The 72089-nt window shown below is 36.9% G+C and overlaps 2 long non-coding RNA genes and 2 pseudogenes across 2 annotated transcripts; 3 read left to right on the top strand and 1 right to left on the bottom strand.

Moving 5' to 3' along the window:
* Nucleotides 1–10768: 10768 nt before the first annotated feature.
* LOC145013122 (uncharacterized) lies at nucleotides 10769–12913 on the bottom strand. The gene is made up of 9 exons (XR_013664842.1): nucleotides 12845–12913; nucleotides 12641–12763; nucleotides 12076–12552; nucleotides 11911–11982; nucleotides 11765–11836; nucleotides 11453–11680; nucleotides 11335–11369; nucleotides 11089–11237; nucleotides 10769–11013 (listed from the first exon to the last, which is right to left on the bottom strand). It is a non-coding gene; the product is annotated as an uncharacterized LOC145013122 (long non-coding RNA).
* Nucleotides 12914–39263: 26350 nt separating this feature from the next.
* Nucleotides 39264–40813, top strand: LOC145011085 (malonyl-coenzyme A:anthocyanin 3-O-glucoside-6''-O-malonyltransferase pseudogene; annotated as a pseudogene).
* Nucleotides 40814–41790: 977 nt separating this feature from the next.
* On the top strand, nucleotides 41791–47360 carry LOC145008680 (uncharacterized). Its single transcript, XR_013663585.1, has 3 exons — nucleotides 41791–42036; nucleotides 42781–46475; nucleotides 47176–47360. It is a non-coding gene; the product is annotated as an uncharacterized LOC145008680 (long non-coding RNA).
* A 21120-nt stretch (nucleotides 47361–68480) lies between these two features.
* LOC145008679 (malonyl-coenzyme A:anthocyanin 3-O-glucoside-6''-O-malonyltransferase pseudogene) lies at nucleotides 68481–70112 on the top strand (annotated as a pseudogene).
* The last annotated feature ends 1977 nt before the right edge of the window (nucleotides 70113–72089 follow it).

The raw sequence follows: 72089 nt of genomic DNA, 5'->3' as shown, positions 1-72089 counted from the left end.
CCCACAACGGCACCTATCGCATAGTTGTTTTCATCACACATGATCTCAAAGAGGAGATCCCAATTTGGTGCTTGCATGATGGGAGCGGATGTAAGCAACTCTTTGAGCTTCTCAAAAGCTTCTTTACACGCCTCAATGAACTCGAAATCAACCTCCTTTTGCAAGAGTTGGCACATCGGTCTTGTTATCTTTGCAAAATCCTTGATGAACCTTCGGTAGAAACCTGCATGGCCCAAAAAAGAACGAACTTCCCGAACACAAGTCGGGTAAGGTAGGCCTTGAATAACATCAATTTTGGCCTTATCTACCTCAATTCCTTTTTTAGACACAATGTGACCCAAAATGAGACCTTGACTCACCAAGAAATGATATTTCTGAAAATTCAAAACTAAGTTTGTTTCAATGCATCTTTTTAAAATTTTTGTGAGATTAGTCAAACATTCTTGAAAAGAGTTGCCATATACCGTGAAATCATCCATAAAAACCTCAATTATTTTTTCAACGTATTCCGAAAAGATACTAACCATACAACGTTGGAAAGTGGCCGGGGCGTTACACAATCCAAATGGCATTCTCCGGTATGCAAAAGTACCAAATGGACATGTAAATGTCGTATTTTTTTGGTCTTCCAGTGCCACCGGGATTTGGTGAAAACTGGAATACCCGTCGAGACAACAATAATGAGATTTCTTGGCCAACCTTTCTAACATTTGGTCAATGAAAGGCAATGGGAAATGATCTTTTTGTGTGCTTTCATTGAGCTTATGATAGTCAATATATACTCTCCACCCGTTTTGCACACGGGTGGGGACATTATACCTTTGTTGTTTTCAACCACCGTGATTCCCGTCTTCTTTGGAACGACTTGCACCGGGCTTACCCACTTGCTATCCGAGATTGGATAGATCATCCCCACATCTAGGAGCTTCAAAATCTCTTTCTTGACCACTTCCACCATTGGCGGATTCAACCTTCTTTGTGCGTCTCGGCTTGGCTTGCATTAATCCTCCATTAAGATCTTGTGCATTCAAGTGGAGGGACTCAATCCTTTAATATCCGCAATCGTCCAACCCATGGCTTCTTTATGATCCTTCAACACCTTGAGGAGATGTTCTTCTTCAAATTCGGTTAAGTGAGTTGAAATGATAACCGGAAGGGTTTCATTCTTTCCCAAGTAGGCATACTTCAAGTGTTGAGGTAAGACCTTCAATTCCAATTCGGGTGGTTAAACAAGGGATGGAGACAACTTTGTATGAGTTAGGGGCAATTCAATTTGCTTGACATCTAATCTTTTAGAGTTCTTCATCTCCATTTTATTTACCAACTTCTCAACTTTCGGATCCAAAGAATAAAGCTTTAATTGCTCGGCTAGCCTCCCACAATCAAATCCTTTGCTTAAGATCATCTCCAACATATCACCGTTAGATAACTCAAACAATTATTCAGTAATTGGCTCGACAACATCAACAAAGTACAAAGATGAAACATCACTAGGATATATCATGGCATCATAAATATTAAAACTTATTGTTTCGCCATCAAAATCCATTGTCAAACTTCGCGCATACACATCAATCTTCGTCCTAGCCGTCTTCAAAAATGGTCTCCCAAGCAAGATTAGAGGCAATTTGGAGGATACTTGCTCATCTAAATCAATCACATAGAAATCCGTCGAGAAGACCAATTGGTTCACTTGCACTAGGACATCTTCCAAAACACCTCTAGGAAAGACACTTGATTTATCCGCAAGAGAGATTATGACACCGGTTTCACGTAAGAGTCCGACATTCAATGATTCATACACCGAACAGGGCATGACATTGATAGAGGCACCAAGATCAAGCATAGCACTACTAAAAGTGACATCTCCAATCTTGCAAGGAACCATGAACATTCCGGGATCTTTGCATTTGGGTGGAAGCTTCCTTTGTAAAACCGCGGATGCGTTTTCATTCATCAAAATTTTCTCATTTCCCTTCAACTTCCTCTTGTTGGTGAAAAGCTCCTTTAAGAATTTTGCATATCTCGGGATTTGTTTGATTGCATCAAGTAAAGGGATGTTTACTTCCACCTTTTGGAAGGTGTCCAAAATCTCTTTCTCCTCCATATTTTTCTTTGAAGTTGCAAGTCGGCAGGGGAACGGTGGTTGAGTGGCTATTGGCGTCACTAGAGGGGTAGTCTTCTTTGGAACTCCGGCTTGTGCATCATTCTTGATTATAGGCTCTTCAATGGGAGTGATCTCTATCTCTTCCTCTTCTTCCCTTGGCTTCTTCTTTGAACTACTTTCTTCGGCTTGTGTGCCACTTCTCAAGGTCACCACATTGACATTTGGTTCTTTCTCGGTTTGAGAAGGAAGTTTACCATGGGATTCCAACTTGCTTATAGATGTAACTATAGCTCCCATTTGTGCTTCAAGGTTGGAGATACTACTCCTTGTCTCTTTTTGGAATTATTGGGTACTAGTGGCTAGGGATTTGACAATATCTTCAAGAGACATTCCGGAGCTACTTGTTTGAGATTAAGGATGTTGTTGATGATGATGTGGAGGGTGCGGTTTGGGTTGATAGTGTGGCTGTTGGTGTTGGTAATGAGGTTGTGGTGGTAGATAGGATGGTCTAACCAATGCATTTTGAGGCAATGGTGTTGGATTGTAGCTCATGTTGGGATTTGGCTTCCAACTTGAAGTATATGCATTTTGGTAACCGGATGGTTTGTTGTGGTAGTTTTGGAACTCTCTCGTGGCATTCACATGCTCCGCATCTTCTTGAAGGATGGGACAGATATATGTAGGATGTCCCATTGCTGCACATATTCCACAAACCATCACTTATGGAGTTTATCCCATGGCTAGCTTTTGGACGACAGAGGTTAGATCTTTGAATTGAGACTCGAGATTTGATGTTCCCACTTCATTGACTTTGTGTTGTGTGTCTCTTTTCATATCTTGGCGAGGGCCAAAATGTTATGAATTTACGGTTATAGTGTTGAAAAGTTGTCTTGTTTGTTGTGGGGTTTTACTAAAGACATCCCCACCACTTGAGGCATCAACTAGTATTCTCTCCATTGGTAACAATCCCTCATAAAAGTGTTGAATGAGGAGTTGTTCTGGAATTTGGTGTTGTGGGCAACTATAGCACAAGTTGTTGAACCTCTCCCAATAATCATGAAAAGTCTCATTTTCACCTTGGCGGATTCCAAAAATCTCATTTCTAAGACTTGAGACTCTTAAAGCGGGATAGAATTTATTAAAAAAAGCTCTTGCCATGTCGGTCCATGAGTTGATCGACCCCAGTTGAAGATAGAATAACCAATTTTTTGCTCTATCGGCCAATGAAAAGGGGAATGCCCTTAGCTTGATTTGGTCATCGGTTGACCCTTGTGGCTTCATGCTAGTGCAAATAATGTGGAACATATTCAAATACTTATGAGGGTCTTCATTCTCCAATCAATGAAAAGTTGGTAGGTGATGGACTAAACTTGACTTCAACTCCAAGCCTCCTTCCAAAACCGGGTAATTGATACCGGTTGGAGTTTGTGTAACATCGGTCTCCATCATTTGCCTCAAAGTTCTATCAGGAATTTCTCCTCCATCCGCCATTGCAATTGGTTCAATAAAGGGTGGGTTTTGTTGTAGAGGTGGTGTTTCGGGAATTTCTTGGCGAGGGTCGGGACTAGAATCGGGTTCTATATCACTTAATGAAGTGGTTTCAACCTTTGGGTCCCCGTGGGGGTTAGAAGTTTGACCACGTTCAACTCGTTTTTCCTTCGCCAAATGCCTTGCTTCTTTTTCGATTTCTGGGTTGTAAATCAGGTCACCTGTACGCTGAGATCTGGGCATAGAGAAACAAATTGATTAAAAATAAACCAATCCACGGCAACAGCGCCAAAAATTTGGTGGTTGTCGAGGCCAACACAAATAATAACCTTAAATATTACACACTAAAATAGTGTATAGCGGTAAATGGATCGAATCCACGGAGATTGGTTCAATGTATAACTCTATGAAAAATCTCTTTGTAAAGATACTTGTAAAATAACAATAAAAATAAAATGGGGGAATTTGGTGTATTGAAATTCTTGAAACAATGTACAATTAACTATGAGTTAAATAGACAATTTCAACAAAAATAAGGATTTGATGTAAAATCAATAAGGGAGAGATGGTTGACTTAATGTTTCCTCACTTTGACTTTTGATGAACATATCATTAGAATCCAATGGTTCAATACTTTGATTTAAATCCTCAATTTGGTTATAATAATCCAAGAAGCTTGAGATTACTTAGACTTTTCTTAGTTGTTAAAATGGTTAGAGAAGCTCTTAACCATTTCCTTAGTCAAAGTCAAAATTTCCATTAAGCATGTAATTAGTGAAAGTCAACTAGCATTAAGAACCAAAAAGTCACCAAATCCAAGAGGGGGCAAATGCTTTCACCACCATGTTGGAGGAGATCTTTTTAAGATTATGTGAAGCAAAAAACAACACAAGAATCATTTATTTCTTGCTAATTTGAGGATCCTTTACTTAATCAAGAAATTAGCCAACTAATCACCACAAACACATTTAAACTCATGAATAAAAACATACTAGTAGTGATAATATGATAAAACACAAAACATTTCCATAAAGATTTAAGAACAAGTTCATGGATTCTTCAACATTTAATAAAAGTTCAAAGGATTCAACAAGAAATCAACCAAGATTTGTTTAGCCAAGCATGACTAAACTCAAAGAAGAAAAGTTAGATGAGATTGTACCAAACATTTTACAATAATCAAGAGGTGAAATCAAGATGTTCTTGAGGTGTTCTTGACCTTCAAAAGCACTCCAAACTCCAGAGAGAACAAGCCAAACTCGGACCTTCAAGATGAGGCTAAAGAGGCACACCCACCTTCCCACTGTAGAGCTCTTAGCAAAATCCCGAAATTGCCCATTGTCAGGAATCCACGTGGGCCGCGGGGAATCTTACGCGGGCCGCGGGCTTTGATGGGTATTTTGGGCTTCTTCAAGTCTTGGGCCCCCACAACTAATCCATTGGCCCAGTTCGAGTCCAATCAGCTTCTAGCCCATTTTTCTTCAATATTTCTTCAATTTGAGCCCAATTTGTCTTTCCACATCACTCAAAACTTCCGCAAACTCCTAAACATCGATCTTCCACACTCAAGAATTTTCCCATGCCTTTCAAATTTAAAGTTCAACACTTCCACACCTTCAAGCAATTGACAAGCCCACTCCATGAATCACCTCCACAGTCATCAAGCACGAAATCCCCATTGCTCTTCAAGTCAAACGCCTCCCAAAAATCCCGCTCTTCTAGTCTCCAAAAAATCTGCAATAATGTTCAAGAAACTAGAAAGTACCCGAAATGGTCATAAAAATAACAAAAAGGAAAATATGCATGGAAATTAACTAATATGTGAATGAAATGTGCTAAAAAAACTATAAAAAGAAGTAAATAAAATGAAGCTATCAGTATAGAAGTTGTATATAATTTAAGATTAGATAGGTCGTCAAATAAATGATCCTACTCCAAAACCCCAACTTAATACGGAATGGTAGTGAAGCGTAGATCACAAATTCTAAGTCTATAAGATCTAAATTATTGAAAACCTTGGGAGTATACATTGTAAGATTATAGACCTATCCATAAGGTTCTTTTTGTTATCATGTAAGTTGTTTATGTAGTGCCTAAAACACTCCTATAGTAATCTAACTCTATGTACTTGATCTAGAATTCTCTTGACTGGTTTTTAGGTAAGTTTTAAGATTGTTGCAACACCACATCGCTCCAAAACACATGTCGGTCACATCTCGAATGAATATAGTTGATCAGGCTATATTGATCCTAACTATGATTACATAACTTTTCAGGTTTAACGGCATTGTTCAACCTTTAGATACTTTAATTTTGTTCTTCTTGTGATACTTGTTCTACATGTATATGCAAGTAGGTATATTTTTATAACTTATTTGTATATTCTTAAAATATATTCTTATCTAGAGCACTTAAGCCCCATTGTATTTATAGTTGTATATCTTTTATCGGTTCATATACTTAGTTCACTATAAACAATGCTCTGATACCAATCTGCCACACCCCAAAACCGGAACATCGGAAACGTTCGGGTTTGGAGAACGTCATGTTTAGTATCGCAAGACATGTATCATAGTAAGCTTGTAATAAACAACCATTTCATTAGAAAGAAAGTGTTTACAATGTGTCTGTTCACAAAACATAGAATACATAAACAAATAACAAAACAATACTTGAAGCTGTTATGCTCCAACTTCTAAGTTCCCAGTACAAGTACCTGTCTAATAGTCTCCTGAGAATACAAGTTATTTGAAAGAGTTTATCAACAGTTAAGTTGGTAAGTTCATAAGATTTTAGTGATGTAAGTATGTTGTGGAAAGTTGTTGTAAAATGTAGTTGAAAAACGTAGTAAATTGTAAGTTTTGTTTAGAAAAGTTCGCCTGTTCCTCTAGAAAGTCCTATGTTTCCAACTTTAATGAAAGATAAGCAAAAATGACTCTACAATCCTTTCTATGAGTACTAAATGGATACAAGTTATATAAGACTCAGAGTAAACAAACAATTGATTGTGCGTATCTGCCCTAAGGCGGAAAACACACATCCCATTGATTGTTTGATCATTGTTGTATATAACCCTGGTGCATTCACTTGCTACTCATGGAGTTAATTGTAATAGTTCCTTTATATTTGATGGAAACATTCTTTAAGAAAACTCTTATTTCTTATTACAAAATGGTGACCACTATGACTACTTGTATAATTACTTTGTTTATACTGGCTATATATAATCTAATCTCGGATAGATAGTTAATTGAGTGAATCTACCCTAAGCCCACAACCAAACAAGGAACAGGAAGTAAAGTGGAAAGCACACATATAACTACCTATTGGGTATTAATGATATATAATAATCATGTCTAAACTAAGGCATTATAGATTTAATCACCTAAGGTCCTTTAAGTTTATATTGGTTTACTCAAATGGATTAAACCCTTTACTGGGAAGTTTCTAGTTTTGAATACCACAAGTTCTGATTTGAAAAGTATGAACTACTAGAAAAACAACCTTTTACAACGCTCATTGCGCATCGTAAAACGCTCAGACGACGCGCAAATGCGCATCAAGAAAGGCCCTGTCATAAAGAGAGACGACGCGCATTTACGACGCTCGGTTATGACACGCAATGCGTATCAAGGAAGGCCCTATCATAAAGGAAGACGACACACATTTGCATGTTGTAACCTTACGACAAGCGTGTTTATGACACGCATTGCGTATCAAAGAAGCCCCTGTCAAGAAAGGCCATGTCATAAATGAAGATGATACACATTTTTGCGTATTATAATTTTAAATGTTCTAAAAAATATATTTATGAATTAATTAATTTTTAAATTAAATTTGCATTTAATGTCTCATAATAGAAATAAAATATCATATAAAAAAATACAATCCATTGCATAAAATTTAGTGCTATACAATTCTATTTCTTACAATATCTAAATTTGCATCTAATCTACTCTGTACACCAAATTCCAACTAAGTAAAGTTGCATCTTGCCTTTCATAATTCTTTAGGAATAATGTTCCAAGCAACTGATTATATGGATAAGCAGTTGTACATTGGCCCATCTCACTCAAGAATGACTTAGCCAAATTCAACTTCAAGTCTTTACTGCATCATTGCAAGACAAAACAAAAAATATATATCAAAAAATGATTTTTTTTAGTTTTATATTATAATTATGCTAGAGTACTAGATACATGAAGAACCATTTGTTAGCTCTAGAACACTTTTTGAATCTGAACCTTGTCTTTCATCACTAACACCAGCACCATGTCTTAACAAATATATGAAGTTTGAAGATGAAGATATACCTTATATGGTTTTGGACGTCCTAATTCCTGCTTAGAAAATCATTTGTTATAAAATAGTATTAGGACTATAAAAACAATATAAGGAAACAGGGATAAATTATGTAATTAGATCATTATAAATTTTTTGACCTTTTAATAAAACCATTTCTCCTGCTTACCTGGTTTTGATATAGGATTAAAATAAATAAAAGCATAAAGTATTTATCGATTTAGCCACTGAACAGTCTCTACAATAATCATAAAATAAATAAAAGTTTAGTTGATATAATGAAAGTGTGTTTTTCTTTTGCTTTTTTTTTGTATTTTAACATTTTCCAAAGCCAAGTAATTAGAGAAATCGTATTCTTAAATGGTCAAAAACAGTATAATGGTTTAATTACTATAAAAAATTAGTTAAGTGGTTAGGTGAACATCATTAAAAGTATGTTTAAAGCTAATAAGATCTTTTGAATCATAAAAAAATACTATTTTTTTAGTAGCTTAAATGTTTTAACTACTTACAGCAATTGTTTCAGCTGTGAGACCATCCTCTTGCCATGGGTTTTTTTATTGTGGTGTCCATGGGTGCAACTCCATCCAAACAAAATACACACTGGAAATAAACAAAAAGAAGTAATAGTTCCCTAATAGCTTAGAAACAGAATCAGGAAAAGTAAACAAACAAAAACCGAAACAACAGCACTCTGTACATCAAAACCTTGCATTAATTCCTGTTAAAGAAAAGTGTAAATAAGTCTTTTAGCCAAATAAGGAAAAGTGTTTTACTATTTTTTACCTCTGAAACAACAGCGCACTCTCTACCCATCTTCTAGTGATTGCAGTAACTCGTAGTTTCGGTTGCCCATCAAAACTCTGGTATCTGTACCAAAATGACCGTTTTACCCTTACATTCTCAAACAAACATATTTAAAGTGGGGAAAAAAGAAAGGTGATTACCTTGTGGTGGTTTGTATATACAACTATGGATTTACATTTCCTGAAGGATCTTTATCGCTTGATGATATATCAAAGAAAACAGTCAAATAAGTGTCTTTATCAAGTTCACGTAGCTTCCATGATGTGGTGTTCCATTGACCTATCACTGTGTTTTCAACAACATGTCCTTTCTGCAACATAAATAGCCAAAAAAAATTATATACAAACCGGTAAAGATTAATGAACAATTTAGTAAATGACTAAATTTCCACCTTATCCAAAGATGTGCATGGTCCTATGATCCTGATAGCTTCATTTTATTTACTTCTTTTTATAGTTTATTTTAGCATATTTCATTCATAATTTAGATAATTTCCATGCATATTTTCCTTTTTGTTATTTTATGACTATTTCGGGTACTCTCGAATCTTGTGAGCATAATTGCAGGTTTTCGGGTCTAGCGGAGCGGGAGTGTTCGGGACGTATAGGAGGCGATGAGATTTGGTAGACAAAAATGACGTTGGGCTTGATGGGTAGTGGAGATGATGCATAGAGTGATCTTGATGATTATTTGAAGACTTGGAGAGAAATAAACTTTAAATTTGCAAGATGTGGGGGAATATTCAAGCGTACGTAAATTATTAATCGGGCGAGTTCACGACCTTTGGAGGACTTAGAGAGGTCAAATTGGGCTTAAAATGAAGAAAAACTTGAAGAAAATGGGCTAGGAGGTGATTGGATTCGACCTGGGCCAAGTGGGCTAAGCTATGGAGGCCCAAAACCTCAAAGATGCTACATCCAGGGACCACCCGCGCAACCCACCCGCGCAAGAGCACGCGGGTCGCGCAACCTCCTGCAGGGGCAGTTTCGGAAATTCTTCTTTTGAGCTATTTGAGGAAGGTTGGTGCCCATCTTTTGCATACTCGTGGACATCTGATTTTTGGAGATTCTCTCTGGAGTTTTGAAGACTTTTGAAGGCCAAGAACCCTTGAAGAACATCATATTTTTACCTCTTGATTCTTGCTTAATGTTTGGTACAATTTTCTCTAACTTTGTTTCTTTGGGTTCAGCCATGCTTGGCTAAGCTAATCTTGGTTGACTTTTGGTTAATCCTTTGAACTTTTGTTGAATGTTGAAGAATCCATGAACATGTTCTTGAATCTTTATGGGAATGTTTTGTGTTTTAACATCTTATCATTACTTGTATGTTTTAGTTCATGAGTTTAAATGTGTTTGTGGTGATTAGTTGGCTAATTTCTTGATTAAGTAAAGGATCCTCAAATTAGCAAGCAACAAATGATTTTTGTGTTGTTTTTGCTTCACACAATCATAAAAACATTTCCTCCAACATGGTGGTGAAAGCATTTGACCCCTCTTGGATTTGGTGACTTTTTGGTTCTTAATGCTATCTGACTTTCACTAATTACATGCTATTTGGAATTAGTGATTTTGACTAAGGAAATTGTTATGAGCTTCTCTAGCCATTTCAACAATTAAGAAAAGTCTAGGTAATCTCAAGCTCCTTGGATTACTATAGCCAAATTAAGGATTTAAATCAAAGTATTGCACCATTGGATTCTAATGATATGTTCATCAAAAGTCAAAGTGAGGAAACTTTAAGTCAACCTTCTCTCCCTTATTGATTTTACATCAAATTCTTATTTTTGTTGCAATTGTCTATTTAAATCATAGTTAATTCTAGTTTGTTTCAAGTATTTCAAAACATCAAAACCCCCATTTTTAATTTATTGTCATATTCCAAGTATTTTACAAAGAGATTTTTCATAGAGTTATCAAATTGAACCAATCTCCGTGGATTCGATCCCTTTACCACTATACAGTATTTTAGTGTGTAATATTTAGGGTTATTATTTGTGTTGGCCTCGACAACCACCAGATCCCTTGAATCTTGATATCCATTAAACATGTAATTTTAAGTGTGCCACTGAAAGTAATATAATCACAATTCACAAATTCATTATACATTTATAGTTATACATCAAATAATATGATGATGAATGATACTATATTCATCTTATGTACTCACTTATGAGCAAGACCAAGAGACTCTTCTCCTTTCTCAAAAACATGTTTGAATGAATCTTTAAAAATCGAATGACCAAAACTTTCAGCTAAAACAACGATTCCACCAGTTCTTTCAATAATCATCTTCATTTCTGCAACTCCAACCTAAGAATATAAAAATGATTCAGTTAAGAACATAATGATGGGATGAATAGCATAGTTAAGAGAATGAATGTTGACCTGGTCAAGGGTAGAAGCAAAAAGATCCAAAACATAACCCTAGCTGACCATTTGCTTTGCAAGTTCTTCATAAAACTTAACTACGTTTGTAAAATACAATGCTGAATCTTTGTCCAGATCTTTATGTGAACGAACAGGATCTGAAAGATCTTCGGAGATAATCAAGAAGATTGAAGGTAGATGGAGGTTTGGTTTAATGGGAAGTAGAAATGATTCAATAGAAAAATCAATATCAAAATGGCTTACTGAATCCAGATTCAAGCTCTCCAAATTTATCAAACCTGCATTTGTAAAAGTTTGTGTGTATGAAATTTTGGAAAATACACATGAATGTTAAGTACATATGAATGATAAGAGATTTCACCTTTTAGGTGTGACAAGACAGCATCTGATATATCATTGAATCCCAAGTTCAGCACTTTTAGAGACTTCAATTCTGTATAAGTAGACGTCTACAGTTATAAATTAATGATTTTGAAGATAAATTAATGAAAAAAAATAAATATAAGGATATAGATCCTTGAAAACTTATCACACCCATCATCAGAGATATTAGATCTGCTTACATTCAGAAAAAGTAGAGCAACAAGATCTACATAAAACAAACGAGTTAAATAAAAAAAGTCAAACATCGAATTGTATAATGAGATTACAAAAAAGAAAATACAATGAGAACCTGAAAGTGAATCTAGGCATGCTGCAGTAATAGGGCAACGTTCTATATTCAGCAATGCAAGCTTGTGTAAACCTGAAAAAAGAAAATTTACTTAGATTTTAATTTACATAAAAAAAATATCTTCCACTAGAAATAATTCAAGTGACCTTTCAAGAATGTGACACCATTATCAGTGACCTTGCTGCTGGAGATTTGTAATTCTTCCAAGTTTCTTAGGTCTGAAACATAAACAACAATGAATCATTAGCATAAATGATACACCATATTTAAATTCATTCAAGTTTATAATAAAGTTTATCTTACAAACCTACCTGAGAGAGGCTTCATATCAGCATCAGTAATGCAATTACAACAGTTCATATTAAGTGTCAAGTTTAAAAGACCTGGAAAAAAACAATAATATTAAGATTCTTTCCTTCAAATTCAATAAAGAATCATTACAAGAGATTACCAGTAATTCATCCAAGCCCAACATCAGAGATATGTTCACAGAAATTAAGGTTTAAAGCCTTAACATTCTTGCATTCTTTAATATGTAACGGACCAGAATTTGATGTTTTCATTAAAAGGAAATGAAAATAAGTCATATAAGTGAACAAGGGTATAAAATTTTAACTAAATAAATTAAAAGAATGGACCTTTTTTGAAAAGAGATATAGAGCACAAGCTGAAGGATCTTGAGATAATACTTCAAGAACTAGTAGATTATAACAAAGAGACTTTCCACTTGATGTCATGGTTGAAATAACAACATTCTTTCCAAAAATGGAAGCCCGAATTGACTCTGCCTAAAATACCATAAGAACAAAATAATAATAATAATAATATAATTTTAACAATAATAATGGATTTTTGGATAATTACAAATGAAGATACCCGGTGGCTATATAACTTTGAGACACCTGAACATTTCAATGCAGATTTTGTTCCTTCAGAAAGATAATCTGGAATCTTTACAAAATTGGCTATCCGAGAATTAATCTCTTCAATATGAGCTATCTGAAATAGTGGATTAAATAATTGGGGTACATAACAAGGGCAGATTTGTAAATTTGTAACGATAAAGAATAAAGATGACACCTGTCCTTGGGAACCAAGGCCTGTCTTCAGATGCTCAACCATTTCTGTGGGAAGCAAAGGATTTGTTTCCTGTAAAGGAAAGCATTAATGGGAAATGAATACAAATAATAGAAACAAGAAATGTAAACAGAATTTCAAGAAAAACTGAAAAATGGAACTCAAAGATGACACCTACTTTACATTATACTTCAGGTGAAAAGGAATCTGAGGGTTCAGACATGCTTCTTTTTGTTCTTTTAGCATCATTTTTAATTTCTTTAGGATTTCCTTCAGTTGCATGTAGCAAAAGATCATTTAAAGATAATGACTTGATTGTCTCTTTACCCTTTTTCCCTGAAGGAAAACATTTTGCATATCAACTAAGTAAAATGTTATGAACTTTTGTTAGAGAGAGAACATGGAATATTTACACATACCATAAATGATTTAACAACTGCACATAAATCTGCTTTGAAGGAACTTTCTCTTTTTTTCAAAGCATTAACTACTCTAGCAGTAGACATCTTTCTCTTACCTAAATAGAAACAAAAGCAGTTAAGTTTGCTGTGAATGAAAATGTAACCACTGTGGACTTGAGATCAAATAAAACCATCATAAAACGATTAGGTATACCTTTAATTTGGTATTTAAGATCTGATTTTCACTTAATGACAACAATGGAATTGTTTGACCTTTTACCCTCAGCATCATTGTCAATAAATTGTATAACCTGCAAAAGAAAAAGAGACATGTTCTGAGTGAACAATGATACAGTTCTAGTAAGTACCTAACTGTTTCTTTTTGCCTTAATAAATGGTATAACCTGCAAAAGAAAAAGAGACATTTCGTGCGTTTCCACCATTTGCCATAGTGTGTAGAGTGTAATCACCCAGGATAGGACTAGTACTATGATTCCAAAGCCCCTGAATCAAACAGATTGTATATTATGAAAGTGGATTTTGTGTGGGGACTTTCATCGTACATGTTGTGTGCATCGTTTAAACCAAAAAAGAATCTTACAGAAAGGACTTGGATTGAAGGAAAAGTGATACCATCCGAGTTGAGATAGGGTGTAAGGAAGACTAAGGACACCGACACCAACCATGTCGGTGAAATTGTGAAAGGCTGAGTACCACCACTTTGCGTTTCTGGAGGATGTCACTGGAAATAAAAAACCATTTGAGTCTTTTGCACTACCAGGCTCTAATTCCATGATTTTAACAAACTGATTCTCGGATTTGACCATGAGGAAATCATTTGAAGCTTAATGATGGTCTCTTACCTATTGTAGCGAAGGAGATGCAGGCAGAGTCTCGTTGACGGGTGGCTCGTAGGTCAGCGATGGTGTCAGAGAGGAGAGATGGGTAGGAGGAGAAGGTGTTGAGGAAAAGATTGTAGAGGAGGGTGGAGGAGCAGAGTTTGTTTCCTAAATGTAGAGAAAGAGAGAGAGAGAGAGAGAGAGAGAGAGAGAGAGAGAGAGAGAAGAGAGACAGAGAGAGATAGAGAGAGAGAGAGAGAGCGTATGAGAGATGAGTGGGAGATGATAGTGGAGTAGAGGTGACTGGCGAAGGATGGTTCAGATTCGGTGTCACGGCGAGCTTCGGATTTGATTTCGTTCTAGACCCAGTCGCATTCGTTTTCTCCGCCGTTAACGGCGGTTTGTGGAGACGATGATGACATCGTGTACTGCGATGTGGCATTCTGATCTTGAACTGACATCTTGAGATGGCGGAAGTGTTTGCATAGGCACTTCGAACTCTTAAAGCTTATGAGGTTCGATGCTGGTGGTGGCGGCTTAGGGCTTGCAAATAGGGGGGAGAGAGAGAGAGAGAGAGAGAGAGAGAGAGAAAGAGAGTAGAAGACGAGCTGCTTAAAGGATTATTAGGGTTTTTTGGCAGAGGATTTTAGAAGGAGAAGAAGGAGATGCATCAGGCGGGGTGTTTAGTTTTTTGGGATTTCATTCCCTTCCTTAAAAAAATATAAAGCGACACATTTACACGACACCCTTTTTTATGAAAGGTGCCCTCCGTGTTTTTAATTTTTTTTGTTGGACACTAATTTTACGGCACGCACAAATGGTTGTCCTCTATCCTTCAAAATTTGCAAAACTAACATTAATTTTTAGGGCACGCACAAACGCGCGTCCTCTATCAGCGACTATCATTGTTTTCACGTCATTAAAAGGCTGTTTTCTAGTAGTGTTGTGAATTGACTTTGTGTCCTATGAATTGACCCATACTTGGTACCCTTATGTTGACTTAATGTATACGAAACATATATATATATATATATATATATATATATATATATATATATATATATAGAATCGAATAGATGATAGACTGGGTGAATCCATTCCAAGCCTACAACCAAACAAAGAACAGGAAGTGAAGCAGAGAGCACCCATTCTATTATCTGTCGGATCCTATTGATATATATATATATATATATATATATATATATATATATATATATATATATATATATATCTGTCGGATCCCAATGTAGCTACCAGCAATTTGTCGGATGGTTAATCCACTTTATATCCGTACACAAATTCATATTCTCCCTCCAGGAGTCTCTGCTTGCCAACTACGACACAGCCGTTGACGACTATGCCAAAGAAGTAGTACCTTACTGATGGGTTTTAGCCATAAGAACTTTCCTATGTGCGCATGCAAAACCCTATTGCTTGGATCTAGGCTTTCTAATAAACATGCTTTTGAATCCAAGATTTCTAATGGCTAATTAGGTTAAACAACAATATTAAAACAGATCTAGAATCATACCTTTGAATTCCTTGTTGATCTTATTTGTCTTGGAGCTTCTAGAGTCACAATTGTCACTCCTCTAATGGCTTACAAACACCAATAGCAAGCAAGATGATTTAGGAGAGAGGAGAGGGGAGGAATTCGACCAGAGGTTCCTTGCTTAAGGTTGTGTGTCGAATTCCCTCATCCATAGGGTCTATTTATACTATTAGACTCCTTAAGGGTTTCACCCTAAACCCTAATTGGATAATCTTCTCTTAAGGCTATCCAAATCCATTCCATAGATAACCCTATGGACGATTTGAGCTATCCTAAAGCTCTTAGAATCCGTCCAAGGTGTATCCTAATGGATTTATAGTCTAAAGTCTAACTATGAAATAATTGACAGTTTATACCCTCTTATTTAATTAATCTCTTTAAGTCACCAAATTAATACCAATTAATTTATGACTTATATTAATCAAATAGCTAAATATTATTCCTTATAATATTTACTCTCTCTTAATAAATCATCCTTCAAGTTGTTATGGTGAAGGCAACCCAAAAGGACCATGCACCACCGAATATAGTTATAGCCTTAGAAACTATTCCAACAGTCTCCCACTTGGATAAGTCTAGTAACTATACAAGTACAATACGGTTTGCAATCGTAGCTCTCAAAGACGCTGTCAACTCTGATCTAATCAATCTTGTCCTTTAGATAAGGGATCGTACAGTCCTCTGTTAGATATCATGCTGACAATCCAATGGAATGGTTAGTCTAGCATTTAGATTTCTCGATCTCCGATTTATTTGACATAGAACTTAATCGAACACATCAATTCAGTTCTGACCGGGCCCGGTACATAAGTCAAATCAAATCATCGAGTGGCCAAGATATCTCTTCTACCCTCTTAGGATAAAATCTATAGATAAACTTCGACTTATATGCATTTACTTATTCATTAACCAACTATACACAACAAGGCGTTTTATAACATCAAGTTACTGATGCGTTTTCGCATTATCAATGCACAATCAATTAAAAAATAATAAACCATATATCTAGGTTTTAAGACCATATGATATTATCGTCTTGCGATCACCTTTTATATCGTATTCCATAAAGTGATTCCAGCAAGCGCGGGTTTATTCCAATGCTCAAAACTAGTTCATAAGCACTCATGAATGTTGCAGCAACCCTTGCTATGTCTAACACCATTTAGACACTCTACACACCGATTCATGACAATCTTCATTCATATCTACTCCCAACATATTAACGATTGTGGATCATTTGAATAATTCGATTATTCCTAATAAACTCAATTATTCTGGAAGTCAAAACATGCAAAGTGAAACAATAGTTAAACAACTAACATGTGACAGTAACTTTACTCATAAATAAAACTCCTTTATTTAATCATCAAATGTTAATTACATTTATCTATTATACGTTTCTAATACTATCTAATCTATGCTAATATCATCCTTCAGCCCAATACTCCTAGCATGCTGCAAGTGCTTAACCCTACTCAGTCCCTTCGTAAGCGGATCTGCTGGGTTATCTTCTGATGATATCCTCTTCACTACGAGTTGTCCTTCTTCTACACGATGTCTAATGAAGTGATATTTTTTGTCGATATGTCGAGATCTACCATGATCCCTCGGTTCCTTGGTCAAGGCAACCGCACCTTCGTTATCACAGAAAATATCCATGGGCTCCTTTATGGCCGGCACAACTCCAAGATCACCGATGAAGTTCTTCAGCCATATTGCCTCCTTCGACGCTTCGCTCGCTGCGATGTACTCTGATTCGCACGTTGAATCAGCTATAGTTTCCTGCTTGGAACTTTTCCACGTCACTGCTCCTCCATTTAGGGTAAATACCCAGCCCGACTGCGAACGGTAGTTGTCCCTGTCGGTCTGAAAGCTGGCATCACTATACCCTCGCACCTTCAAGTCATCACTCCCTCCAAGGACTAAGAACCATTCTTTCGTCCTCCGAAGGTACTTAAGGATGTTCTTCACCGCAATCCAATGTGCTTTGCCAGGGTTCCCTTGATATCTGCTAACCATGCTCAAAGCAAAGGCTACATCAGGGCGAGTACAAGTCATAGCGTACATGATTGAGCCAATTGCGGAAGCGTATGGTACTCGGCTCATTTCTGCTATCTCAGCTTCGGTACTCGGACTTTGAGTCTTACTCAACTTGGCATTTCCTTGTATCGGTAGTTCTCCCTTCTTTGAGTTTTCCATACTAAAATGTTTTAGTACCTTCTCCAAGTAAGTATTCTAACTAAGTCCAATTAGTCTCTTACTTCTTTCTCTTGCTATCCTTATTCCCAAAATGTAAGAAGCCTCTCTGAGGTCCTTCATAGCGAAGCACTTCCCGAGCCAGGACTTAACCTCCTGCAGAGTCGGGATGTCGTTTCCTATGAGTAATATGTCATCGACATATAGAACGAGGAAGCTTACTATACCCCCACTGGCTTTGACATATACACAAGATTCGTCTTCGCTTCGTACAAATCCAAACTCTTTGACTTTCTCATCGAAGCAAAGATTCCATCTGCGAGATGCTTGCTTAAGTCCATAAATGGACTTCTCAAGCTTACACACTCTATTCAGATGCTTCGGATCCACAAACCCCTCTGGCTGAGCCATGTAAACATCCTCAGCCAACTTTCCATTAAGGAAAGCAGTCTTGACATCCATTTGCCAAATCTCATAATCATGAAATGCGGCAATTGCTAGCATCACTCTAATAAATTTAATCTTCGCAACTGGTGAGAAGGTCTCATCATAGTCAACTCCGGGAGTTTGAGTAAAGCCCTTCGCGACCAATCGCGCTTTATATGTGTGTACGTTCCCATCCACGTCGGTCTTCTTCTTGAAGATCCACTTGCACCCTACGGTCTTACGTTCGGGCACGTAATCAACCAAGTTCCAAACTTGGTTATCGTACATGGATTGGATCTCGCTATCCATCGCCTCTTTCCATTTCGTAGACTCCGGGCCTGCCATGGCTTCCTTATAGCTATTAGGTTCATCAAGATTTACTAGTGTACCATCACTAATATACGCGTCCCCTTCGGTAGTAATATGAAAACCATAAAACTGGGGATGAACTCTAACTCTATCGGAACGTCTAAGAGGTAAGGATTCGTCAATCGGTTCAACCGGAGTTTCCTCCTCGGGTTGAATGCCAGCGGTAGAGGTTCCTTCATCTATCGATTCTTGAATCTCTTCAAGTTCGATTTGCCTCCCACTGTCTCCTTGGCTTATGAGTTCTCGCTCTCGGAAAACTCCTCTCCTCGCAACAAAGATAACATTATCTTTCGGTCTATAGAAGAGATATCCAAAGGAAGTTTGCGGGTAGCCGATGAAAATACATCGCTCACTTCGAGGTTCAAGCTTGTCGTGAGTATCTCGTCTTATGAAAGCCTCGCAACCCCAAACCTTGATATGTGCCAACGAGGGAGCTTTCCCTGTCCACATCTCGTGAGGTGTTTTGGCAACCTTCTTAGTAGGGACTCGGTTAAGGATATGGGCGGCAGTCTCTAAGGCATACCCCCAAAAGAAGATAGGTAGTGAAGCACGACTCATCATAGAGCGAACCATATCCAATAAGGTTCAATTACGCCTTTCTGCCACACCATTCAACTGCGGTGTCCTAGGAGGCATCAATTGCGAAACTATTCCACACTCCTTGAGATAATCGTGGAATTCAAGACTTAGGTACTCTCCTCCTCGATTGGATCGAAGCATCTTGATTTTCCTGCCCAATTGATTCTCCACTTCATTCTTGAACTCTTTGAACTTTTCAAAGGTTTCTGACTTTTGCTTGATTAAATAGATAAACCCATATCTACTATAATCATCGGTAAAAGTTACATAGAAGCGGTTCCCATCCTTCGTGGTTGATCTAAAAGGTCCACATACATCGGTATGTATTAGGTCTAATAGCCCCTCACCCCTTTCACAAGTACTCGTGAAGGGTGACTTAGTCATCTTTCCAAGTAAACAAGACTCGCATGTGTCATCTTCCCTAAGGTCGAATGACTCCAACACTCCATCCTTTTGGAGTTGGGCTATGCGTTTCTTGTTAACATGTCCAAGACGACAATGCCACAAGGATGCTTTATCCATACTAGTGGAAGAATCAATATTCAAAACATCATTTCCTAAGTTATCAACAATCATAACAGTTTCATATATTCCATTACATGGTATAGCTTCAAAGTAAAAGACACCATTTAGATAAGCCAAAATAGAACCATTCTCATTATTAAAAGAAAATCTAAATCCTTGTCTATATAAACCATGAAATGAAATGATGTTTCTAGCCATTTCTGGCGAATAGCAACAATTGTTCAAATCAAAAACTAAACTATTCTTAAGCACTAAAGAATACACTCCAATCTTGGTCACAGGCGACGATCTTCTGTTCCCCATGATTAGATTGATCCTTCCTTGCTCCACATCCCTACTTCTTCTTAGTCCCTGCACATTAGAAAAAATGTGATAACCACAACCGGTGTCAAGAACCCAAGAAATAGCATGATTAGAATCGTTAGATTTGATTGCATATATACCTACGAAAGATGGCTTGATCTTTCCTTCCTTGATGGCTTGCAGGTAATCCGGGCAGCTTCTCTTCCAATGTCCTATCTTGTGGCAGTGGTGGCACTCTGCCTCCTTCGGGTTAGAGCAGGGCTTAGAGGGATCAACTTTGGTCCCACTAGAAGAGGAACCATCTCGGGCTTTCACCTTTCGATAGTTATTTGAAGAAGCTTTCCTCTTCTTTCCCTTCCCTTGACCAATAGCCAAGACAGGAGCAGCGGATGGATTGGGAGTTGGTGCAACAGACTTGTCCTTGAAGTTGCTCTCAGTGACCCTCAAGAGACCTTGGAGTTTACTTAGAGTGACCTCCTCTTTGTTCATATGGTAGGTCATCCTAAATTGATTGTACATCGGAGGCAAAGAGCGAAGCACCATGTCGATCGCCAAGTCTTCGCCGAAGTCAACATTTAACTTGCGAAGGCGGTCGACATACCTTTGCATCTTTTGCAAGTGCACGGTAAGAGATTCTCCATGACCCATCTTAGCGGAAATCATGTTAGTGAAGATCTCGTAACGCTCTTGTCTCGCGTTTTGGTGGTACCTCTCCAACAAGTCTTGATGCATCTCGTATGGATACATGTCCTCATAGGACTTTTGGAATTCGGAGTTCATGGTGGCGATCATGATGCAATGTACCTTCGTTGCATCTCGCTCATGAGTTTCAAAGGCGGTGATTTCTTCGGGAGTAGCAACTTCAGGGTTGATTTTCTCGAGCTTCTCGTCGAGGACATACTCTTTATCCTCATAGCGAGCAATGGTGCGAATGTATCTTATCCATTCGCCAAAGTTCGTTCCATCGAAGGTGACCTTTTAGCAAAGGCTCATCAACGTGAAAGAACTAGCAGCAGCGTTGTTTGCGTTTGACATTTATAGAAAGGACAAAGATAGATTAGAACAAGAATCCCTAATTATCACCCAATAAGAAAAATTAGGGCTAGGATCCAAGAATAACATTTACATACTAGAAAAGGGATGCCGTAATCCAATATGCAAATAAATTGAAGGTAAGTGAATGACGATTCACTAATTCTCCATTACAAAACTTAAACTATTAGTCCTAAGTGTTTTTGAAAATTCCTAGATTCAGATGAGATTCATTGAACTATTCAATGGCATGTTTAAATCTCAATATGCCCCTCTTGTTTGTGACTGGGATGCCGAGGATCACAAAGAAGGTGTGAATTACCATGCAAATTCACATGGTGCCTTCATTATAACAATCACCTATTCGATGTGCCGGTAAACCACACACGCTCCATCGAACTATGATGAACAATGAATCACCCTTTGCCACCTTCGCTTAGAACCAATTAGTGTGCCGGTAAACCACACACGCTCGACTAACATCTTAGCAAGGTGCAAAGTGTAATTTCATGGGATTGCATCAATTCACTTTTCCTAAAGTAACTAAGATTGGGAAATTTTAAAAGAAAGTTTAGTTACTTCGTATTTCTTATTATACTTTTAATGAGAGGATGAGGTTGCCCTATCCTACCCGTTCGGCTAACGACCCTCCACCAATCAAGCAAGCGGTGGGTGTGAGTGTACACCCATTAAGCGCCATTTTATAGGCCGCAACCTTATACCCACCTTATAGATCGGCTTCGTGAATGAGGCCTACTAGCGGTAAGACTAGCATTTAGTTATACATATATATATTATTCTTGTAATATCATATAAGTATAGGGTTGCATTTTAAACTTTTCAAAATCTAGGGTTTGAAATTTAAGTTGTCTAAATTAAAACTTTTAATCACAAATATAAATTTCAAAACTTTAGGGTAGGTTTTAAACATTTAAAACATGAAGGATCAAATAATTCCAATTAACAATTAATATTCTAATTATCTTTATTTGATTTATCTTGATTTCTTTGAAGATAATTACCAAAATAATTAATCATTATCATATAAGGAAATTAAATATTTTATTAGATGATAAATATCTTTAATTAGATCAAGATAATAGTCATATTTATCAAAAAATCGGATTTAGATTGATCTAATATGATTAAGGTAAGTTTCCATAAGATAATTATGAAAAAATCCCGAATCTGGCCCTTCCTTACAACCTGGACTCGCCGAGTGCACAAGGGGACTCGCCGAGTCAGGCCTACTCGACGAGTCCACCTTGGAACTCGCCGAGTCAGTGACTCAAAACCCAAAAAATCGAATTTTGCAGGTTTGTTTCAGTTATTCAAGCAACAATTTAAAGAAAACCAATCTAGGCTCTGATACCACTGATGGGTTTTACCCATAAGAACTTTCCTATGTGCGCATGCAAAACCCTATTGCTTGGATCTAGGCTTTCTAATAAACATGCTTTTGAATCCAAGATTTCTAATGGCTAATTAGGTTAAACAACAATATTAAAACAGATCTAGAATCATACCTTTGAATTCCTTGTTGATCTTGTTTGTCTTGGAGCTTCTAGAGTCACAATTGTCACTCCTCTAATGGATTACAAACACCAATAGCAAGCAAGATGATTTAGGAGAGAGGAGAGGGGAGGAATTCAACCAGAGGTTCCTTGCTTAAGGTTGTGTGTCGAATTCCCTCATCCATAGGGTCTATTTATACTATTAGACTCCTTAAGGGTTTCACCCTAAACCCTAATTGGATAATCTTCTCTTAAGGCTATCCAAATCCATTCCATAGATAACCCTATGGACGATTTGAGCTATCCTAAAGCTCTTAGAATCCGTCCAAGGTGTATCCTAATGGATTTATAGTCTAAAGTCTAACTATCAAACAATTGACAGTTTATACCCTCTTATTTAATTAATCTCTTTAAGTCACCAAATTAATACCAATTAATTTATGACTTATATTAATCAAATAGCTAAATATTATTCCTTATAATATTTGCTCTCTCTTAATAAATCATCCTTCAAGTTGTTATGGTGAAGGCAACCCAAAAGGACCATGCACCACCGAATATAGTTATAGCCTTAGACACTATTCCAACACTTACTTCTTGTTGTAGCATTCTAATATGTGTACAGTATGTTCTGTCAGTACAATGTATAGTATGTATGAATTGTATGTACGAGTGTATAGTATCTTCTCTCTGTTTCTCTTATTGTATGTTCTGACTTATGTATGTACTAACTCTTTGTATGCTTCATTGTACTAGAAGTAATGAATAGTATCTTCCTAAACTATACCTATTATAGTTTACTAACATTTTACTTGAACTTGTTATTGAAAAAGACTCGTTTTATATGCTAAGTTATGCTTGTACTTTAAAAATAGAGTTTTGTCAAACTAAAAGTAACATAACTTTAAAAGATTTTTTGAAATGTTTTGATACCTTATAAAAGACATAAGTAATCATTTGAAAGATGTTAATAACAAACATTTTACACAATTTTAATTGTGTTCAACTTGTATCCCCCCCCCCCCCCTTAAAGCATTTAAAATAGTTAAAAGATTCATTACGGGGTATAAACTCACCTGATGTGGGTGATTCAACGAATATGCGCGTAAGGATGAGAAGTTACATGAATTAATTCATGAGACACAATAAGTCCTAAATAACATATATTGGCATCATTATATAGGGTTTAGGGGTAACCAAAGGCAAGGAAACACCTCACGGGACTAGGAAACACTTTGTCCAAGTGTTGGAATCACCTGTGATTCAACAAAGGAGGGTAGAGTGACACCAACATCAGTTTACAACCATGTGTTTATGGACAAAGGGAGTTTACGGCCGTAAACTCATGGTCACTCATGTATATGTGTAAGTTTGAAGGTTAGGGAAGCTTTAGGGACTTTTGCTCTACACTAGTATGAGAAATACCACTTCTAAAGAGGCTTTTGATGAGTTTACAGCCCAAAGGAGTTTACAGCTATAAAATCATGACCATTTATGTTTATGAGAGTAGTTTAAGGTCCTATAACTATCAAGGAAGGGTTCTGGGTCACTAGCTTTGCACCTAGGAGGGTTAATGGCCAAAATGGCACCGTTTAAGTGGTTTACAGCCATGGGAGATGGCTTGGCCATAAACTCCTTTTGTTCTTGTGATCTTGATGTTTTCAAGTCCTTAAGCATGGATACTAACTAGATAAGAAGTATAGGGAAGTGTACTTACAATCTAGAAGCTTGAAATGGTCAGTTTTGGTCAAGAACACTAATATGTGTTCTTGGTGCTCTTGGTGAAACTTGAAGATCTAAGAAAAGAAAGATTTCCATGGATGAACTTATGTAAGGATACTAGATTAAGAGATGTATCAACAAATCTAGGAAGAATGCTTAGTTATGTGAAGATCTTGGAAGGAAATCTTGATGGTAGTTGAGAGGATTTGAAGAAAATCAGCCAAAGAAAGGAAAGAATGAGAAAAATGGCCAAGGACCATATATATACTCTTGAGTTTACGGCTACACGAGTTTACGGCTGTAAACTCATGGTCTTATGGTCGTGAACTCATTTTGAGGAGGTTATGGTTTGATTTGCTACATTGTGGTTCTAGCAGGTACTTTCTAACACTTATTCCTTAAGTGTATTAGGCTCAAAACTCCTAAGAATGACCATTAACTGGGCTAGAACTCATTTCCAATGAGTCTGAGACTCAGTTTAGTTGATTGACTAGGCTTTAAAAGTAAAACGTCTCTGGTTGTCACAGCCGGAAAGGCACATTTGGAGGCCCTTAAGCACATAACAAAGGGGTGTACGGCCACATGGGGTGTGTGCGGCCGGACACTCCTTGATGAACTTGGTTTGGACGATTTCGAATGCTTATATCTAGTAAGTAACAAGCTTAGGGGATGGCACTCACGATATGGAAGCTTTTAGGGGTGTTTTGAGGGTGTTTGAGGATGTTTTGAGGGGTGTACGACCACACCTATGTGTGCGGCCGCACACACCATATGGTTATGAGTTATGGGCCTTTTCTAAGATTAAATCAAGTGTTCTAAACAAGATTCAAGTAAAAGGGAAAGAGTAATTACGTTCTTGAAGATCTAGGCTGAAAATCGGATGCTAGTTAAGAGAGAAATCAAATTCTAGACTTGGAAGGGTGAAAAGGAATGAAAGAAGGCTGAGATCTATACTTATACACATGAGTGTGCTGCCAGGAGAGGGTTATGTGGCCGCACACCCATGTGTGCGGCCGTACACTCCTTATGTTGGAGTGTAAGGCTCAATTTTGGTGCTTTACGTGTACGCGATCCAATCCTTTACTCAATGCTTGAATGTACTGAGCTTTGAACCTTTGAACGGACTCTAAACAAGGATAAATGATAGCATCAATGAGTCTGACACTCAGTTGAGTTGACTGTTGAATTTATAAAGAAAAAAAATTTCGGGTTGTCACATCATCCCCCCGTTAGATGGAATTTCATCCCGAAATTATCTTTCTTACAATACTACTGGTGTTGCGCTCTTCTGATTTGCAGAATACTCACTCGTAGACCTGGCAATTTTGCCCTAGCGTTCATGATTGGACTCATACTCGGTCTATCTATCATTACCTCATGTATACAAGTCGTATATAATTACGATTAGTAAGACGGTCAGATGTGCGACTCTGCCCCAGGTGCACAACCAAACAAGGAACAAAAGATAGGGCGGAAACACACATACTAGATCTGCGTAATCATAATCATATACCACCCTTGCATATACACCGAATAGTGATAGGTGGGCTGTATTTTTCCGTATCCTCTGTTCTCGAACTTGGTCTGATGGACAAGTGGTATTTCATGACGGTCTGCGGACATCTGACGACAAGGCTTCGGAGGACAAAGTACCGTTCGCACGAGTACTTCGGGGTTTTGAATACGAAAGATAAAACTGAGGTTTAGGTTGGACTGTCGATATGAATGACGAAGGTTTCGAGAACTTGACGATCGACGCGATAGAAACATATGAACTTAGTATGGTGAGGATGACGCCAACTCATGAAGAGTGTTCGACAATGTACTCTCTGTAAATGTTCTAGTGCTTTCTGTTTTTCCCCTTTATGTTAACACTCCTATGTATCGTATCGCGATGAGCGAGTGCATACAAAAGAAAGTGTTTTGATAACTAGTGTCGATAGTTTATACTACGATCCTCCTACCACTATGATCGCCTGTCATATACAAGTTATGAATAATTAAGATGAATAAGATAGTCGACTGAGTAACTCTGCCTCAAATCCACAACCAAACAAGGAACAGGAATTAAGGCGGACTCACTCGCTCTCAGTCTGCAACATCTTAGCTATGCACAACCTTGATGTATATGCTAAGCCATCATAGTTTCTCTGAATGGATCCTTTAGTTCTTCTGAATACTAAGACTTGTTTCAATAAGTGAGATATTATAATTATTTTTAAGTGTTTTCCCCAAGTTTTAATCTTCTATATAAATATAAATTAATTTTATTTTAAAGTAATTACTATTTTGAAAACGTATCGCTGCTCGCTGGCGACTACGGGGTTGATTCTCCTGTGGTGATCATCAAAATGCGTCCATCTGCGCCTGATTTCTTCATTATCGGGCAGTCCCTCTGGTAGTGTCCAGTCTCGCCATAGCCATAGCAGGCTTAGTTTTCTTCAACTCTAGAGTTTTGTGAGATCGGCTGAGTTGGTACCCTGCACAAACAGACTGTGTGTCCCTTTCTGTGGCAGTTCAGACACTGCATTTTCCGACATACTCCGGTGTGGTGGTAGTTGCACTTTCTACACTTCGGAAGGGTTCCATCATATCGACTGGCAGGTGCTGGAGCAGCAGGCGTTGGAGCGGCGTACATAGTACTCGTATGTTTCCCTTATCGGGGCTCCTGTGTTGTTCGTTTCTTCTTCCTCGTGTTCCCCGACTTCCGTTTATATTCCTTTCCCTTTGATGGCTCGGGAACTGGGACTTCCATGCTATGGTGGACTCTATGGTCGATGATTGGTTAGGCCAAGCATTTGCAACTATCGAATGTGGCTGGGTTGGAAGACAGCACATCTCCTTGGTTAGGGGCAGTTAGACCCCAGATGTACCTTTCTATCTTCTTACTCTCTGGAGTAACAATCTCAGGGCATAGTGCTGCCAGGTTGCAAAACCTGTCAGTGTATGTCACTATTTCTGAGCCAATCATGGTATACACCCATAGTTCCTATTCCAGCTTTTGAAATTTGCCCCTCGAGCAGTATTCTTCCAGCATCAACTCTTTTATGTGACAACCGTCATATTCGGGTCAATTTGTGACAATCGTCAATCTTGAGTCAAGTCAAGTCATCAAGTCAAGCCGGTCAACTCTATTAAACCTTGTGTATTAGGTCGATGAATCGATAAAGCAAGAACATATGAGTTTTTGATTCGCAATTGGATTGATGATTGAGGGATGATTCATGAAGAAAAACGCGAAGTCAAGGACTATGAAATTGTTGTTTGCAAGAATTTAAAAACTCGATTGTGGAGTTGTTGATGCTCATTTTGCGAAAGTAAAACAATCGAGTGTTCGCATCTATGAATCAATTTGAAGTCAATTGGGTTAATATTCGCATATGGGTTCAACATATGAATTTTTGATTTCGCAAGTTTAGAGTTCAAGAACTAAACTGTGTTCGCATCTGGAATGAAAAATTTTGTGAATCGCATTTGATTAATTAGGTTAAAATGCGAAGGTGATTAATGCGAAGGGATGCGAAGGGTGTAAGAATGAAGATGCGAAGTATTTCACAGTAGAATGCGAATTGGGGAAGAAAACAGAAGATTTCAAATATTGTCCCTGGAGTTTCGCATTTTTGGAAATAAATGCTCAACTTCGCAAATGGGGGTCATAAAATGATGAAATTGCAGAATTTAATGCGAAGGGATGCGAAGGGTGTAAGAATGAAGATGCGAAGTATTTCACAGTAGAATGCGAATTGGGGAAGAAAACAGAAGATTTCAAATATTGTCCCTGGAGTTTCGCATTTTTGGAAATAAATACTCAACTTCGCAAATGGGGGTCATAAAATGATGAAATTGCAGAATTTAATGCGAAGGGATGCGAAGGGTGTAAGAATGAAGATGCGAAGTATTTCACAGTAGAATGCGAATTGGGGAAGAAAACAGAAGATTTCAAATATTGTCCCTGGAGTTTCGCATTTTTAGAAATAAATACTCAACTTCGCAAATGGGGGTCATAAAATGATGAAATTGCAGAATTTAATGCAAAGGGATGCGAAGGGTGTAAGAATGAAGATGCGAAGTATTTCATAGTAGAATGCGAATTGGGGAAGAAAACAGAAGATTTCAAATATTGTCCCTGGAGTTTCGCATTTTTGGAAATAAATACTCAACTTCGCAAATGGGGGTCATAAAATGATGAAATTGCAGAATTTTAAAGAGATACACACACATAGACAACCACACATATATTTAGAAAATTAAACTAAATATGGGATATAGACAATTATAAGACATTGTTCTTGACTTTTGAGTCCAAAGACGTATGATCCGAACTTTAATTGTGAAATCGTCCTTGATTGAGTCAATTTCCTGTATAGGAGTAATATATTCCATTGTGCCCTGCAAGTTAAAAAAAAAAAAAAAAAAAAAAAAAAATCAAAGTCACAATCAACCACCCCACACCCACTCTATGACCAGCCATACCTCCCCACCTTACCTATGTCACTTCAATGTTCCCTTACACTCAAATTTCACTCACTCCCACGTTTTTGAGCTGGAACAATCAACCACACTCCTCATTTTCTCTCATTTCTCTCATTCCACTAAGTAACAAACATCACTTTTTCTCTCAAACTCTTCTACACAAATTTTCGAGATCCAAGGCTGGATTCAAGTGTTCTTCCACACTTAGTAAGTAAAAATTCATCCTCCCTATTATTATTTCACTTCATTCTACTCAAATCTTTGGTTGCTTACACAAACTCCCTAACTATGATGTTAGATTCTCGAAAACCTTCAAGGCATCTCCAAGTGTTCTTGAATTAAACACTTCCATTCTTCAACAATCATCTACTGAAATCACTCAAGGTGAGTTCATACCCCTACATTTTCATGTTTTCTCAAGTTTTCAGGGGGGGAATACAAGTTAAAACACTAAGAACATATCTAAATTTTTCTAACAGCCTTCATCAGAAAAGTTCAACTCCATTCACGGACTGTTTTGGGCATCGTAAACATTTTTGTTTTCAAAACTGTACAAGGTGCAAATAGTTCAAGTTTTTAGCTTTAAAATGGCTACTTGCACATCTCCATACGATTTTTCTACAATTTATGGTGATTTTTACAAAACTGCCTATCATTTCAAACAACAATCCGGACCAGTCTGTGATTATGGACTTTTTCACCCAAGTTAGAGGTCATTATAAATTGTGATAAAAATTATGAGCAAACTAGACACATTTTTCGAACTCTCAGAATTTACGGATCTAGTTTTCGACTTCGTATGATTTTTCTATGATTTTTCCAAAACAGGGCAGAATTGCTAAATTTTGCCAACAGCATGTAAATATCATAACACTTTGTATTATGTTGAGCAAAGTGTATAATCATAAGTTCTAATATTTGAATGTGTTTCCTTGCTAGTTTATCATTATGAACTGAAACTAAAACATTCATATTAAATATTATTCATTCATTTTGGAACACGTGCTATTAAACTATAAAAAGTATAGTCAATAAATTCACAACACTAATACTTTTCCATAAAAGAGTTCATACATAGTACATACATTTTAGATAAACTATAATAGGTATAGTTTATGATACATCACTCTACGCACTCGTACAAGAAGGGTACATTCATACAAGAAAGATTTCTATTCGCACACATTTCACGTAAATTTATTAAGCTATGGTTCAATAAATTCACAACACTAATACTTTTCCATAAAGGAGTTCATACATAGTACATACATTTTAGATAAACTATAATAGGTATAGTTTATGATACATCACTCTACGCACTCGTACAAGAAGGGTACATTCATACAAGAAATATTTATATTCACACACATTTCACGTAAACTTGTTATCCTATATTGTGAGTTTCTCTATTTTTCTCTCTCTCTCTCTCTCTCTCCCCGTACGTCCGAGTGCGGGATATAATTCCTGGTAGTTATAATCAGAATCTCCTTGAGGGAGAACGTGATACTTGTATATAGATCTATATTGGGATTGACACCCCACACCTTGCTGCTAGCTACAGTTGGACCTGCAGGTCTACGGGTGACAAATGTCATTTCATTTTTCGCGACACTGAGAACGTCGTGGCAGGTTCACATAGTCATAGTATGATTATAACGGCTCACATAGGGAACAATCCATAAGTTTACGGGATTTTATTTTTAAAACCTAAATGAGTTTTATGTCGATTTAAAATCACCTTTTATCTCTATGGGTACAAATACAAAGTGCCGGGTCTCTACACAAAGCTATTATGATATTAAAACTACACTTCCTCTAAAATTGTTAGACTTCAACTATAGTCGCTGAGCGTATATGTTGAGTCATATAAGAATTTAGTCTTGATTGGCCTAGAATTGGTGGTACCCGCCTCATCTCCTGTTCCTCGTTGGGTTGTGGACCTAGGGCAGACCCACTATATTCAACGTTTTATCTAAGTTAAGCCTTATATAACTTTATATGTTGGACGATTATAGAGGAACTCTACGGATTACTCTAGGGTTCATTACAGCATCATGTAGGATTATTTCTATTCATACTTAACTAAGAAAATATTGGATTTTCTGGAAATCAAACTAAATCGATTTTACAAGGAAAAACGGTTTCTACTTCAAACAAAACCCTTATGAACTCACCAACCTTTGTGTTGACACTCTTTAAAACTACTTGTATTCTCAGGAAATCAGTGAAACAGGAAAACTTCATCGCTTTGAGGATGGGACGCTAAACCGTCAACAATTTATTTTGTCATCATAATGTAATTGCTTTTGAAACATGTAAACATATACTTTGGTGTAACTTTTGCAATTATATTTATGGTGGTTGTTTTTACTTTGAGCACTATTATACACGTTGTTGTGATACTGTACATGAAGTCCTCCACCCCCAGACGTTTCCGCCATCCTTGGTTTGGGGGTGTGACAGATTGGTATCAGAGCATTGTTTATAGTGAACTAACTATATCGAACCACCTAAGATATACAAACTATAAATGCATTGGGACTAAAGTCTCTGATTTTAAGATTTCAAAACCACTATACCTTTAAGAATAAATAACTTTTGTTAAAAGTATACATGCATGCATACATACTAAGGTCAGCATCATTTTAGGACAAAACAAAAGTAATGATTGTTGGATATCACAGTTAAGCCTGGGGATGTATGATCAGTCTTGGGAATAGCATAGCCTGATCAACTATGCTGGTCCGAGGAGTGATTAGCATATGCCCAAGAATGGTTGTGATGTGGCAACAAGTCTAAAAACTTACCAACACTACCACAATGAAATACCATAAGGGTATTTTGGCATTATTAAAAATTACATCTGCGAGAACTAAATAGATCTTTATCAATAGGTCAATAGTTGCTTAGTGGATACATTAAAATTTTATGTATCCAGGACGTCATAGACTTAGAATCTGTGGATCTTTGCTCTACTTCCTGTTCTCGTTGGATTGGGGATTTAGAGTTAGGGTCGCTTATTCGAAGGTCTATCCTGTCCCGAATACATATAATTAGTATGCACTAAACAATTTGTTGAAGTACCTGATAAAGATCATCGTATAATTAGCCAATTAGTACTTTTGCTTAATTATTTCTTATATCCCCATTTCTCGCGAAGATATCATGGCTGGAGTTCCACCCACACGACGACCCGTACTACCCTAACCACGACAATACCAAATGGCTCGGAGAGGAGCCAGAGAATGATTACCCAACCCCTGTAGATGGTCACCAAGCTGAAGGCTATGCTGATGGTTCTGACTCCGACCCTGAAGTGGAGAACTTAACCCCGATGACTCTTGTTCCGAATCCCAACCCTTGACCGGCTTTCAAGGCCCGATGCCTCCTTGGGTAGAGTGCTTGGAAACCTGGAGCAAAGAACAAGACCAACATATGTCGTTTAATAGAGAACGAAGCTTCTACAACATAAACGAAGGAAACTCAGCAGATAAAATTTTTCCAATCCTAGTCTATAGAGTTGCCCGAAACGAGATTCAGGGTAGAACAACTCTCCATAGTATCGCAGAGGTTGATGCAAATAACGAGAATACATACGATCCGCACCAATCGCCTTGAGCACACTCGTGAAAAATCTAAGAGAGACCACAAAACCCACTAACTCGTGAAGTTCATTCATATGGACTTCCTTTATGAACTATATATAAGGAATTCTTAAATCGAAGAATAACGCAGGAAAAATCAAATTCTATAACAACTGACTTGTCTTTACTAGTAGGAACTTACCATCTGATCAGTTTTCCTTTTTGCAAACTCATTGACCATCATGCCCACCATGACACTATGACAACCACCCTTACCCAAGCAAGAGGAGGGAACAACGAAAGAAAGTTTTGGGACAACAAGAAGGACCAATCAACCCAAGGCCTCGCTAGGAAGCAACAGACCCTTGCTGTTCATGCTGCCACAACCCTCACCACACCAACTCCCATGAAACCATACGCTGGAACACTTCCAAAATGCAACAAGTGTAACTTCCATCACACTAGGGCTTGCCGAAAGATGCATTGCAAAAACTGCGACAGAGAGGGGCACACTGCTCGTTTCTGTAAGGCACCAGCACGACCTATCACCCAGGTACCCGGCTCTAGAGTAAGCCCAACCTGTTACGAGTGTGGAGAAACAGGACACTTTAAAAGGGAATGCCCAAGAACAAGAGATGCTGGTGGTGGCGGGAGGGTGTTTGCAATCACCGAGGGAGAAACCACTCCGGAACTGCCCGCAAATATCAGTACGTGTTTCTAACATCGACATTTAAATCCCGAATTTCTTTATATGATAAATCTAGCATCGATTAAAGCATGCATAGTAGTAATCATGTGACACCGGGCGAGTTATTCCTCGCCATAATCAAATTCTGGTACTACGAAAAGTCATCCCCATCTTTCCTCTAAATTCCTGGATCCCCATTCGAAGTGCAAATTTCGGGACGAAATTCCCTTTAACGGGGGGATGATGTGACAACCGTCATATTCGGGTCAATTTGTGACAATCGTCAATCTTGAGTCAAGTCAAGTCATCAAGTCAAGCCGGTCAACTCTATTAAACCTTGTGTATTAGGTCGATGAATCGATAAAGCAAGAACATATGAGTTTTTGATTCGCAATTGGATTGATGATTGAGGGATGATTCATGAAGAAAAACGCGAAGTCAAGGACTATGAAATTGTTGTTTGCAAGAATTTAAAAACTCGATTGTGGAGTTGTTGATGCTCATTTTGCGAAAGTAAAACAATCGAGTGTTCGCATCTATGAATCAATTTGAAGTCAATTGGGTTAATATTCGCATATGGGTTCAACATATGAATTTTTGATTTCGCAAGTTTAGAGTTCAAGAACTAAACTGTGTTCGCATCTGGAATGAAAAATTTTGTGAATCGCATTTGATTAATTAGGTTAAAATGCGAAGGTGATTAATGCGAAGGGATGCGAAGGGTGTAAGAATGAAGATGCGAAGTATTTCACAGTAGAATGCGAATTGGGGAAGAAAACAGAAGATTTCAAATATTGTCCCTGGAGTTTCGCATTTTTGGAAATAAATACTCAACTTCGCAAATGGGGGTCATAAAATGATGAAATTGCAGAATTTAATGCGAAGGGATGCGAAGGGTGTAAGAATGAAGATGCGAAGTATTTCACAGTAGAATGCGAATTGGGGAAGAAAACAGAAGATTTCAAATATTGTCCCTGGAGTTTCGCATTTTTGGAAATAAATACTCAACTTTGCAAATGGGGGTCATAAAATGATGAAATTGCAGAATTTAATGCGAAGGGATGCGAAGGGTGTAAGAATGAAGATGCGAAGTATTTCACAGTAGAATGCGAATTGGGGAAGAAAACAGAAGATTTCAAATATTGTCCCTGGAGTTTCGCATTTTTAGAAATAAATACTCAACTTCGCAAATGGGGGTCATAAAATGATGAAATTGCAGAATTTAATGCGAAGGGATGCGAAGGGTGTAAGAATGAAGATGCGAAGTATTTCATAGTAGAATGCGAATTGGGGAAGAAAACAGAAGATTTCAAATATTGTCCCTGGAGTTTCGCATTTTTGGAAATAAATACTCAACTTCGCAAATGGGGGTCATAAAATGATGAAATTGCAGAATTTTAAAGAGATACACACACATAGACAACCACACATATATTTAGAAAATTAAACTAAATATGGGATATAGACAATTATAAGACATTGTTCTTGACTTTTGAGTCCAAAGACGTATGATCCGAACTTTAATTGTGAAATCGTCCTTGATTGAGTCAATTTCCTGTATAGGAGTAATATATTCCATTGTGCCCTGCAAGTTAAAAAAAAAAAAAAAAAAAATCAAAGTCACAATCAACCACCCCACACCCACTCTATGACCAGCCATACCTCCCCACCTTACCTATGTCACTTCAATGTTCCCTTACACTCAAATTTCACTCACTCCCACGTTTTTGAGCTGGAACAATCAACCACACTCCTCATTTTCTCTCATTTCTCTCATTCCACTAAGTAACAAACATCACTTTTTCTCTCAAACTCTTCTACACAAATTTTCGAGATCCAAGGCTGGATTCAAGTGTTCTTCCACACTTAGTAAGTAAAAATTCATCCTCCCTATTATTATTTCACTTCATTCTACTCAAATCTTTGGTTGCTTACACAAACTCCCTAACTATGATGTTAGATTCTCGAAAACCTTCAAGGCATCTCCAAGTGTTCTTGAATTAAACACTTCCATTCTTCAACAATCATCTACTGAAATCACTCAAGGTGAGTTCATACCCCTACATTTTCATGTTTTCTCAAGTTTTCAGGGGGGGAATACAAGTTAAAACACTAAGAACATATCTAAATTTTTCTAACAGCCTTCATCAGAAAAGTTCAACTCCATTCACGGACTGATTTGGGCATCTTAAACATTTTTGTTTTCAAAACTGTACAAGGTGCAAATAGTTCAAGTTTTTAGCTTTAAAATGGCTACTTGCACATCTCCATACGATTTTTCTACAATTTATGGTGATTTTTACAAAACTGCCTATCATTTCAAACAACAATCCGGACCAGTCTGTGATTATGGACTTTTTCACCCAAGTTAGAGGTCATTATAAATTGTGATAAAAATTATGAGCAAACTAGACACATTTTTCGAACTCTCAGAATTTACGGATCTAGTTTTCGACTTCGTATGATTTTTCTATGATTTTTCCAAAACATGGCAGAATTGCTAAATTTTGCCAACAGCATGTAAATATCATAACACTTTGTATTATGTTGAGCAAAGTGTATAATCATAAGTTCTAATATTTGAATGTGTTTCCTTGCTAGTTTATCATTATGAACTGAAACTAAAACATTCATATTAAATATTATTCATTCATTTTGGAACACGTGCTATTAAACTATAAAAAGTATAGTCAATAAATTCACAACACTAATACTTTTCCATAAAAGAGTTCATACATAGTACATACATTTTAGATAAACTATAATAGGTATAGTTTATGATACATCACTCTACGCACTCGTACAAGAAGGGTACATTCATACAAGAAAGATTTCTATTCGCACACATTTCACGTAAATTTATTAAGCTATGGTTCAATAAATTCACAACACTAATACTTTTCCATAAAGGAGTTCATACATAGTACATACATTTTAGATAAACTATAATAGGTATAGTTTATGATACATCACTCTACGCACTCGTACAAGAAGGGTACATTCATACAAGAAATATTTATATTCACACACATTTCACGTAAACTTGTTATCCTATATTGTGAGTTTCTCTATTTTTCTCTCTCTCTCTCTCTCTCTCTCCCCGTACGTCCGAGTGCGGGATATAATTCCTGGTAGTTATAATCAGAATCTCCTTGAGGGAGAACGTGATACTTGTATATAGATCTATATTGGGATTGACACCCCACACCTTGCTGCTAGCTACAGTTGGACCTGCAGGTCTACGGGTGACAAATGTCATTTCATTTTTCGCGACACTGAGAACGTCGTGGCAGGTTCACATAGTCATAGTATGATTATAACGGCTCACATAGGGAACAATCCATAAGTTTACGGGATTTTATTTTTAAAACCTAAATGAGTTTTATGTCGATTTAAAATCACCTTTTATCTCTATGGGTACAAATACAAAGTGCCGGGTCTCTACACAAAGCTATTATGATATTAAAACTACACTTCCTCTAAAATTGTTAGACTTCAACTATAGTCGCTGAGCGTATATGTTGAGTCATATAAGAATTTAGTCTTGATTGGCCTAGAATTGGTGGTGCCCGCCTCATCTCCTGTTCCTCGTTGGGTTGTGGACCTAGGGCAGACCCACTATATTCAACGTTTTATCTAAGTTAAGCCTTATATAACTTTATATGTTGGACGATTATAGAGGAACTCTACGGATTACTCTAGGGTTCATTACAGCATCATGTAGGATTATTTCTATTCATACTTAACTAAGAAAATATTGGATTTTCTGGAAATCAAACTAAATCGATTTTACAAGGAAAAACGGTTTCTACTTCAAACAAAACCCTTATGAACTCACCAACCTTTGTGTTGACACTCTTTAAAACTACTTGTATTCTCAGGAAATCAGTGAAACAGGAAAACTTCATCGCTTTGAGGATGGGACGCTAAACCGTCAACAATTTATTTTGTCATCATAATGTAATTGCTTTTGAAACATGTAAACATATACTTTGGTGTAACTTTTGCAATTATATTTATGGTGGTTGTTTTTACTTTGAGCACTATTATACACGTTGTTGTGATACTGTACATGAAGTCCTCCACCCCCAGACGTTTCCGCCATCCTTGGTTTGGGGGTGTGACATTTTAGGTTTTCCCAACCTCTTGAGTTAGCCACTGATAGGGTCAGTGACTTAACATGGCTATTCCACCACGTTAGGGCTAAGTCGGAGAAGGTGCAGACAGCAAACTTGACTTTGCTCCGTTCTGGACAGGAACAGATTTCGAAGACCGAATCTGTTTTCTCAAACCATCACAATAGAGCGATGACTCCTCCATTTCCATTGAAGGATTTGGGTTTGCATCTCATCAAGTCCTTCTACAAACACTCCCGTGGGTGTTCGTGGGTTAAACGCTTTATTGGTAAGTTTCTAGTTTTGCATATCCAAGTTTTGATTTGAAAAGTATGTTTTGTACTAGAAAACTGTACATTGAATTAGTGTCCTCTGACCTGACCCATACCTGGTACCTCTTATGATGACTTGATGTATACGGAACATATATATATAACTAATATCGAATGGATAATAGGTTGGGTGAATCCGCTCTAAAAAATATAGTTTTTTTCTAGAAGAAAATGTAATTTTCTTTTTAAAAAGTTGTAGTTTTTTTATTTAAAAATGCGGTTATTTTAAAAAAATTTATTGTTTTTTATGAAAAAAAAAATGCAGCTTTCTTTAAAAAAAAATTACAGTAAAAAAAATACTATTTTTTTTTCAAATTTTTTTTTTAAAAATTCATGTTTTCTATAAAAAAAAATAAAAAACAAAATCTGCGTTTCAAAATAAAAAAACAAAAAAAAAAAAAAATACTATTTTTAAGAAAATATGAAAATTTGATTTATAATGTAAATTTTTAGACATTTATATTAATATGTTAAATAAAACTGGTAAGATGACGATCATGTCTTTAATAAATTACTTTTGATCCAACGTTCCACTTTTAGTTTTCGGGTTGTCATGAAATTATGAATTTTCAACACAATAAATGGTTCTCATTTCCTCTCACTTTTCCTCCTCCACTTTTTCTAGCTTTAGGCTATTAGGTGTGGGCAATAGTCTTCAATATTATTACATGTTATAAAATGAAGTGGGTGTGGTGTTCCAAATATTATTACATGTTATAACATAGTCTTATGAGGAAAGATATTGAGAGAAAAATATGAAAAAATGATTTGATTGGGTGTTATCTCCCGATCTCGTTACCACATCTTAATAACACAACATCTAATAACATCAAGCGCCGGCAGTGTTACATGCGTTTTTAGCTAATAACAACAGTGAGTGTTGCCCATTCCTATCAGTCTTATAACTTCTTCTAAGCGACTCTGTCAATAAAAGTTTGACATTATATTCTAATAGTCACATAAAACTGAAGTACAATTCAATTCAAACTTCCCCCTTTTCCGTTCATTCATGTAGTCTAAAAGTATCATTCTTTTAAAACAGTATGTTAGAAAACTGAGACAAGATTGTACCCACAAACTCACACCAAACTTCACCACTCAATAAACAACTGGCACCAAACTTCACATGACTTTGGATCTCTGATTATGAAATTTAGCTTTCAGTATTCACACCATGTGCAATAATAAAGAGTACATATAATAAAAGTTGTACTAAATCATAGTAATATTGTCAAATAGTTTATTTGATAATGACCTAACAAACCAAAATTAGCAGGATTAAGGTGTTCATGAAAACAAAAATATAGTTATAAAATAAGATGCTTTTAAACTAAATGTGTAAATTTATTATAGTAAAGTTGTATGTACGTCATTTTAAAAATAATCTTATTTAAAAAAAATATAATACATATGAAAACCAAAACTAATAACACATTGAATTTTTTTTTAATTATCTTAAATACAGATTCAACAGTCAACACTAACAATAAAAGTTTAATCAACTAATTGCATCATAATTTTTGGGTGCTACTATAAATACTCTAGGTAACATAAATTATGAATAAATCCAATAAGGAGAGAAAGACTACATATAGAAATTTCCTAATGTTTACCAATATTATGAAGATTTAAATTTAAATTAAAAATTGACATATCCACCTGTACAAAATTTTATGGTATTCAAAAATCTAGAATCTAGTTTATAAAGATGACCACATCAATAAAAAGTTTACAACCACATACATCAAGTCACCAATTTGAATTTCTCATCGTCACCTTATCCTTATATAAATAACGCCACTAGTTTTAGCCTTTACGACATTAAAACAATCAGAGGCCGCTGATTCAAAATGGGTTCCTTTCCAATCTTAACTATTCTTGAAGACTCGCAAGTATCGCCACCTCCGGCCACAGTAACCAACCGCTCGCTGCCACTTACTTTCTTCGACTTCTTATGGCTAACCGAACCTCCTATTAACGCTGTCTTCTTCTATGACATCCCAATCACTAAATCACACTTCACTGAAACCATCGTCCCCAACCTGAAAAACTCATTATCAATCACCCTTCAACATTTTTTTCCATTCGTTGGCAACTTGATCGTGTTTCCTTCCTCTGATCAAAAACCAGAAATCCGATATCTTGAAGGTGATTACGTCGATGTTACTTTCGCAGAATGTAACCTTGATTTCAACGATCTTACAGGAAACCATCCACGAGAGTGTGACAAGTTTTATCATCTTGTACCTCTTCTCAAACGCACTGTTAAAGTCTCCGACTTCATAACAATTCCGGTGTTCTCCGTTCAAGTTACACTTTTTCCGAACAATGGATTCTCTATTGGCATGACGAATCATCATAGCTTGGGTGATGCTAGCACGCGGTTTTGTTTCTTGAAGGCGTGGACTTCGATAGCTCAATCAGGAACAGATGAGTTGTTTTTAACTCATGGGAGTTTACCCGTTTATGATCGACTTGTTAAATTCCCGAAACTTGATGAAAGTTATCTGAAGAACGCAAAGGTTGAAACTTTTAACGAAGAGTATAAACCTCGATGTCTTTCAGGGAAAACTGATAAAGTTCGAATGACAGTTATCTTGACACGAAGTGTCCTCAATCGGTTGAAGAAATTGGTTTTAACCCAACTGCCTAGTTTAGTATATGTATCATCGTTTACAGTTGCATGTGGTTATATCTGGAGTTGCATAGCAGAATCAAGAAACGATGAGTTTGAACTTTTTGGTTTCACCATCGATTGTAGAGCACGTCTGGATCCACCGATCCCTGCAGCTTATTTTGGAAACTGTGTGACGTTTTGTGGAAACATGGATAAAACGAAGCTGTTAATGGGAAAGGAAGGATTTGTTAATGCTGCTAAATTGCTTGGAGAAAGTTTACATAACACCTTGACTGATAAAGATGGAATCGTGAAAGATTTAGGATCTTTTGAAGATTTCTTGTCTGAACTGAAGCCAACAACAATGATTGGGGTTGCTGGATCACCGAAGCTCAAGTTTTACGATTTGGATTTCGGATGGGGGAAGCCTAAAAAGCATGAAACGATTTCGATAGATTATAATGGATCCATATCCATGGCTGCTTGCAAAGATCAAAGTGAAGATCTGGAGATTGGTGTGTGTCTTTCGGCTACAGAGATGGAGGTTTTTGTTCGTGTCTTTAATGATGGGCTAGAAACGTACATTTAGATTAATCAAATTATCTTTGTTGCTCGTTGTTTTTCCTTGTTGATCTGATGGTTGATAATGGGTATTACCATTAATTCAGATTAATAAAATTATGTCTTTTTTTGTTGTTGTCATAACTCATGATTTTATAAAACACACTTCTTGAATAAAAATATATACATTATATAAATGTTATAATTCATCTGGAAACAATGACATTCTTGTCAATAATTGACTTCTTCCACACACACACACACATATATATATATATATATATATATATATATATATATATATATATATATATATATATATATATATATATATATATATATATATATATATAGTGAAAATGAAATAAAAAATTATTCAATAATCAAAAACGACAACAGCAAACGTATGAGTGCACCTCCGGTTTATGTCCGAATTTCTTAACAAATTTAATATTATCATTGTTTTATCTTTTCAATTTTTTTATATATTTAAAATTGTAATATGAATGTATTTACTAAAATATATATGACAGATCGCTATCATCGTTACAGGCTTACATCAACCATTAAAGAAATTATCTTAATAATTTTGAATATAATATATGCTCTCCAGAAATTGGTTGCAATTTCCTTTTCCACCGTAAAGCCTAAACCCTAGAAACTTGAAGAAGATATAAAACGATACCTTCATAACTCGTCAAGAAAGGAGAAAGTGTAGGTAGGACCAGGGGTTAGAACTAGAGGGCTAGTATCAAAACTTTATTTAAACAAGTTCTACTGGCATATGTTTTTAATGACATATCTTTTTTATGCCCCTGTATTATGTTTTTAGTGGCATAATTTATATGCCACTATAAAATTAATAGATTTAATGACACTTAACAATTTATGTCACTAATATTAGTATTTAATAATGACATAAAATTTAAAATGCCACTAAAACTCTATATTTTGTGTCATATACTCATGTGTTTTTATATACGGTTAAAGTTGTATGGAATGATTTTATTGATTTATTTTGTGGCACTAAAGAAATTAAATATGTGCCACTAAAGAAATTAAATTCATGGTTCTTATTAACCCAACGAAAGTGAATCGGCAATAATAAATTTGGTGTTTCCCCAATTTCTTATACGCATCCCTTTTACTTCGTATGTGTTAGAGAGCGGAGTTTGAAGAATATTTTTCCCCCAATCTCGTCACTCTCTTCTCTCCCATACCTAACACCACCACAAAGCAGCCATCGTCGCTCACTGCTTCCACCTCCGACATCGCATCACCACCGCTGCTATGCCGCACCACTGTGCACCGCAGATTTAAACTTCAGCCAACAAATCTCCCTCTATTCTCCACTCGCCTTCAATTAGGTATTATTTTCTTCATTCTGATCACCGAATTTGGCTCTCTTTATTCTTTTTTAGTTTTTAAATCTAAACAGCACCTTCGAGTGCAATAATTTAAAGGAAGTTGTAAAATCAGATAGTCGTTCATTTAGTCGATTCCTGGTAGAAATTTTTTATAAACCTCTACATTTTAGTAGAAAGTTTTGTAAGTAATTGCACTTTGCATTTGCAATCTTTCTAGTTGAAGATGAATCTCTTGAGTTTTGGAATTCTAGACTTTTGTTTATTAAACATGATAAGGTCGTAATTACCTTCGGATAACTCATCAGCATCAATTTCGCGCAAAAAATAACTAGAATATATCACATATGTGTATGTGTATGCAATAATTCACTCAAGAGTACCTTATAACTATCAAAATTTGTGTTACAGATCTAAATTTACTAGTCAGTCCAATATTGATCGGTCAGAATGATATGGTATTCACATGGTGTCATGTTAAAGGCAACCTTCTTTTTTTTTGCTTAGTTGACCATATGGACATCCCTTTAGCATGGTGCCTGTAAAATTGGTCAACGTTTGATTAAGTGGAGTGACTCCATGAGTCTATGGGACTTATTAAAAAGTTCGTTGCTATTTAGTAACATTAACATTTCCTACTTATATGTTAAAAGGGTTCATTTAATAGTCCTAACTTAATCATTCAAAAGCATGTTTATTTTAGTTGTCATAATGACACTAATGTGCACTACTTTGTACTTGTTGCAGGATGCACTCGAGTGGATGGTAATTTTTTTTAAACACTACTTATAAAAAAATCACAAGAAAAATATCTACCAAGTGCATCTTTTGGAAAAATTGTGTTTGTATCAATTTCTCTATTTGACCATTTTTCTATTAGTAAATCTTTCATTTCTGGATCTAAATCATCTCATACTCTAGGATCAAAAATATTAGAATCGCTTGGTTTGTTTTTCTCAACAAAGTTATTTTTTTTAAAAAAAAAATCATTAGAAATATCAACCGAATGATTGGAAGTACTTGGTGGAATATTCCTAGCATTTTGATTTCTAACCAAAAATTTATTCAAAGACCCTCTTAATTCATTAGCCTCTTCTTGTTTTTTTTTTTTTTCGTTTTTTATTTTGTGCACCGGATGGTTGTTTTCTGGGAATCATATCTAAAACACAGCAAATCTAGTTATAAACACTAAGCAAGGAAAGAAACAACATGAACAAGAACTCACAGCAGCAAAATTTGAGCAAACTTCATAGTTGTCAAATACCAAAACAAAAAAGCCTCCTAAATCCTGATTCACATCAGGAAAACAAGAAAGAAAAACACAAAAAGTTTACAAAATCAAAATTACATTAATTAAAATGAAACAGTAAAATTAAAATAAGAAGAAGACTAGAAGAGTAGTAAAGAACTCACCCAAATCAGAAAGCAACAATAGTATCACGCCATCAACAAATTAGGAGAGCAAGAATAGACCAATCCCACAAACCAGATTATAGCAATCAGGAATAATGGGACTGCAGTAAATGATATTGTACAGTGAATAATACTGACAGCGTAAAAATCAAACTTTAAAACATTTTCATTAGATTTTCATGTCACGACATTGTATTGAAATGATTAAAAAAAACTCAGATTAATATATATGTTTAAAGATGCTTAGTGGATGGATGCCATCACTTGTAAAAGTCAAACATTACTAGTTTACTACATTAGAATCAACGAAATTGAGTCACAAATCATAATGCAATCGTCAATTTCTTGAAACCAAATTAAGAGAAACCCATTTCATTCTTGAAGTTAAAACAAACGATTTTGAACAAAACAAAATCAAGAACTGAAGTAATTAAAAGGTAATAGAAATGTAATTAAAATGTAATAGACTTATAGAAACGTAATAAGAAACAAACAAAAGAATAAAAAAGTCACTGATTTAAGTCTTCTTCTGTTTTCCTCTTGCTTTAGGCAGGAAAAAAATCGAACCCAAATCAAGCACAGTAACTTTGACTCGTTGATAGAACTCGGAGTGATGGAAAAAATCGAGTTTAGTCGACTGAAATTAAGAATGGAACGTTAGCAGAAGACCAGCAGTAATCGATTTACATAAATTAGGATTTGGGAATAAGTTAGAAGAGATAGAGAATAAGATCATCCGTTATACTCACCACATGCAACATATGTGGTGGATCACATTCTCCTACCACTAGCATGAGATACCTACCACTAACACACCACTCCACTTTTTTTTTTTTTTTTTTTTTTTTTTTTTAAATTTAATTCAAAAATACATTAAAATCATTTTTTTACTACTAGTTTTTCCATTAAATTAAAATACCAAATTACATTAAAAAAAACTACATTAATTAAAAAAAACTAACAATAAAAAAAATTACAATACTTAAAATTAAAAAAATTAAAAAAAAACATTAAAAAAAAACTAAAAATTGGAACCATAAATAAAATAAAATACCTCATACGCCTACATCGGGTTCGAACCGACTCTTTCATCGCTTCGAAAAGTTCCAAGTCTTCGCCCTCGAGGGCGTCCGTTTTCATTTTCAAGATTTTCATATCGGTTTTTGTTAGAAGTGTCGCTTGTGCCTCTTGAAATGACGATTATGCTTTAATCATTTTTTGTTCCATCCGAATCATCACCTCGGCCTTCGTTTCTTGAAGTTACACATATCGATCAAATTTATCGCCAAACATATCCACAATACTAGAATTCGAAGATGTTGATGCCGTTTTTTTTGCTTTACTTCTTCCAACGGGCCGACGAAGAGGTTGGTCGTCTTCAAGATCTAGCGGATTGTTGTTGCTGTTGTTGTGTGGTCGGCCGTCTGATTGTTGAGAAGTTGCATCGGGGGTTCTCAAACACTTTGAACCGGAAGATTGCGAAGTACCTTCCGTTTGCTCTTTCCATTTTGGGGCGTCTTTCAATTTTAGCCACGGTTTCATATACGGAAAAACTTTGGGTGTTGGTGTTGTTTTTTCAAATTGGTCCATGGCCGGCTTGAAAACATCAAAATTGTTCGAGCCGCTTTTGCGTATGTTTAGGAGGTTGTTGAAGATTCCTCCAAACTCGGTGCATTTTAGTCGAATATCTCACCATTTCGACGTAATTTGATCGGTATTTCGACTTTTGCTTTCCATTAACTCGTATGTAACGCCTGTGTTTCTGGGCCTGTCATTAATGATGATATAATAGTCTAGGTTAACCTTTGTAACCCGTTTTGAAATAATAGAAGTGTATTATTTGAGTATTATGTGTTTTGTGCTTAATTGCTTAATTATGTGGTTTGATTAATTAAGAATAAAAATAAGTGTCAAAATTTAAGTGTCAAATAAACTTGATATCTTTGGATAATGTTGTTGTAGTTGAAACGAGGTTTCCGAAGATATAAAGAATGCTGAAATCCGAGTTATAACGAAGAAGTTATGACCTGTCGAAGTCTCGCGACAGAACCGACAACGCTGAATGACGTAAAAAGTGAAATTTATGTTAGAGGGATATTTATCCTTAGTGATATAAACGAAAGTTGTAGAGTTCGTTAAATCGAGAGCGTTCATAAAAAGAACGCCAAAATCTGACTTCGTATGAGGAAGTTATGATTTATTGAAGTTTCGACTTAGCGGTATGCAGCCCGAAATACTCGATTTGAGATCGAGCGGTTTTTAGCCGAAGCAATCTAAACGAGAATCGAGGATCTCATTGTTAGTATCAAAGCGATGAAAAGTTAGGCGAGAACGGACGTCGGATGAAGAAGTTATGAATTTATAACGGAATTTTTCTGTCCCGGCCTATTAAAAATAATTAATAAAAATAAAGTCAAAATTAGTGGACAGAGTCTAAACGAAAGTTGTAGAGGGTAGTCTCACCTACGTGTGGATATAAAGAACGTCGAAAACGGAGTTCGTATGAAGAAGAAATAAATTTTCAAAAATTTACTAAATAATTAATATTTAAATTTAATTATAAAATTCGGCCTTATCCGAATGGGAGTCACCAAGCTTATCCAAGGTACGCCCAGCGTACTGCTGTATGCCCAGCGTACAGCGAAGCGTGACGTCCCTCGCACTCGAGTTCTTCGCATGACGAACGCCATGACGATTTCGAACGCGTACGCTACGCGTACATGCGTACGCCCAACGTACGGCGAGGCTCCAGCCTCCTATAAATAGGATGCGAGGGCAGCCGGATCAATTGCTCTTTTTCTCTCTTCTCTCTCCCGTTTTACCTCGATTTGCGTGCTAGAAGTACCCCGAAGACCCGTTAATATTCCCGAGCCCCGAAGCAAGTTTCGAAGCCCCGAAGATCTCGAGAAGTGCGATTCCCGAGCCGAAACTCTATCCGCGAGAAGTTCGATTTTTGTGGAGATCTTCCAGATCTGCTGAGGATTACTACTTCTACAAGCCGTAGTGATGTCCGATCATCTTCTCATTATGTGAGTGTGTAGTTACTTTCTTCTAACGCATAATTACAAAGTATTTTATACGAAATACGTGTTATGTGTATAATTTTGTTGTTATATGTGTGAATGTATATTCACTCTCTTCTATCTCATAGATTTGATTTATTTTCTATGAAATACGTGTTATGTGGGTGTGCCTCATCTGTTATGTGGAATATGTATTGAATGAAAATGCTATACAGGTTTTAAACTATGTATAAAAATATATATTTTTATCTACTAATATGCTGGGTAGAACATGGATAGATAGTTGGTGTGTAATAAACATATGAGAGGCCTCGATGTTGTTGTTGTTGACCTAGTTATTCAGCGAAGTATGGATAACGACCACAGAATCCTTCTAGGCAGTCTTGTGAGACGCTAGCAGGTTCCTAACCTGTAGGTGTTATGAACGATGTGTTCACCAATGTACTCTATCCCCCTCATGGTTGCCTTTAGGATATCTATTATTGAGGAAACCCCTTAGCAGTAATGTCCGTCCTGATGAAAATCCTAGATTAGGTCCCTTGAGATAGATGTTGTTTTAGGGACGTAAAGTGAGGATAATGGGAATGGGTAATCGGGATAGTGATTGGTTGGTGAAATTAAATATAATTTATTTATTGTGGGTTGAGAACCCTATATGCTCACCACACTCCCAAGCCTGACCTACTCAATTTTATTTGTATTACAGGAAGTGGCGCAAGGGCGTAAGATGGATGAATCATCGAATTGTTTTGTTTACAAGTCTGTATATGTATATATTTGTGAATGACTTGTAATGTTATCTTTTATGCTTTATGGTCTGTATCGGAACATGACACCCCGAGTTTTGATTATATAATGAAAATGCATCTCTTGATGAAATGCTTTGATAAATATTATTTTATCATGTTTTGTTTTGGAAACAAATTCCGCAACACTTTTAAATCAAAAGGATTTACTCTGAAATTATTTTAAAAAGCATAAATGAAATCGGTCTTTTATGGCCATGATTTTGGGGATGTCACAGTTGGTATCAGAGCATTAGTTTAAGCGAACTAGGAATTTGTAGGATTTCTAGACTTAAACTTACAATGCTAAGTGGAAATTTGAGATGAGTGTCTGTTGGATTTTAGACACGAGCACTAGTTTACTTTTAGGAAAGTTGCCTAAAATGCTTTTATGTGCTAAATGTAATATGTTGCCATATATGATATTATTTGTTCGGATCTACGGTTTGTTGCCAACCAGATCTGAAGGTTTATGTGTTTAGGATTCTAAGCGTATGTATACGATATTAGAACTAGCATGTAATCGTTTCGGAGTGATAAGGATGATTTGAAATCTATCGTGAATAAAGATCTAAATTTCACCTTATTCGGTGTGTAGATCAAAAATGGTGAGAACAAGGAGTGGCATTGGAAACGCGGATGAAAATAGGAATCAACCGCCAGTGATTGCGCAAATACCTGTTGTAGCAGCAGCACCAGAACCAATAACAATGGTTGGGGTGCAAGCCATGATTCGGGCTATGTTAGCCAAACAAAGGGAGGAGATGCGACAAATGTTGCATAATAATAGGGACGAACCTATCATACCTATTGAGGACCTTGAATTGAATCCCGAGCAATCGAAGGAAGGGAACAATAGTTGCATTGTGAGTCAAGTTGGGACTCAAGAAGAACGAAAAAACAATCCGGAAAGGAGAAACAATAAAGATGGGCAAATGTAGAAGAATTTCTTGGGCGCCAAGCCGCCAAGTCTTTCTGGAAGCCCGAAGCCTGTTGAGATAATGGATTGGATCTCCGAAATGGAGATGGTATTTGAAAATTACGATTGTAGCAACAAACAAAAGACTATCTTTGTAGTTAGACAACTGAAGACTGGAGTATTGAGTTGGTGGAAGTTGTTGGTAGATACTATGCCACAAGGGGAAACCCTAAAAATGTCATGGGAGGAGTTCTTGGAACAACTAAGGGTGCAGTATTATTCAGAGATAGATCTGATTGATCTGAACAATGAGTTCCAAAACTTGATGAAGGGGAGGATGAGCATAGACGACTATGCTACTGCATTCACTGAGAAAATGAATTTATTTCCATACCTAGTGCCAACGGAACTCTCCAAGATTGAGAGGTTTGCTAATGGACTGCCTGCCGACTTTGGTCCGACAGTCAAGATGGCAACTACTCAGAAAACAGTTGTTCGTGCATCTAAGAATGTGGAGGCCCAGCAGAAGGAAAAGGGTATGGAAAGGATAGAAGTTGGTAAGAAGAGGAAGTTCGATGGAACTTCAGGGTCCAATAAGAAAAACAAGTTCTCGAAGTCTGGTTCGAGGGGAAGTGGAGGCGAAGCGAAATGGTGCGACAAATGTAAGAAGAAGCATCATGGAAAATGTGAGGTAGTGGTCAGATGCTACAAGTGTGGAAAGCCAGGTCACTATGCCAACGAATGTACCCTCTCTAAGAAGGTTTGCTATGGTTGTGGTGAGGAGGGACACATGTCGAGGGACTGCCCGAAGAAGAAGGAGGCAGCTAGACCCAACATTCCGCCAAAGCCAAAGGCGAGAGCATTCCAGATGACACTGGAAGCTGCTAAAGATGAAGCTGATGCCGCTTCAGGTACCTTTCTCGTAAACACATTGTTTGCCCAAATTTTATTTGATTCTGGAGCCAATTACTCCTTTAGATCGCATGAATTTGGTAGAAAACTAGCTTTGCCTATTGTTAGACTAGATAATGTTTTATTAGTCGAAGTTGCTAGTGGCAAGTTTGTACCTGCTAGATATCGTATGAAAAACATCTTAATTGGTTTGAATGGGAATAAGTTCCACGAGGAATTATTGCCTATCAAACTTAACGGTTTCGACATCGTTTTGGGAATGGATTGGCTTAGCGCCAATGATGCCGAAATTTTGTGCAAGAAGAAGATAGTGAAGGTAAACCCGCCAGGGAAGGAATCATTTATGGTGTATGGAGATAAACGAAGAGTAAATTCTGGAATCATTTCTCTAATGAAAGCCAGGAAATGTTTGACCAAGGTGTGTACATCATACTTAGCATTAGTGATCGATGCTAAGAAGGAAAAGAAGGTGATGCAGAGTATTCAAGTTGTGTGTGATTATCCAGAAGTATTTCCCGAAGATCTTCCTGGATTACCGCCTGATCGACAAGTGGAATTCCGTATTGACTTGTTAACCGGAACAACGCCAAGTGCAAAAGCACCTTATCGACTAGCACCGACGGAGATGAAGGAGTTGATGATGCAACTTCAGGAGTTATTGGACAAAGGTTTCATTAGACCTAGTTCATCACCCTGGGGAGCTCCAGTGTTATTTGTAAAGAAGAAAGATGGAAGTATGAGAATGTGCATCGATTACCGAGAGCTGAATAAGGAAACAATAAAGAATAGATATCCGTTGCCGAGGATTGATGACCTGTTCGATCAGCTACAAGGTTCAAGTTATTTTTCAAAGATCAACCTAAGGTCAGGATATCATTAGCTGAAAGTAAGAGAGCAGGATATAGAGAAGACTGCATTCAGAACCCGATATGGACACTACGAGTTTTTGGTTATGTCGTTTGGACTAACCAATGCTCCAGCAACATTCATGGATTTAATGAACATAGTTTGTAATCCATTCCTTGATAAATCTGTGATAGTGTTCATAGATGAAATTCTGATTTATTCGAAAAGCCAAGAGGGGCATGGCAGACACTTGCGAGAAGTGTTAGAAGTCTTGAAGAAGGAGAAGTTGTATGCTAAGTCCTCCAAATGTGATTTTTGGACTCGGAAAGTCCAATTATTGGGTCACGTGGTCAACCAAGAATGGATAATGGTTGATCCAGCGAAGATCGAAGTTGTGATGAAGTGATAACTTTTGCATAAGGTGTCTAAGTCCATAACTATTTCTGGTATGTACTTGACCCGACCCGGCATGGTCCATTTGGGTTGCATGACACCATGCAATTGGATAGATTAAATGAGAGAAATAACATTTGGAGATTATTAATATATTATAAGTTCTAATATGTTAATAATATTATTTGATTAGTTTGATCAAAAATTAATTTAGAATTAATTAAGTGATCAAAAGATAACTAATTAAATATATGGGTTGATTATGTAAATCATCCATATCTTGTATAGTGGGCTAAGAGGCTCCATGGATTATCAAGTTGGGTTCCACCCATAGGATGCTCCATGGATGCTCCATGGGAGTTACAAACCCATGGGTCATGGCAATGAAGAGTCATGACACATTAGGTTTTACATGGTTTAACCCTAGATGTGTCAACACTATATAGGAATCCTATTCTCCAGCAAAATCGGCTACACATATGAAACAAGAGGGTTAGGCCGATTTCAAGAAGTGTGTATTGTCTCAAAAGTCGTTCCAAGAGCATTTGGTGTTGTGTGAAGCATTTGAGGCATCACACTTGGGGTGCTAGGCTCACAAGGTTTTAAGGAACATAAGCAACAACAAGGTAAGTTATTCTATCTTTCATTCAAGTTAAAAGTTGTTCCCCATGTATGCTAGATAGGAATATAACCTTGGAATTCAACTTTGCATGATAATTAGACAAACATAGATCCAAGGTTATTAGGGTTGCATGTACACTTAGGATGTGTTAGAATGCTCAAAACGCATCCGTGGTATTAGAGCCAAGGCTTGTTTGTTTGTTATATGTGATAAAAAGTTGAAAAAAGTCGAAAAACTTGTTGTCTGACTGTTGGACTCGTCGAGTTCACTTGTATCTTCAACCTATTCGTCGAGTAGGTTCATGCACTCGGCGAGTAGGGTCGAAAAAGTGCAGATTTTCGATTTTAGTTGCTGGAAATGGATTAGAAACATTACCCTAAACTGTTTTGGTACTTGAAAACTTGTTTTAGATGGTGTAATGTCTTTGCTAATTCATTTACAACAACTAGTTATCAAAATTATAAAGCTTTAAGTGTAATTTTGATTTATGAAAGTGTTCATATTCATGTTCTTGTTCTTATGATGTTTAGATGATCATAGGAATTATTTGTAACCTATGTGGTAGATTAATTCTTAATCATAATGTGTTTTAATGGAGTCCATAACTTGTCCTCAGGTTATGGAAAACCAAAAGTCACTTGAATTAATTCTTCATTTTATTACTTTATTAAACTCATAAGTTACAAGAAATGAAAACTTTTGAAAGTTTACAAAACTTGCCCTCAAGTTTTGGAACAAGTAAACTCTTGTTAAAACTTTAGTTCCAACCCCTAGAATTTTAAAAGTTAAAATTCAACCGTTATACTTATATTATTATAATTTAATAATTATATATATATATATATATATATATATATATATATATATATATATATGTATAAGTACAAAGTCGTCTTACCGCTAGTACGCCTCATTCACGAAGCCGGTCTATAAGGTGGGTATAAGGTTGTTGCCTATAAAATGGCAACTTAATGGGTGTCCACTCTCACCCATCGCTCGCTTGACTGGTGGAGGGTCGTTAGCCGAACGGGTAGGATAAGGACTTACAAATTCTCATTAAAAGTATGATGAATATTATAAAGTAACTAAATGTTTATTAAATTCCCAATCTTAGTTACTTTAGGAAAAATGTGAATAAGGTGCTAATCCATTAAAATTACACTTTACACTTCGTTTAAGTCGTTGGTGGAGTGTGTGTGGTTAACCGGCACACTAACCTGGACTTAACAAGGTAGGTAAAGGGTGACTTAAGGTTTATTATAGTATCGGTGGAGCGTGTGTGGTTTACCGGCACATCGATTGAGTGATAAACTTTAAGGGTACCAAGTGATTTGCATGGTTACTTCACACCTCCTTTTGTGATCCTCGGTATCCCAGTCACAAAACTTGGAGTGCACACTCGAGATTGAAACATGCCTTTGAAAAGTTCATTGAATCTCAAAGAATCCAGGAATTTCTAAGAACCAATCAAAAACCTAATATTCAATATTTCTGTTTTCGTGGTGGAAATTGGTGAATCGTCATTCACCTGCCTTTCATATATGTTATAGCTTGGATTACAGCATACCTCTTCTAAGTTATAATATATTGTGATTAGATCCTAGCCTTAATATTACATTTGGGTGTTTTATTAAGGACTCTGTTAATATCTAAACTAATCTTGTCCTCTTCCTTCAGATGTCTTCAAACAATGCTGCTTTTGGCTATAATCCAAATGGCTCCTTTACCCTTATGAACTTGTGTGGGAAAGTCACTTTTGATGGATCCAACTTCAATGAGTGGATCAAAAACATTAGGATGATTACCCGCTACGAGGACAAAGAATATGTCCTTGACAAGGAGCTTAAGGAGAATGATGAGACCACTGCAACTCCTCAGGAGATCGCTGAGTTTCAAGCACATGAAAGGGATGCTACGGAAGTGCATGCATCTTGATGGCCACGATGACAGCGGAGCTCCAAAAGTCCTATGAGGATTTGTACCCTTATGAAATGCACCAAGATTTGATGGAAAGATACCATCAAAGTGCACGACAAGAGAAGTATGAAATCATCTGTGTCACACCCCGAAAACCAAAGGGGGAAACGTCTCCAGGGTGGACTACCAAGTTGAGTATCAAATCCAATGTACATAGTAAGCAAAGTAAACAACCATGACATTACATATCAAAGTTTACATTTGTTCAAAAGTAAAGTTGTACATTCGTAATACATAGTATATATGAACAAAAGTAGAGACGAGTCTTCTGTACGCTCCGTCTTCTCCAAAAGATTTGCTAGGTACCTGTCTAATGTGGACCTGAGAATACAAGCAGTTTGAAAAATCAGCATAAAGCTGGTGAGTTCATAAGATGTTTGCTTTGTGAAAATGTACGAGTTTCCTTTTGTTTATCGAAAAGTTGTTATCCAAGAAAATCCCATATTTTCTTAAGAGAGAAGGTTAATTGATTATTAGGTTACACGATTCTGGTTATGTTTAACTATGAACCCAGGAAAGTCCCATACTTTCCTAATTGTAAATTACTAGTTGTGAAATATGTAATGTTATTCGGTTTGCTACTTTTTCTAGTTATGTAAGTGTTACCCAGGAAAGCCCCATGCTTTCCTGCATGTTGGTTTCTAATGTGAAAGATGTTAAAGATGTAAAAGAAATACAAGTGATTAGGTAATGTTTTGTTTTCTCCAGGAAAACCCCATGTTTTCCTGACAGTGTGTGTGTGTCCTTACTGGTTACGGATGTTCAGTGTTCTTATTCTTAAACATATTCGTGTACTTATTCATATTAGTATTCGTATTCGTTACTGTATTTGTTTCTTTATTTCTACTCTTATTACTTTTCGTATTCGTATTTGTATTCGTATTCGCAGTCGTATTCGTATTCGTATTCGCAGTCGCATTCCTATTCCTAATCCTACTCCTAATACTATTCGCAGTCGTATTCATATTCGTATTCGTATTCGTATTCATATTCGCAGTCCTATTCGTATTCGTAGTCGTATTCCTATCCCTAGTCCTACTCCTAATACTATTCGCAGTCGTATTCGCATTCGTATTCGCAGTCGTATTCGCATTCGTATTCGTTCTGTTCCTAATCATTGTTTCGTTATCCATTCTATTCCTAGTTATAGATATGTTATTCGTTTTCGTTTTCGTAATTAGTTATCATTGTAAATTAGTAAGTTATTCGTAGATTATTAAACATAGTTTAGATTAGAACATTTCATCGAGATATCTATGATTCGTTTGAAAGCTAAATTCGTAATTCGAACTATTTGATAAACACAGTTATTGATATTAGAACATACAGAATGAAAACGATTAAACTGAAAACAATGAGTTTGAGTACAAGATTTCCTTGTACTTTTGCTTGTATTCCCCCCCTGAAAATAGTGAAAACAGTTGAAAAAGGGTAGGGGTATGAACTCACCGGACGAGAAATGTGGCGAATTCGGATGCTAAGTGTTGGTCCGGGGCTTGTAAACATGCGAGGTTCCTAAGTATAATGTAAAGATACATATTTGTATCTAATTAGGACTTAGATTGATTGTTGGATAGGGACAATTGCTTCAAGTCACGATAACACTCCGATACAAGTGTTTGGAAGGACCCGGATGGCGTTTAAGGACGGGAATTGAAGCGAGGGACTTGGGACTTGAGTTTACTCCCCATGAATAAACTTATACAAGAGTTTTTGGTCCAAAACACCCATTCCCCATGAGTTTACGGCCGTAAACTCATGGTAGGGTGTTTTATGGTGCAAATTTGGGTCATAAAGGGATATGGACACTTGGAAATGCTTGCATTAATTTTTCTTAAGGCTTGGATTGAATTAAAAACATCATTTATAATACATAAGGGAGTTTACGGCCTAGGCATGGGGTCTTTGGCCGTAAACTCTCAATTCTCCAAGATTTAGTGTTTTTAGGGTGTTAAAATCAATCACATGTGATTCTAAAAATTTCCACAAGCCTAGAAATGAGTTTGTATGGGATATATGAGGGATTTATGGAGTTTACGGCCCATGAAACCCCCTTCATGGCCGTAAAATCTAATATATGGTGCTCCAAGTGTTTCAATGTCTAAAACTTGCATGAAAGGACTTCTAAAATTCATCTAGGAGCCTTAGGGGTGTTTAGTTTGCATTCTAACACCAAAGATTTTGGAGTTTACGGCCCAAGAACAAGCCTTCACCGTAAACTCTTAGAAATCCCATGAATGAAGTGTTTTAGGCCCTTAAAGTATTTTTGGTTGATCCCTTGATTTATTCCAAGGCTTTTGGTGGTGTTGGATGGCTTTCTAACACCTTAGAATTGGATTTATGTCAAGTTTTGGGGAGTTTACGGCCCAAGCACTCACCTTGGCCGTAAACTCATCTAAATCCCCCAAAATTCATGTTTCAAGTGTCCAAATGCTAAAACCAAGGTCCTATAATTCATATCTAAGCCATAGAAGTGATTTGGAAGGGTTTAAGGGCATGAAAAACCCCATTAATATGAGTTTACGACCCAAGCTTATGCCTTGGCCGTAAACTCCTTCAAAGTCCTCAAAATCATAGTTTTAAATGTTCTAAGTCCATATCTTGAAGTCCCTTGGCCATATCTAAAGTCCAAAGGAGCTTAGGAAGGAGTTTAAGGGCTAAAAACCCTTCAAAATGGTGTTTACGGCCTAGGCAACCTCTTGGTCCGTAAACTCACATATGATGTCCTATTTCATGATTAAATGTCGAATTTGGAAGCCAAACATGCTATAGATTAAGGCTAGGAAGGTACCTTTAGGATTTGAAGCCTTAAAATTGAGTTTTGGACCCTTAATCTTTGGATTTAGGAGAGAGGTTAGAGAGAGAGTAGAGAGAGAAGGAAAAACTTCAAATGATGGGTTAAACACGTTTATATAGTTCCTAAAACTTGGACGCGGTGGAATTCTACCCGATACCGGCGCTAAACGCGACTTTTGGTCGCACCCGATTGAGTTTCCGTCACCCGACGGGAACATTTTTAAAACTTATGAAATAATGATTTTGGGCTAATAACATAAGTTCCTGAGTGATTTGGACCCTCAATGAATGATAATAAACATAGAATTTTTAGTTAACTAAGTCCAAAGAGAAAACGGAACGAATCCGATAACGGCGACCTTTCGGGTAAAACGGGTTTTGGCGACGGACAACTTCGGGTTGTTACAATCTGTTCCATGATAACAACCATGATGAAGGACGGGGATTCTATCATGAGCCACATGCATAAAATGCAAAGGTATGTGGATCGATTGTTGAAGCTTAATGTGAACTTCCCTGAGGAGCTTGCAATAGATATAATTTTGCGCTCCTTACCATCGTGCTATGATCAATTCTGCATGACATATCACATGAATAAGGAAGAGGTCACACTCAGCAAACTTCAGGGACTTCTCAAGACCGCTGAATCAGATCTTAAGGGGAAGTCGGTTGTTAACACTCCTACTCCAAACTCCACTCCGGTTTTGGCAATCGGGAAAAGTAGAGGGAAGAAGAGAAAGAGTTCTTCGAAGGGTACCAAGGTTAGGACCCTTGATGGCTCTTCTTCAAGTGGAACCAAGAAATGTTTCGTCACTCCTTCTTCTGACCCAAAGGAGGCTGAATGCTTCTATTGCCATGAAAAATCACATTGGAAGCAGAACTACCAAAATACTAGCAAGATGTGAAGGATGGGAAAGTTAAACCCAACCATGCAGGTATTTACACTATCATTTCTAATAACTCACCCCATTCTAAATCTTGGGTCCTAGATACCGGTTGTGGTATTCACATTTGTTGTGACTTGCAGGGACTAAGAAGAAGTGAGAATGTGGAGCAAGGAAGAATAAACTTAATCTTGGGGAATAGGAAAGTTACACCTGTCACCAAGATTGGAGTTTATACTTTATCGCTAAGTAGTGGGTTAAATTTACATTTGAATAAATGTTGTTATTTGCCAGAAATGGCAAGAAATATTATTTCCTTTCATGCATTGTATAAACAAGGTTTCACCTTTTCATTTGATAATGAAGTTGGTTCGATTAATGCTTTCTTTAATAATGTTTTTTACTTTAAAGCATTACCTTGTGATGGGGTGTATGAAGTTGTATCTGTTGTTGATAACTTAGGAAATAATGTTTTGTGTATTGATTCTCTTAATAATAATAACTTGGATAGAGCATCATTATGGCATTGTCGTCTTGGACATATAAGCAAGAAACACATACGCCAACTCCAAAAGGATGGAGTCTTGGAGTCGTTTGAGCTAGATTCAGATGATAGTTGCGAATCATGCTTACTTGGAAAAATGACAAAGTCACCCTTCACAGGCTCGTGTGAGAGGGGTGAAGGTTTGTTAGACCTTGTACACACGGATGTGTGTGGACCATTCAAACATGCCACAAGGGATGCTAATCGTTATTATTTGACTTTTACTGATGATTACAGTAGATATGGATATGTCTACTTAATCAAGCATAAGTGATAGACTTTCGACTATTTTAAGGAATTTAAACAGGAAGTCGATAATCAATTGGGCAGGAACATTAAGATGCTTCGATCTGATCGAGGAGGTGAGTATCTTAGTTCATAGTTCCTCGACTATCTAAGGGAATGTGGGATTGTCTCACAATTGACACCTCCCAGGACACCGCAGCTGAATGGTGTGGCTGAGAGGCGTAATCGAACCTTGTTAGACATGGTTCATTCCATGATGAGTCGAGCTTCGCTACCAATCTCATTCTGGGGGTATGCCTTAGAGACTGCCGCCCATATCCTTAATCTAGTCCCTACAAAGAAAATTGCCAAAACTCCTCACGAGATGTGGACTGGTAAAGTACCCAAACTAGACCACATCAAGATTTGGGGTTGCGAGGCTTTCGTGAGACGCGAGACTCATGATAAGCTGGAACCTCGAAGCGAGAGGTGTATTTTCATCGGCTACCCACAACAATCCTTTGTTTACCTCTTCTACAGACCTAGTGATAATGTGGTCTTTGTAGCAAGAAGAGGAGTCTTTCGAGAAAGAGAGTTTATAAGCCAAGGAGACATTGGGAGGCAAATTGATCTTGAAGAAATTCAAGAGTCAAGTAGTGAAGGAACTTCAAACACTAGCCCTCAACTTGAGGAGGAAACTCCTGTTAAGCCAATTGACGAATCTGTACCTCTGAGGCGTTCCACGAGAGTTAGGAGTGCACCTGAGCATTACTATGGTTTCCATATTAATGCAGAAGGTGAGACACTTATTAGTGATGGGACACTAGTAGGTTAAGATGACCCTAACAGCTACGAGGAAGCCATTGCAAGCCTCGAGTCTGCTAAATGGAAAGAGGCTATGGATAGCGAGATACAGTCCATGTATAACAATCAAGTTTGGAACTTGGTTGAGAATGTACCAGGTCGTAAGACTGTAGGGTGCAAATGGATCTTCAAGAAGAAGACCGACATGGATGGTAACGTACACACTTATAAGGCTCGACTGGTCGCAAAGGGCTTCTCTCAAATTCTTGGAGTGGATTATGATGAGACCTTTTCTCCAGTAGCCAAGATTAAGTCTATTAGGGTTATGTTAGCCATAACTGCATTTCATGACTATGCAATTTGGCAAATAGATGTCAAAACCACTTTCCTTAATGGAAAGTTGGCTGAAGATGTTTACATGAGTCAGCCACAAGGTTTTGTCAGCAACGAGTACCCTAATAGAGTGTGTAAGCTTGAGAAATCCATTTATGGATTAAAGCAAGCACCTCGCAGATGGAATCTTTGCTTTGATGAAAAGGTCAAGGAATTTGGCTTTTCTAGGATGAAGATGAATCTTGTGTTTATGTCAAGGCTAGTGGGAGTATAGTTAGCTTTTTGGTATTATATTTGGGTGACATACTACTCATAGGAAACAACATCCCAACCCTGCAGGAAGTAAAGTCCTAGCTTGGGAAGTGTTTCGCTATGAAGAACCTTGGTGAAGCTGCCTATATTCTAGGGATAAGGATCTTGAGAGATCAGAGTAAAAGACTAATTGGACTTAGTCAGAGTACCTACTTGGATAAGGTGTTGAAGAGATTCAGCACGCAGGACTCCAAGAAAGGAGAGTTACTTATCCAGAGTAACGCCAGATTGAGTAAGACACAAAGCCCTAGCACTGAGGCTGAGATAGCAGAAATGAGTCGAATACCTTATGCTTCGGTTGTAGGATCGATCATGTATGCTATGACGTGTACTCGACCTGATGTAGCCTTTGCCCTGAGCATGGTTAGCAGGTATCAGGGGAACCCTGGCAAGGCACACTGGACTGCGGTAAAGAATATCCTCAAGTACCTACGAAGGGCTAAGGATTCGGTCCTTACCCTCGGTAAGAGTGATGACTTGAGAGTTGTACGGTATAGTGATGCTAGCTTCCAGATTGATAGGGATAATTTCCGCTCTCAGTCGGGCCGGGTCTTTACCCTAAACAGAGTATCAATTTCTTGGAAGAGTTCCAATCAAGATACAGTGGCTGATTTAACTTGTGAATCAGAGTATATTGCAGCAAGCGAGGCGGCAAAGGAGGCTATATGGCTAAAGAACTTCATCGGAGACCTTGGAGTTGTACCAGCTATTAAAGAGCCAATGGAAATTTTCTGTGATAGTGAAAGCGCTGTTGCCTTAGCCAAGGAACCAAGGGATCACGGGAGATCCAGACACATCGACAGAAAATACCATTTTAGTAGACATCGAATAGAAGAAGGACTCCTCGTGGCAAAGAGGATATCATCGGATAAGAACCCAGCAGATCCCCTCACAAAGGGACTGACTCGGGTTAAGCATCTCCAGCATGCTCGGAGCATAGGGCTGAAGGATGATATTAGATTTAGTAGTTAGATAACCTCGAAATTTGTAAAGTGTAATTGACATTAGATGATGAATAAAAGGTGTTTTATTTATGAGTAAAGTGTTGCTATCTCTTGTCAATCGTTTACTATATTTCTTTTGCATGTTTTGACTTCCAGAATAATTTTGTTTGGTATAACATATTATTCAAACCTCCACAGTCGGTCATATGTCGGAAGTACGTATGAATCAAGACTGTCATGATTGGTTGCAGAGGTCTAAGGTGTGGGACAAGGCTACAACAATCATAAGTGCTCATAAGTTCTGAGCATTGGACTCAACCCATACTCACTGGAATCACTTCATGGAATTCTATCTCGATTGATCGTGAGATGGTAATATCATATAAGTCTTCAAACCTAGAGATATGATTTGTTACTTACAAGTTGGTTATGCATTGATTATACTAAAACACATTGGTAACTCGATGTTATAAAACGTGTTTTTGTGTATAATTCAATGAGTGGTAGAACAAACATATGAGTCGAAGTTTATCTGTTCCTTCTTGGATTAGAAGCTGATATTTGGGCCCCTCGATGATTTTGTTTTGACCTATGTACCGGGCCCAGTCAGAACTAAGTTGATGTGTTCAATTAAGTTCTTTGTCAAACAAATCGGAAATCGGGAAACAAACTGTTTGACAATAAGTAAGACATTGTTCCATGTATTTTTCCGGATGATATCTAGAACAGAGGATTATATGATCACTTATCTTAAATGGCGTACCATCATCTTCTCAGTTCCGAGAAACCTTGAAAAGAGCTACGATTTCCGATCGGTTCCTGAATTCATACTTGCAGTGATAGTTATTAGACTTATCCAAGTGGGAGACTGTTGGATAAGGTGTCTAAGTCCATAACTATTTCTGGTATGTACTTGATCCGACCCGGCATGGTCCATTTGGGTTGCATGGCACCATGCAATTGGATAGATTAAATGAGAGAAATAACATTTGGAGATTATTAATATATTATAAGTTCTAATATGTTAATAATATTATTTGATTAGTTTGATCAAGAATTAATTTAGAATTAATTAAGTGATCAAAAGATAAATAATTAAATATATGGGTTGATTATGTAAATCATCCATATCATGTATAGTGGGCTAAGAGGCTCCATGGATTATCAAGTTGGGTTCCACCCATAGGATGCTCCATGGATGCTCCATGGGAGTTACAAACCCATGGGTCATGGAATTGAAGAGTCATGACACATTAGGGTTTACATGGTGTAACCCTAGATGTGTCAACACTATATAAGAATCCTATTCTCCACCAAAATCGGCTACACATATGAAACAAGAGGGCTAGGACGATTTCAAGAAGTGTGTATTCTCTCAAAAGTCGTTCCAAGAGCATTTGGTGTTGTGTGAAGCATTTGAGGCATCACACTTGGGGTGCTAGGCTCACAAGGTTTCAAGGAACATAAGCAACAACAAGGTAAGTTATTCTATCTTTCATTCAAGTTAACAATTGCTCCCCATGTATGCTAGATAGGAATATAACCTTGGAATTCAAATTTGCATGATAGTTAGACAAACATAAATCCAAGGTTATTAGGGTTGCATGTACACTTAGGAAGTGTTAGAATGCTCAAAACCCATCAGGATCAACCGAAAAGTCCGACGGTGATCCGAAGCTTTTTGGGATTAGCCGGATATTACCGAAGTTTTATCCAAGGCTTTTCTTTGATCGCTACTCCATTGACAGCTTTGACCCACAAAGGAGCTATTTATGCTTGGAATGATAAGCATAAAGAAGCATTCGAGAAGCTAAAGAAGAAACTATGCGAGGCACCGATACTTTCTCTACCCGATGGAGTTGAATACTTTGTTGTTTATAGTGATGTGTCTGGGGTTGGATTGGGTTGTGTTTTGACCCAAAGAGAAAAGGTGATAGCATATGCGTCTCGACAGCTGAAAGAGCATGAAAAGATCTACCCGACTCATGATTTGGAGTTGGCAGCGGTAGTTTTCGCTCTGAAAATACAGAGGCATTACCTTTATGGCACGAAGTGCAAACTTTTTACTGATCATAAGAGTCTCCAATATCTCTTTAATCAGAAGGAATTAAATATGAGGCAACGACGCTGGCTAGAATTACTTAAAGACTACGACTGCGAGATACTTTACCACCCCGGTAAGGCTAATGTTGTTGTTGATGCTCTCAGTCGGAAAGTCAACCTTGAAAGGAAAAGGCCAAGAGCGTTGAGAATTGAAGTTGTCTCGACCATTGTGGAAAGTATAAAGAAATCTCAAGAGGAAGCTTTTGAAAAAATGACTGAAAGGAGGAACGTTCGGGCAAAACGTTGGTGTTCGGTGTAAACAGTCATGGACTGAAGGTGTTCCAAGATCGGATTTGGATACCTAAGACAGGAGGAGTCAGAGATCTTCTGATGGAAGAAGCTCACAAAACCATGTACTCGATTCATCCTGGTAGCACTAAAATGTATAGGGACCTAAAACCCTACTACTGGTGGCCGACGATGATGCTTGATGTTGCAAAGTATGTGGCTGAGTGTGTGACTTGTGCAAGAGTAAAGACACAACATCAGAAACCGTACGGGAGTTTAGAACCATTGCATGTGCCTATGGGTAAGTGGGAAGACATTGCTATGGATTTTTTCACTAAACTGCCCAAAACAAAGAATGGTCACGACAAGATTTGGGTGGTCGTTGATCGATTCACTAAGAGTGCACATTTCATAGCAGCCAAGGAGAAATGGTCTATGGAGAAGCTTGTAAATTCTTACGTGAAGGAAATTGTGAGGCTTCACGGTGTTCCGTTAACGATTGTATCGGATCGTGATAGCCGTTTCACCTCGAGGTTTTGGAAAAGTCTACAAGAGGAAATGGGTACCAAGTTGTGTTTAAGTGCAACTTACCATCCGCAGACTGATGGTCAGAGCTAACGAACGATACAAACACTTGAAGATATGCTAAGAGCATGTACCTTGGAATTCCTAGGTAACTGGGATGAACATTTACCTTTGGTAGAATTTTCCTACAATAATAGTTTCCACTCGAGCATTAAGATGGTACCTTACCAAGCTTTGTATGGACAGAAGTGTCGTACGCCGTCTTGTTGGCTTGAGGCTAGGGAAAAGCAGTTTATGGGACCAGAGATGGTTCATCAAACTGCTGAAAAGTTGAAAATAATTAGGGAAAGAATTTTAGCATCTCAGGATCGTCAAATGAGCTATGCTGAGAAAAAGCGAAGACCGATAACTTTTGAAGTTGGGGATTCAGTTTTGCTTAAAGTCTCGTCGTGGAAGGGACTTATAAGGTTTGGTAAAAAGGGAAAATTGAGTCCAAGGTTTATTGGACCGTTTAAGGTTCTTCAGAGGATTAGGAACCAAGCTTACAAGCTCGAACTACCAGAAGAACTGAATGGAATTCATAACACTTTTCATGTGTGTTATTTGAGGAAGTTCACGGGGGAAGTTCCCGACATGATTCCACTTTCGGAGTTCAGAATCAATGAGAACAAAAGGTTGATTGAAGAACCAGAGACAATTGTTGACCGAAAGACTAAGAAGTTGCGACGCAAGATGGTCGAGTTAGTGCTTGTCTGATGGAAACACACGAATGGACCGAATCTCACCTGGGAGACGGAGAGTGACATGATGGGTCGCTATCCGCATTTGTTGTTGATGTGTGATTCCGGGGATGGAATCATTCTAAGGTGGAGAGAATTGTAACGCCTGTGTTTCTGGGTCTGTCATTAATGATGATATAATAGTCTAGGTTAACCTTTGTAACCCGTTTTGAAATAATAGAAGTGTATTATTTGAGTATTATGTGTTTTGTGCATAATTGCTTAATTATGTGGTTTGATTAATTAAGAATAAAAATAAGTGTCAAACTTCAAGTGTAAAATAAACTTGATATCTTTGGATAATGTTGTAGTAGTTGAAACGAGGTTTCCGAAGATATAAAGAATGCCGAAATCCGAGTTATAACGAAGAAGTTATGACCTGTCGAAGTTTCACGACAGAACCGGCAACGCTGAATGACGTAAAAAGTGAAATTTACGTTAGAGCGATATTTTGCCTTATTGATCTAAACGAAAGTCGTAGAGTTCATTAAATTGAGAGAGTGCATAAAAAGAACGCGAATATCTGACTTCGTATGAGGAAGTTATGATTTATTGAAGTTTCGACTTAGCGGTATGCAGCCCGAAATACTCGATTTGAGATCGAGCGGTTTTTAGCCGAAGGAATCTAAACGAGAATCGAAGATCTCGTTGTTAGTATCAAAGCGATGAAAAGTTAGGCGAGAACGGACGTCGGAGGAAGAAGTTATGAATTTATAACGATATTTTTCTGTCCCGGCCTATTAAAAATAATTAATGAAAATAAAGTCAAAATTAGTGGACGGAGTCTAAACGAAACTTGTAGGCATAGTCTCACCTACGTGTGGATATAAAGAACATCGAAAACGGAGTTCGTATGAAGAAGAAATAAATTTTCAAAAATTTACTAAATAATTAATATTTAAATTTAATTATAAAATTCGGCCTTATCCGAAGGGGAGTCACCGAGCTTATCCAAGGTACGCCCAGCGTACAGCGAAGCGTGACGTCCCTCACACTCGAGTTCTTCGGATGACGAACGCCATGACGATTTCGGACGCGTACGCCACGTGTACTGGCGTACGCCCAACATACGGCGAGGCTCCAGCCTCCTATAAATAGGATGCGAGGGCAGCCGGATCAATTGCTCTTTTTCTCTCTTCTCTCTCCCGTTTTACCTCGATTTGCATGCCAGAAGTACCCCGAAGACCCGTTAATATTCCCGAGCCCCGAAGCAAGTTTCGAAGCCCCGAAGATCCCGAGAAGTTCGATTTTTGTGGAGGTCTTCCAGATCAGCTGAGGATTACTACTTCTACAAGCCGTAGTGCTGTCCGATCATCTTCTCATTATGTGAGTGTGTAGTTACTTTCTTCTAACGCATAATTACGAAGTATTTTATACGAAATACGTGTTATGTGTATAATTTTGTTGTTATATGTGTGAATGTATATTCACTCTCTTCTATCTCATAGATCTGATTTATTTTCTATGAAATACGTGTTATGTGGGTGTGCCTCATCTGTTATGTGGAATATGTATTGAATGAAAATCCTATACAGGTTTTAAACTATGTATAAAAATATATATTTTTATCTACTAATATGTTGGGTAGAACATGGATAGATAGTTGGTGTGTAATAAACAGATGAGAGGCCTCGATGTTGTTGTTGTTGACCTAGTTATTCAGCGGAGTATGGATAACGACCACAGAATCCTTCTAGACAGTCTTGTGGAACGTTAGCAGGTTCATAACATGTAGGTGTTGTGAACGATGTGTTCACCGGTGTACTCTATCCCCCTCATGGTTGCCTTTAGGATATCTATTGTTGAGGAAACCCCTTAGCAGTAATGTCCGTCCCGATGAAAATCCTAGATTAGGTCCCTTGAGATAGATGTTGTTTTAGGGACGTAAAGTGAGGATAACGGGAATGGGTAATCGGGATAGTGATTGGTTGGTGAAATTAAATATAATTTATTTATTGTGGGTTGAAAACCCTATATGCTCATCAGGCTCCCAAGCCTGACCCACTCAGTTTTATTTGTATTACAGGAAGTAGCGCAAGGGCGTAAGATGGATGAATCATCGAATTGTTTTGTTTACAAGTCTGTATATGTATATATTTGTTGAATGACTTGTAATGTTATCGTTTATGCTTTATGGTATGTATCGGAACATGACACCCCGAGTTTTGATTATATAATGAAAATGCATCTCTTGATGAAATGCTTTGATAAATATTATTTTATCATGTTTTGTTTTGGGAACAAATTCCGCAACACTTTTAAATCAAAAGGATTTACTCTGAAATTATTTTAAAAAGCATAAATGAAATCAGTCTTTTCTGGCCGTGATTTTGGGGATGTCACATCGTAGAAAATGGCTCGAAGTTTCTCCCAAAAACATCCATAAGGCTGGCTATCTCCTACATTGGATATTCGGAAGCCGCCAACCATGCCTCCGCTAACATTTCTTCTTCTTCTTTCATCCATAGAACCCTTTCTTGGGCGGTAGGCCGGTAGTGGGTCGGTCCGGTTTTTTTCCTTTTTCTTTTTTGGTTGAGGTGGTGGTAAAGGTTGCGTTTCCGCAACAAAATCTGGCAAAAGTGGTGGTTCTGAGCTTAGTGGTTGTGAAATTGGAGGTTGTTGTTGTTGTGATGATTATTGTTGGAGTTGCTGTAGTTGTTGAAATTGTTGGTATTGTTGTGAAATTTGTTGATGTTGGAAATACGGAAAAGGTTGATATTGTTGTTGGAAAAGTGATGTTTGTTGGATAGGGGAACCGGTTTGAAGTAGATTGAGAAAACCGTCTTGAGGTGACTCTATAGTCGGGAATTGGCGAGGTGTTGTATCTAATGCAAAAACGTTAACGGGTTTGCGATTTCTTTAATTTGGAGGGGTATTTTGGTTGGGATCCATGGTTTTTGGTTGTGAATATTTAGTATGTAGATTGTGTATAGAGATAGAGAAGAATGGTGTAAAAAATAAAGAGTAAAAATATTGTATTTATATGTAAATAAATTGTTTAATTTTTTTTAAGAAACTTGCCGTTCAATGGCTAGTGTAACGTTCAAATCGTAAGCTGCAATTGGATTGGTCGTGCGAGTCCGTTGTCCCGAACATGAGTGACCACAAAAACGAGCCACCACGAAACAACAGGGTGGTGTGCACGTCCGTTGTTCGTGGACAGCTCGACCACCAACTTCGTCGTTATAGGTATACCATTTGGCCTAAGAAACGAAGAATGAGGAATAGAAATCGAACCACAAGAAGAATACTTCAACGATTAAGAGCCTCGATCTCCACGATTTTCAAGGGTTCCCGTTACAAATTTGATGTTTGAAGTTCTCAAGAGTCAAGATATTAGTGCTCACGAAGTTGCTTCCCGCTTCCGCCTTCAAACTCCTGCGTTTCTTTTTGGACTGCTGCCACTGGACTTAACTTTTGGGCCAAAGTTCCAATATATATATATATATATATATATATATATATATATATATATATATATATATATATATATATATATATATATATATATATATATATATATATATATATATAGTATAAATTGTTGGATAAATATTATGCCACCTTATATTTGATGCCCTGGGCCTAAGCCCAACTCGCCCATGTATTGGGTCGGGCCTGTTTATTTGTTAATTATAGCCACAATTGGGAATTTTTTTAAAATTACAACACTATAAGTATAACAAACTCAAAGTAGGATGTTATAATAAGCTTGTATGTCTTTCATTTAACTAGCTTAAAAATAAAAACATATTTCCTTCCAAGACTACCAACATACATGATACCTTTTGAACCTGTATTTTCTTGAAAATCGAATGCATTTCTAAGGAGGAAGTTCGATCTGCACACCATATTATGCCTCTGCACATAGGGAAAAAAACTCTTAAACTTTTAGTTTCTTTCATAGCACTTTTAAATCATAAAGATATAGACAAAAGATTCTTTGAAGCAAACATTTATATTTTTTTGTTGCATTAAACACCTTGCAAAGGGTGAAAGCCACCATGAATAAGAAAATTTAAAGTCTTAAGCCTTTGGAAGTTACCTAATGTTGCTTATATCTCGTAAACAAAGTGACCAAATGTTGTTTATATCCGCCTAATAACTTTTAAATCCTAAAAAAAAAAAATTGTTTCTATACATTCTCTAAATCCTAAAACATATTGTTCATATTAAATTTTCATTATTACAACAAATAGATTCATATTTTTTCATGGCCAAACCTGTTTTTAAGAAAAATTGTTGCTTAGATTGTGAATACCATTTGACATTAATCATCTTATAACAATTTTGACAATCTACTTTCAAAAAAGTTTCGAAATCACATAAACCATTTTATTAAATTGAAACCAAAAGAAAAATAAACCCTAAATCAAAATAAATAATCAAGAAGCAAGTTACAAAAACCTCGTTTTATTCTAAAAGCAATAATCAGAAGCAAGTTACAAACCCAAAACGAAAACGTAAGTCGAATTAAAGCAACAAAAAAGTTAATTGAAACAGTGATGTGTCGGCAAGCAAATGATGGCGACAATAAGCAAGTGATGGCGACGACAAGAAGATGATGGTGACAGATGCTTATCTTAGCTATTCTGTAGATATTCTGTAGATAATTATCCGTAGCTATTTTATAGCTATCCGTTAGTATATTAGCGTCTCCCATTCTGTAACTGATTCGAAGCTATTTTGTATCTAATTACCTATTAAATTTTTCCATAGCTATTTTTTGTAGGAAAATCCACTATTTTCTAATAGTGGTATGAAATTATTATTTAATATATAACAATATTGATTTTTTTTTTTTTAAGTTATAAATTTTTTCTTTTTTAACTATATAACTTTGTATACAGGTAACAATTTCAAGTTCTCTAACAATAGAGTTCAACATAATAATAATAATAATAATATTAAAAATCATTCTTCATATTTGTTATGAGTCAATTGTTAAGAATAATGATTAAGTTATATATATATATATATATATATATATATATATATATATATATATATATATATATATATATATATATATATATATATATATATATATATATATATACTCGCTAAAAACAAAGAAAACAACGACCATAAAATAAAGCGGCACATCCAAGGTGAACTAAAATCCATGAGGATGATAAATGTCATGCAAACTCTCCCACGGAGACCCTATAAGGCTATAACTTGTCTTGTTATGGGATACAATCCAGGCAATTGAAGGGTGTTGCATCACATGGCTTCCCATCCCATCTACACTCTTCTTGAACAATCCCAAGTATCGCCACCACCGGACACCCTAAGCGACAGGTCTCTGACTCTGACTTTTTTCGACATCTTGTGGCTCGCCTCCCCTCCGGTTCACCATCTTTTCTTCTATGACCTCCCAACTACAAAACCTCACTTCACTGAGACCATCGTTCCCAAACTTAAAAACTCGTTATCAATCACCCTTCAACATTTTTTTCCTTTCGTTGGTAACTTGATCGTATTTCCATCTCCTGATAAAAAACCAGAAATTCGTTATGTTGAAGGTGATTCTGTCGATGTTACATTCCAAGAATCTAACCTTGATTTTAACGATCTTACAGGAAACCATCCTCGAGACTGTGACAAGTTTTATCACCTTATCCCTCTACTGGGGAAGGGTGTTAAAGTATCTGATTACATAAAGATCCCCATCTTCTCAGTTCAAGTAACGTTTTTTCCATATCATGGTATCTCTATTGGTATGACCAACCACCATAGCCTTGGTGATGCTAGCACTAGGTTTTGTTTCTTGAAGGCGTGGACTTCGATTGCATGTTCTGGAACAGATAAGTCATTCCTAGCTAATGGAACTTTGCCGTTTTATGATAGAGTAGTCAACTACCCAAAACTAGATGAAAGTTTTCTAAAGCGTTCAAAGGTTGAAACTCTTATCGAAGGGTATCAACCTCCTACCCTTTCTGGACCTATTGATAAATCTCGTGCCACTTTCGTTTTGACACGAACTGATATCAACCGGTTGAAGAAAATGGTCTTAACCCAACTGCCAACATTAGTATATGCATCATCTTTTACAGTTGCATGTGCTTATACATGGAGTTGCATAGCAAAGTCACGCAACGATGAGCTAGAACTATTTGGCTTCGCTATCGATTGTAGGGCACGCATGCATCCACCAGTCCCACAGTCTTACTTCGGGAACTGTGTTTGGGGTTGTATAACCATAGCAAAAACTACAGTTTTAACGGGAAAGGATGGATTCGTGACTGCTGCTAAATTGCTTGGAGAAAGTTTACATAAGACCTTGACTGATAAGGATGGAGTCGTGAAAGATATAGGGTCGTTCGATGATTTGTTCTCGGAGGGGATGCCATCAACAATGATGGGGGTTGCTGGAACACCAAAGCTAAAATTTTATGATTTGGATTTCGGATGGGGTAAACCAAAAAAGCATGAAACCATTTCGATCGATTACAATGGGTCAATATCGATTAGCGCCTGCAAAGAATCAAATGAAGATCTAGAGATTGGCGTTTCCCTTTCTGCTTCTGAGATGGATGCTTTTGTTGCTATCTTTGAAGACGGATTAAAAGCCGGCGTTTAATTTGTCATTTTCTTTTGTTCGTATGTTGGTGGTTTATTCTGTTTACACTTCCAATGTAAGATATTCTTCTCTCCTAAGCTATTGTAAACCAATATTAAATGTTAAGAATCTATCTATAAATTATATTACTTGATCCAAATATAATGTATGATTTTATTATGGTAATACATGTTATAATGTATTTCCTATTTTGGAGTTCAATTTAGTTTGGCCACCTGTTAATCTGTCATAGGATAAATTAAGCATACACTAGATTTTGGTGTTCGACTTAGACCGAAGGGTGTGGCTATGGGTCTGCACCATCTCACCTGCGGTCTGCATTGTGCCGTGTGTGTGGTTCGAGCCGAGCTCGGTTAGGTCCTCTCTCTCTCTCTCTCTCTCTCTCTCTCTCTCTCTCTCTCTCTCTCTCTCTCTCTCTCTCTCTCTCTCTCATGTTTGTTTCGGTTTATTTCATTTCAATTATTTTTTAACTAGAATTAAACTTCAACATCCAAAGTTTACCACACTTCAAAGCACTTTTTTTTAATCTCCTTATGTTTTATCTCTCAATATTTAAAGAAAATGTTTTCTTCCGACAATCCATATAACCAAAAAACACAGACAAGAAACACCTTAACACTTATTTTGATCGACCAATTTATTTTGTCCCGTTTACCATTATGGTAGTATGTCGTCGTATCATCAACAACTACATCCACCTCAACACCCACAACCACACGCATAACCACAAATCCAATTCGACACCGAATTTAATCAATTCGATTATGTGTCTCAAACTTGAAGTGTTTTAGGAAGCTAAAAATATTTTTTTTAATAAAATAATTTTATACGAAAAATGGAAGCATTTAAAAATAACTATTTTATTTTTAGACTATTTTAACAGAACCACAAAGAGAATCAAATTACATTAACTAGAAAGATTATAACAAATATGATGTTAAAAAGACAAAATTTTGAAGACATTGATCTCACTTGGTTTTGAGGAGTTGATGAAGATAACAAAAAACAACAAGTTTGATCTTCTCTCTAAGTATCCACCATCAAAATTAATGCACAACTGATTGCTAGCTCCCTTCTTGTATAAGTAACCTCTTAAGCCTTTAAGTGTTTAACAGATTTAAACAATAAATGATAAATCTCTTCTAAGTACAAACACTTGCAACTAGTCTTCAAAAGAAAGCAAGAGAGCGAGAGAAAGAGAACCTATAGTTTTGCTATGCAAAAGAAAGGAGCAACCAACTAATGGAAGCCTTTATCTTATTTATTTACACATATACAAATCCTATAGCCCATACTCCCATTTAATGCTAAGGTGTGACAAGTAAAAGGCTTTTCATGTGTAAGAGAAGACAAACAAGCGAGCATAAACATGCCTTGCATGGGTGTGGCTATAGCTATGCAAGAAAGAGAGAGGAAGGGTAGCTTTCACTCCATCATTGTTCTATACATGTACTAGCTTTGGCTAGTGGACTTTTAAGTGCCCAAAATACATAACTTATTTAATCATATCATGTAATTAAATAGCTATTTTATACTCTCTAAATATTATTTTCATAAAATAATAATTCTTAATATTATTTTCACAAAATAAAACTTTCTCCAAATTAAATTACAAGAGTTGAATATATTTATTAATAATCATATTAATGAGAAATATTCAATATATATCAACTTGATTAAGGTATGAACATGTATGATCATATATTATTAGAAAATATTATTCAATAATGACTCTTGAGCATATAGTTCTAATAATCACTCACTCGCATAAGATCATTATTCATTCACATAAATAGTATAGGGCATCTAGTAATTATCTACTGCCCCTAACAACGTACAAAGAGGTGTCATTTTATCAACAACCAATTCCATGAGCTTAAAGCTACAATTGATGTTTTAGGTAAGTTTATCACTATTCCCTTTGTTTAGACATCATGTTCGATATTGAGAAATGGATAAAAGCACACTCATTTGCCGTCCAACTTAAACTAAAGCGCCTTAGACATCTAGCTCTCAACACATAAGAGGAACAAATCTCTTCTCAACACTAGTACAAAAGTGAGTTATACACATAAAAAACTCCTTATTATAGACATATTAAGT

The sequence above is a fragment of the Lactuca saligna genome, chromosome 8 (assembly GCF_052625555.1).
Source record: "Lactuca saligna cultivar CGN05327 chromosome 8, ASM5262555v1, whole genome shotgun sequence".
NCBI classification, from domain to species: domain Eukaryota; kingdom Viridiplantae; phylum Streptophyta; class Magnoliopsida; order Asterales; family Asteraceae; genus Lactuca; species Lactuca saligna.
The sequence above is the reverse complement of the archived record's forward strand: the minus strand, read 5'-3'. Positions and strand labels throughout refer to the sequence as shown.